The sequence below is a fragment of the Salvia miltiorrhiza genome, chromosome 6 (genome assembly GCF_028751815.1).
Source record: "Salvia miltiorrhiza cultivar Shanhuang (shh) chromosome 6, IMPLAD_Smil_shh, whole genome shotgun sequence".
Classification (NCBI taxonomy): domain Eukaryota; kingdom Viridiplantae; phylum Streptophyta; class Magnoliopsida; order Lamiales; family Lamiaceae; genus Salvia; species Salvia miltiorrhiza.
Window position 1 is genome coordinate 22,751,848 of NC_080392.1, and position 72,089 is coordinate 22,823,936.

Sequence of the window (72,089 nt, forward strand, 5' to 3'; positions counted from 1 at the left end):
TTGAGTTATCTTCGAATACAACTTTGGATCCAGCTTTCTCAACATATTGGGATAGATATTCTTTGTAGCCCATCATGTGCTTTGAACAGCCACTGTCAAGATACCACGTTCTGATTGATGCTTTGACTTCTTCCTTCTTCTTGGATTTTTAGTTCTTGGCCTGCAAGGAAGAGTCAATTTAGGTACCCAATCAAGATTTGGGTCCTTCAATGTTAGCTCGAGTTCCCTTTGGAACCCATATCTGCTTCAAAATAAGTTTTGCTGATCTCTTGCGCTTTGCTGGTCGTCTGACAGAAGTAGTCGTGTCTTTGGTTGGCACATGAGCATTCTGATGTTGAGCTTTTCTTTTGAAGGCCTCACTCTTGTAGTTGTTCTGTCTGATGAGAGGTTGAGGTCTTCTTTGCTCGGCAAAGTATCTTCCTTGAGATACTCGAGTCATTCCAGACTGATGGAGACTTGACTGATGTCGTGGGACATGAGTCATGTGATGTCCAGTCGCTTGTCATCGTGGATGTCGCTTGGCTCGTCTGGACTCATCACTGCTTTGTCTCCATAGATGTTGTTCTTTCTGAAACTGAACTAATTTCAGTTTCTGACTGATGTGACTGTTCTTCCCCCTGGACTGATGAGGAAGATTCTTCTTGATTCCGGATGTTCCTTCCCCGATCTTTGACTGAAATCTGCTTTCCAGTCTTCTTAGAAGAGTGATCTGGTTGGGGGCTTCCTTTGCTCGTCTGTAGCTTCGTGGAGGTGGAACATTTGTTCTTGCCATTAGTTTGCGTTTGCGAACTTCATCCATATCATGATCTCTTGATTCTTCTGATGTGGTGACTTCAGAAGTATCGTCCTTTGAATTGATCATGACATTCTTTCCTTTATCAGCTGCAATCTTTCCTCCAATACTTTCAACAAGACCTTCCGAAGGAAAGTTGTTTATCATGGGAGACTTCATCATGCAGTCTTTGACTGTTTCTTCCAGTTTGTGATTTAGCCTCTTGATTTCATGAGAAGCTCTATCACATTCTGAGTTGGAGATTCTGAGCTTTTCTTCCAGTTGACTGTTCTCCATGATTAGCTGATCAAGACCAGTTTCATCCGGAAAGTAGATGACTGTCTGATTCTTGGCTCGTTCATCATTAATCTCCTTTTCCATAATCTGATTCTGCTTGAGGAGATTTTCGAACATTTTCCTCAACTGACAGTGATCAATCATGAGCTGATCAAGCTCGTCAGCTTCATAGGTTGAGCCTTCTCCAGATTCTGAATGATCTCCTGTAGAAATCAGGGAATTATCAGTATATGGAGTTTTCGAATGAGAGTTTACCTCTAAGCCATTCATCCCATTGTCGTAGCTGTTGTCAGCCACGCTTTTAGTTTCGTTGGCCATCAAAGCTTGACTCTCATCATCTGAGCTGTCAGAGTCGAATTCAGATGATTCTGTTGTGTCCTTGGAGGATTCAGCATCATCAGCAACCATCGTCTTCTTCTTCGCATACTTGCGATCTCTTTTGGCGTTCAACTCTTTGTGCTCAGACTGCGTCAGTTTAGGGCATTCATTTTGAAAGTGCCCTTTCTTTTTGCATCCAAAGCATTCCCTATCTTTGATGTCGTAGGCGGCTGACTTCCTTTTACCGCTTCGATCAGTGGAATGTCTGGAGTTGCTTTCTCTTTCCTTTCCTTTGTAGTGCTGCTTCTGGAACCTTCTGTACTTGCGAAATTTGGACTCTATCTTGTTGAATCTTTCAGTCAACAGAGCATATTGACTGAAGAAGTCCTCTAGCTTGAGTTCCGCTGGTTCCTTTGTTTGCCTCTTGCTTTCTCTTGCTGAAGCTTTCAGTGCTGCTCCTCTTGAGGTTGAAGGACCATCTTCGTCTGATCCTCCAACCTTCTTGATTCCAAGATTTCTCTGAAGGTCGAACTCATTTGCCATGAGATCAGAGAAAAGTTTGTTTGTCGGGAGCTGACTAAATCCAGGCTTATGCTGATGAGCGACTGAGTAGATCTGTCATTCTCCTCGTGACAGTGCTCGAAGAATCTTCAAATTGATTTCTCGTTGAGTGTACTTGTCCTTCGAGATGGATTGAACTTCATTCAGGATTTGATTGAATCTGAGTTCCATCTCTTCGACAGATTTATTCTTGAGCATGAGGATGGAGTCGAACTTCTGACAAGCAATGGATAGCTTGATCTCCTTGATTTCCTCAGAGCCTACGCACATTCTTTCAAGAATGTCCCACATCTCCTTTGTACTTTGACACTTGATGATCTTGGTGACATGTTTGTCTGGTACTGTGCTGGAGATGATGCTCTTGGCAAGATTGTCAAGCTCATCTTGCTTCTTTTCTTCTGTGGTGAAGTCTGCCTTCTGCTTGTTCTGGACTTCATCGAATGGATCCAGGGAAGGATCAACTGGAATTCGTTTGATAGTTTCGGTGATGATGATTGGTCCATTGGTGATGACTTCCCACATTCGGTAATGTTGGGCAACGAGGAAGCTTTCAAGCCAAAATTTCCATATGTCGTATTTTTCAATACTAAACATAGGTAAAGAAGATAACCTGCCATGGTTAGTCTCCATAACAACATATAACAGCAATTAAGAGCAAATAACAAGCACTACTTGAAAGAAAAAGGTTTTTCGAGACCTTTGAGAAAAAAGATCTAGTTCAATTAGAACCTAGTCAGAAACAGACTGTTCTTGCGAACAACCTGCTCGGATACCAATTGTTAGGTCCGGAGGGTCTCGAATAGGTGTATGGGGGGGAATACACCTATGAGCTATTTTTACAATTTCCTCTAAAAACAGAGGGATCTCAAGAATGAGATCAAAACGAAACTTTACACGCAAACTATGACACATGTTGACTGAAAACAGTTTTGACCAAACAGGGTTGACGATTGATACTGAAAACTCTTCAGTAAGGAGTTATCAGTTAAGTTATCAGTTAAGTCACTGGAACTTAACTGATGCACGTTAGGGCTTCAGTCGTATTTGCTAAAACAGAGATGATATAAGTCTTCCTGACTATCAGAGGATAGATCAGTCAGACTGATATCACATGCAGCGGAAATAAACTTGTTTCGTAATAGCCTCGGTTGAGCATTTTGTTAGTCTTAGGTTTCTCTTTGCAGTTATTCACTATTCAATTTATCAACAGTAAGAACATAGATAAGAATGTAAAGACAGAAAGCTGTAAATAACACACAGAGTTTTACGTGGTTCGGAAAACACTTTCCTACATCCACGGTCGGTTGATCAGACCAACAATCCACTCTGCAAGTGCTTAACTGGTGCACTGCAAACCGTACCGTGTGCTTGCCGAGTGCACACAACCGTTTCACTGAAGAGACCTTACTTCAGTACCCACGCTTCGCTCACGTCGGATTTCTCACTCCTAGCACGACCTTGCACTAGGATCTCACGGAGTCAGAGTACCTTCCTGAACTCCTTTTCACTCAAACACTCGGTTTATTTCTCACGAAATGAGGTTTGAAAAACTTGCCAACTAGACTTCAAAGAAAAAGTTCTTTGGAGCAAGTTTTGACCTGGGCTTCTGGGTAAACAGATATATGCCTAAGGTCTAAGAGAATGTGTGTAATCAGTAGTGACTGATTTTGGCTTTAGAATTCTCTTCTTTGATTCAAGCTTTGGGGAGATTAAGCTTTAGGCTGAGTAGCAATTTCGGCAGAGCTTCAGCTAAGGTCGTTGAATCGGTGAAGATTGAAGTTGATCCTTGAGCGCAATTTATTGGAGAGGTCTTGAATAGATTCGTTGGCGGAGAACGTCTTCAAGATTTCTTCCGTTGGAGAGCAATTCGAATTGAGGGATAGGAGATGTGACGTCTCTGATAAAGTAGCCACCAAATAGGAATGACCTCTGCAGAGAGGGATGATCCTGAGATCTCTGCATTTAATGCAGTTGTACTGTATAAGCACGTGGCTTCCTTTGAACGTTGGAAGTTCAGTCTGAGGAAGAATGTTTAACTGATACTTGACTTTAGTATCAGTCTGCTGAGTCCTCGAAGCACGCATTAATTAATCACTTCTGAACTGATTCTTCAACTGATACTTCAGTTGGTATCTTCAGTCTTCAGTCCTTCAGTCCTTCAGTCTTCAGTCTTCAGTCTTTAGAACTGCTAACTAAACTAGAAACAAACTCTAACACTTGTGTTCAAAACAGTTCTAGTCTATTAAAAATTAAACCTAAGAATTTTGGTATCATCAAAATAAAACCTAATATTCCATGGGGTTCCCAACAGTATAATAAAAGTGAACAACTATAGAAATAGAGGGTGTAATGAATTGATTTTGCTTGGCTTCACTTAGTGTCTTGGTAATGGCCAATCCAGGCTCTTCCAACATCTCTGTGGAATCTTCCTCTAAATTTGCCAAAAACTCTAACTTTGTCACATCCTCATCCAACAAATCGATTAATTCATCACCATCCAACAAAGACACAGGAACCTCCTCGGTCTTGGGCCACATTAGCGTCTCAGCAACTGGCTCTTCAACAGTTAACTCCTTGTCATTGTTGTCATCTACCTCTATGTCTAGATCTTCTCCCTTGCTCTGTCGTACCATTTCTCTCACCCAACTAACAACTTGATTGACGTGAGTCTCAAAACATTTCACTGTTGCGTCAACAAACTCAACATCATGTTGTGTCGATTGAATGACTGACATGGTTGCTTGTACGAAGGATTGAAGGGTTCTCTCAAGAGAAGACTTCAATTGTATTTGGGAGTTATGCCCAATCTCAATCTGCCTGGGCAATTTCGCCAATGTTTGTATGACTTCATGGCGTTGGCTCTGTGTGACTCCATACTTTGGAATTTCTTCAACCACAAGGTTGATGTAATCCCAAATATCAAGATATGCTGCCATATAATTCCTATATTAAGCTTAGAGCATGGCCACACGGGATGTATATCTCGAACTGTCCTTCCTGATGTGTCGACCGCTTCTTCTTCCTGATCCAGGGGCTGCTCTATATGGTCAAAGTCAGAGTCAGAGCCAGAGTCAGAGCCAGAGCCAGAGCCAGAGTAGAAAGCGTCTGCTCTGGCACGCTCCTTTCCCTCAGAGTCAAACTCAGAGTAGAAATCGTCTGCTCTGTCAAACACCTTTCCGTCAGAACCAGACTCAGAATCGTCTGCTCTGTCTGCAACAACTTCTTTGATGCAGTTTTGTTTAAAAAACCCCGCGTTCGTGCTGTCCAAGGAAGACACCAGTTTTCTTTTCAAACTACGGCGTCCCTGCATACACAGCACTTAACACACGGATTAAACGCACTGGAGGGAGAGAGTAAAAGTAACACGAAAAAGCAAAAAAAAACTAATTAAAAACAATAAACAAAGTGACACAATTAAAATGCCTAAAACCTTCCCCGACAACGGCGCCAAAATTTGACTCAACCTAAAACACTTGTAGATTGACTTGTAATAGGACAAGGACATTCTAGCAATGGTAAGTTGACCCAAAGTCGTTTCTCAAGGAAGATCTTAAAGGGCTTCTAATTGTATCACAAGAAAGCGGTAAAGGTTGTCGTTTGAAAGCAGTAAAATTAAACTAAAGCTTGGAATTAAAACTTAACTTGAAATTAAACTTAAAAATTAAGTAGGCGGAAAAGAATTATACTAATGCTTGTAAATTAAACTTAACGTGGAACTAGACTTAGAATTAACTAGGCAGAAAAGAACCATTAACTAGGCAGAAACTCAAATACTTAAGCATAAATAAATTACTAACCCTAGGCAGAATTAAACGGAACATAAATACGAAGAAAAAATAAACTATAAAACCTAGGCAGAATTAAAAGCATAAAGTAAAGACGAGTTGAATTTAAACGCTACTAGGCTAAGAATTTAAATAACTTTAATTAAAAGCTTCTAAACTAATTTGACATAAACGAAATTGCATAATTGAAAGCAAAACATAATTCATAACGAGGCAAAGAAATTAAAGTAAATACGAAATACCATAAAACGTCGCGAGGATGCAATCACTGTCACTTGATTACAACTCGAAACGAAGAACTAACTAAAACTGAATTGAATGCTAACTTAGAACGAAAACTAAAGAACTATGAAAAACGAGAATTAAACTAAGATTGTTTTGATTGCCTAAGGTCGAAGCTACTCTTGATCCGAAGGCTAAAGGATTATTTCTCGTGATGATCATTAAGCCCTATATATAGACTGCCCCTTCATCAAACCCTAATGTCAATCAAGAACGGCCAAACTGGGCCTAAAAGATAAACATCAAGGCAGGCGTGCGCGCACAGGAGAATGCAAGGGATAACGTGCTCAGCAAGTCATGGCAACTCTGGCAAGTGATTGCAAGCTCTGGAACGATGCGCGTGATTGCCAGCGCTGGAACTCAGCTCTGTAGGCTCTGGAATATTCAGCTCTGGAACAGTGTTGGCTCTGGCGAGTAAAGTCAGCTCTATAGATGTAATCTGCTCTGGACGAATAAATGCCAGCTCTGTTAACTTTAGCTCTGCACAGATGAATGCCAGCTCTGGCAATGGAAGTCTGGAAAGTCCGCTCTGTCGAGATTGGTCAGCTCTGTCAAGTTCAGTAAGCTCTGGCTATGGATTGTTAGCTCTGGCTCTGGCACGGGAAATCCACTCTGACGAATGGACTTCAGCTTTGTCAGCTCTGGACACCACTTTAAGCCCAAAATAGCCATTTCTTATCCAAAAACTCGAACAAAACATTCTTTCTCCTATTATATCAAAATCTCCTGATGAGGACTGGAATACTCATCAGCGCTGTGCTAAGTAGTTTAAGTCTACTTTACCTGATTATTGTTATTATTATCAAAGGAACTAACGAGCGCATGCCTAATTAAAAAGACTTGCTAACAAATGAATACGAAGAGTCAATCAGCCTTGGCCAAAGTGCAGAGCTGCGCGGCTAGAGCAGCGCAGACCAGAGCAGTGCAGCAAAGCTGCGCGGCCAGAGCAGAGCTGCGCAGCCAGGACTTGGCAGCGTAGACGAAGAAACGGACTTGACAGCGTAGACAAAGAAACGGACTTGGCAGCGTAGACAAAGAAACGGACTTGGCAGCATAGACAAAGAAACGGACTTGGCAGCGTAGACGAAGAAACGGACTTGGCAGCGTAGACGAAGAAACGAACTTGGCAACGCAGACGAAGGGACCTAGCGGTGCAGACTTGCCTGCGCAGCTCAAGGAACTACTCAACACGGGCAACGAAGGACAGCGCAGATGGGTCAAATCAAGACTAAAGTGTATTAAGGCCTTAAAGGGCCTAAACCCAATTATTAGAATTCATGGGCCTAAGGCCTTTAGGGCTCACTTTCACATCTATAAATAGAAGGTTAGCATTAGCATTGAAGATCATGATTTATTTCTGAGCAACACTTGTAATATGTAAAGACTCTCTCAAAGTATAGTGAAACCAACGAAGAACTCCCGTGGACGTAGATCATTTATGATCGAACCACGTACATCTTGTCTCGTTTATCGTTTCTTAATTAGGGTAAGATTTCATGCTTCACCATCTCCTTCAAAGCATTAAACAAACCATAAACGCACCAACTTCCAGAATATTTAATTCATAATTAGCACAATCAAACCCCCAAATTAAGAACAATTAGGCATAAATCACTACAGCACGACACACATCCTATTTTTTAGGGATAAAAAATTCAAATTTTTTAGAATGTCACCTAAGTTCAAGCTCCCAGAACTGGCTTAATGTGGGCAGTTGCCTACACCAGATCCCAATGTTGGTGGTAGCGCAAGCACATAGGACCTAGAGGTTGCCTAAGTGCGAGCTTCCAGAGCTGCCTTAGCGCGGATATTAAGTGGAAGGAATTTTTTAGAATGTCACTAAAGTTCGAGCTCCCAGAGCTGGCTTAATGTGGGCAGTTGCCTACTGATTTATGCTTAATTGTTCGTATTTTGGGGGTTTGCATATGCATGTTTTAAGTTAAATATTCTGGAAATTGGTGCGTTTATGGGTTTATTTTACGTTTTGCAGGAGATTCTGATTTTATAGATGGAAGAGTGTGATTTTGGAGATTTTGGTTGAGAATGGCGTATTCTAGCTTGCGCCAGAGCAGAGCTGAAAAGCCCGCGCCAGAGTAGAGCTGACTTCATAGTCCGAGCTGAAATCTCCAGAGCAGAACTTCCCTAGTCAGAGCAGAAATCTACAGAGCAGAACAAACTCGTCAGACCAGAACTCATATCTCCAGAGCTGAACTTCCCTAGTCAGAGCTGGATTCTCCAGAGTCAACATATTTTGCCAGAGTCAACATATCCACAGCTGAATTCCAGCTCTGCCATATTTGCCAGAGCTCGCTAATTCCAGAGCTGACTTCTAGCTCTGCCTTACCTTTCCAGAGTTCGCTTATGTTTCCAGAGTTAACAATTTCTCGCCAGAGCTAAGATTACTTGCAGAGCACGATCCAGCTGGACTTACCTTTGAATGCACGATTCTATTTCCTAAAGAGTCCAGTTTTGCAAGGCGAGTTTGATGAGGATTAGGGTTGGAATGAAGTCTATAAAAGGGGCCTGAACGTGAATGAAGAAATACATCTTTTGCCTCCGACATTTAGTTAGACATCTTTTTTCCTCCGGCACTTAGTTAGACTTAGTTAGATTAAATCTTTGCCCTAATCTTTAGTTTCCGCCTAGGTAGCCAAATTAAGTTTAGGTTTTTATTGCTTTCTTAGTTCTTCTAGTTTTAGTTACTTCTTGTTCTAGTTTATTTACAAGTTTAGTTTAGTTTTAGATTTGTTTCGAAGATTGGGATTGAGTGACAACAATTTCATCTTTGCGATATTTTATGGTATTTCATATTTACGTTTATTTACTTGCTTTGTTTAAATTATGTGTTTCTTTAAATTATGCAATTTTAATTCTGCAATTTTAATTATGCAATTTCAATTATGCGTTTTCATGCTTTCCTTTAAATTATGTAATTTAGTTTTATGCTCATTAGATTAGAAGCTTTTAATTTACAAGTCTTTAAATTCCTAGTTAGTATTTAAATTCCAAGTTTCTTTTACTTTAATCGCTTAATCTTTACTTTAAGTTCGTTTAAGTTCTTGCCTAGGGTTTATAGTTTCTTATTGCTTACGTTTTTAGCTTTGTTCTTTGCATGCCTAGTTAATTCTCTAGTTTAAATTCAAGTTAAGTTTAATTTCACGTTAAGTTTACTTTACAAGTTCAAGTTTAATAATCCACTTTACTGATTTCTCGTGACATAATTAAAAGCCCTTTAAAATCTTCCTTGAGAGACGACATTGGGTTAACTTACCACTACTAGAGTGTCTTTGTCCTTTTGCAAGTCAATCTAGATGTGTTCTAGTTAAGTCAAATTTCGGCCGTTGCCGGGGAAGGTTTTAGGGGTTTAGTTGTGTCACTTTTCTTTCCGTTTTTACTTGCTTTCTTTACTTACGTTTTGTTTTTACTTTTCCTCCCGCCGGTGCATTTGATCCGTTTGTTTAGTGTTGTGCATGCAGGGACGCCGTAGTCTTAAAGGCAAACTTATGTCTCCATTGCACAGTACGAGCGAAGGGATTTTCAAAAAGAACAGCTGCAAAGGAGTTTTTGCAGACGACAGAGTAGACGATTCTGAGTCTGACTCTGAAAGAAAGGAGCGTGCCAGAGTAGAAGCTTTCTACTCTGACTCTGGCTCTGGATCGAACGCTAACTCTGACTCTGACTTTTCAGAGCGGACAGTAGAAACGGAAGAAGACAAGCCTACAGAGCTTCCAGCCAGCTCTGACTCTGACCGTCCAATGCAGACCAGACACGGCAGAGCAGACCATAGACACGAAGGAGGAAGCCAGCTCTGACTTTGCTGACCGATCAGAGCAGAATACAAACAAGGAAAATAAGGAGATGGCGCAAAATACTCCGACATACATGGGCGATTTTGCGAGACCCATCATTGAAGCTACCAACTCTGCCATAGTTCTACCCACTGCAGTTTGCAACTACATCTTAAAGCCTAACGATGCCAATCTGTTGCCATTGTACCATGGGATGCCTAATGAGGATGTACTGAACTTTATTCGAGATTTTTACACCCAGATACAGACGTTCCCGTTCCTCAACATCACGGAGGACCAATTAAAATTGAAGTGTTTCCAATATGCGCTGAAGGATAGAGTACGAAGTTGGTTATTATCCTTGCTGCCAAATTCGATCACTACTTGGAATGAAGCTTGCGAGAAGTTCATGCTCAAATACTATCCAAATCATAAGACGCAAGAACTTCGTACCAAAATTATGGATTTCACACAAAGAGCGGATGAGCCTTTTCATGAGGCATGGGACAGATTTCAGGAGCTACTACGGCAGTGCTCGCAACATCAACTTGCACCAACTATGGTGAGTCAATTCTTCTACGATGGATTGTGGCAGACTTCCCAATTTATAGTAGATAGCACTGCCGGAGGGAACATAGCCCGTAAGACCGCGGAGGAGCTCAACCAAATCTTCCAAACACTAGCCGATAGTTCGCAACAAAAGTTGGTCCGTGGTAAAAGGGTCGAGGCCAGCGCTGTGTCACAGAATAGAGACTTGCAAAAAATAGTTGGCCTCAATTATGCGAGAAGTACAGCAGCTCAAGATGAGCAAAATGGAACCGCCCCCTGCCCCTATGCAAAATGTACAGCCTTGTGGGATCTATGGTGATTTTAGCCATGGAGTTGATCAATGCAATAGAATGGGCGAATTCACACCGGAAGGGCAAGCTGAAGTTCACTCTGTGCAATGACTCCAGAGCAGACCGCAATTTGGGCAGAGTTTTAACCAAGGCCAACAGAATTTCAATGGTGGATGGAGAGGACAACAGCCCTATGCACCGCAGCCAAACTACTCCCAATAATATCCACCGAGGTACCAGCAGCAAGGGAACTTTCAGCGCAACCAACAATTCCAGAATGCACAGCAGATGCCACCGCAAAAACAGTCTTTGGAGGAGACTATGCAAGCTTTTATGGAGGTTAGCAAGCAGACCTTGGAGTCTCAGGCTGCCACTATCAAACGCCTCGAGACAACTGTGGGGCAGCTATCGGGAACCTTGAGCCAATTGCAGCAGCAGCAGCAGTCCGAGAAAATAAATCAGGCACTCGCTATTACAAGGATGCCAGAATAGAGAAGGAGGCCAGCTCTAGCGAGGATGCCAGAGCAGACTAGGATGACAGCTCTGACGGGAATGCCAGAGCAGAGAAGAGGGCCAGATCTGAAAAGGGCGCCAGAGCAGAGAAGGGTGCCAGAGCAGAGAAGAGGGCCAGAGTTGATAAGGCGGCCAGAGCAGAGAAGAGCGCCAGAGCAGATCAGAGGGCCAAAGTTGAGGAGGGCACCAGAGTTGATAAGGCGGTCAGAGCAGAAATTTCACAAGTCCACTACGCCATATCAACCACCGAATCCAAGCCCACCTCTGCCACCATCAATTTTTTATCCAGCCCAACCACTACCGAAACATGAAGATCCGGGCAGATTCATTCTTGGTATTGGTTTGGGTAGAGCTGGAGAGTTCTCGGGCATGTTAGACTTGGGTGCGGCAATCAATTTGATGCCGTTTGATATATTTCAGAAATTGGGCAGGAAGAAAGATGAGCTTAAATGCACGAATACGAGACTTCAACTAGTTGATGGAGCAATTAGCAGCACTCATGGTTTGTTAGAGGATGTCGAGGTCACGGTGAGAGGAATCAAGGTGTTAGCAGATTTTGTGGTGCTCGAGGCAGGGCAAGGTATTACAGGAGAGAATGGGCAGCTTGTTCTGCTTGGCCGACCTTTTATGGCTACTACCCAGACGCGCATTGATGTGGGTTTTAGAATTTTGAGTATGGCCGGGTCTGGTAGATCGGTAACGTTCTCAGTTTTCAATAAGAAACCTGCTATTTCTACTTCTTTAATGCATATCTGTTCTTTTGCTGAGATCTCTGACCATGTGGAAGAAGTGGGAATTTTCAGCGCTAACAGTCTTTTTCTAGCTCTGCCTAGCGCTTCAGCTCTGACGTTGGATGCCAGAGTAGAAATTCTTTCGCCAGCTCTGACGAACCCAGCTTTGAACAGTCCGCCAGCTCTGGAGAACACTTACCAAAATGTTGTTGAGGAGAAATTGATGAGCACCAGCCCGGAAGAGGACGAAATTATACAGGATTTTCTTGACAATCTGCAAGATGAGGAGGCCATTGAAGATCAGTTTTTGGACAAGTTGCACCTCGATGTAAATGCAGTTCATGAAGTACCACCACTTTGAAAGAAGAGGCCGCAGTTGAAGAAGAACGGGGTGATGTGCTGACATGCAATGATGATATCATGCAAGGAGTGCAAAGTGTACTGCCTTTGGAGGAGAAGGAAGAAAGGAGATCTCGACCTAGATCTTGGTTCGAGAAAGTGATGAATGTGATGAGCACTGCTTGCTCATTAAGAGGACCCGCAGCTGAAATGGAGGAGGATGTGTTATCACAAGGACTAATTCAGCTGACATTTCATAGTGACTTTGGTTAAGGGTTCCTCTACGTCGGGTTGGCGACTTTAAAACTAACGTTTGATGGGAGGCAACCCACTGTTGGTTTGTTTTAGTTTTTGTTTTTCTTATTTTGTGCTTTTCGTTTTTGTGTTTTCCTTGTCTTTGGTTACTTGTGCAGATGTTTTGATTTTGGGTGTTAATATTTTATTTCCAGCGCTGCAATTCTACTCTGACTTTGCCACCAGCGCTGAAGAATGCCAGCGCTGCATTTCTACTCTGCCAAAGGCCGCAAACCCTACTTTTCGCCGCCTCTCACAGAGCTTATGATTTTCAAATGTCGATGTTCAGGGAAGTTTTTTCTAACTCTTTTTATCTTGTACCCTGAGGACATGGCATGCTTTAAGTGTGGGGGAGTGTCTTGTTTTGTTGCATGCTTTCAATTGGGCTATTGATCTCTCTATTCTTAGCTTTCTCTTTGATACTTGCTAATTTTTATGAATTTGTGGGAGAGAATATGGTCTTCGATGTAAATTTCAGGTTTGTGAATGAATGGTGGTTATTCTTATTTTGCTTTTGATATATGTTTCTTGATTGTGAAAAGAATTATGAGTTTTGTTGCAACACGATTGTAAGTAAGTAAAACGTGATTTGTCAGGTAGATGCTAGAAGGAGTGTTGTCATTGTGATTGCCTACGATCGTATCTGTATCTGTTAAATGTGTAAAATGCTGGACGAATTGCCAGCTCTGAAATATCTGGCCAGCTCTGAAAATGACAGTGTTGAGTCTCTGCTCCTCTAGTCTAACTATGAGCATGGAAAACCACGTTAAAAGACTTTGGATTACATCCAAATGGTTTTTATTTCATGAATTATGGCTCAACTGTCGAAAACTTAAGCACACAAAGTGTGAAAAATGGTGATATTGATTATAAAGGCGATCACATTAGGGAATTCACTTCTAGCGGAGAATTGGGTCTGATCGAATTACTTGCATTACTGTTTGTTGCTTCGTAAACTTTAAGTTACTTGCATAATCGAGAGATATGTGTTGATCGGAAAATTTCGAATTGGCTTTGTTGAATGTTTAGATGGAAATAAACATCGTTGAAACCAATCTCTTCCTAGGATTCATACTGATTTTGCTTGAGGACAAACAAAAGGCTAAGTGTGGGGGATTGATTTATGCTTAATTGTTCGTATTTTGGGGGTTTGCATCTGCATGTTTTAAGTTAAATATTCTGGAAATTGGTGCGTTTATGGGTTTGTTTTATATGCTTTGCAGGAGATTCTGATTTTATAGATGGAAGAGTGTGATTTTGGAGATTTTGGTTGAGAATGGCGTATTCTGGCTTGCGCCAGAGCAGAGCTGAAAAGCCCGCGCCAGAGCAGAGCTGACTTCATAGTTATAGCTGAAATCTCCAGAGCTGAACTTCCCTAGTCAGAGCTGAAATCTCCAGAGCAGAACAAACTCGTCAGACCAGAACTCATATCTCCATAGCTGAACTTCCCTAGTCAGAGCTGATTCTCCAGAGTCAACATATTTTGCCAGAGTTAACATATCCACAGCTGAATTCCAGCTCTGCCATATTTGCCAGAGCTCGCTAATTCCAGAGCTGACTTCCAGCTCTGCCTTACCTTTCCAGAGTTCGCTTATGTTTCCAGAGTTAACAATTTCTCGCCAGAGCTAAGATTACTTGCAGAGCACGATCCAGCTGGACTTACCTTTGAATGCACGATTCTATTTCCTACAGAGTCCAGTTTTGCAAGGCGAGTTTGATGAGGATTAGGGTTGGAATGAAGTCTATAAAAGGGGCCTGAACGTGAATGAAGAAATACATCTTCTGCCTCCGGCATTTAGTTAGACATCCTTTTGCCTCCGGCACTTAGTTAGACTTAGTTAGATTAAATCTTTGCCCTAATCTTTAGTTTCCGCCTAGGTAGCCAAAGTTTAGGTTTTTGTTGCTTTCTTAGTTCTTCTAGTTTTAGTTACTTCTTGTTCTAGTTTATTTACAAGTTTAGTTTAGTTTTAGATTTGTTTCGAAGATTGGGATTGAGTGACAGCAATTTCATCTTTGCGACGTTTTATGGTATTTCGTATTTACGTTTATTTACTTGCTTTGTTTAAATTATGCGTTTCTTTAAATTATGCAATTTTAATTCTGCAATTTTAATTATGCAATTTCAATTATGCGTTTTCATGCTTTCCTTTAAATTATGAAATTTAGTTTTATGCTCATTAGATTAGAAGCTTTTAATTTACAAGTCTTTAAATTCGTAGTTAGTATTTAAATTCCAAGTTACTTTTACTTTAATCGCTTAATCTTTACTTTAAGTTCGTTTAAGTTCTTGCCTAGGGTTTATAGTTTCTTATTGCTTACGTTTTTAGCTTTGTTCTTTGCATGCCTAGTTAATTCTCTTGTTTAAATTCAAGTTAAGTTTAATTTCACGTTAAGTTTACTTTACAAGTTCTAGTTTAATAATCCACTTTACTGCTTTCTCGTGACATAATTAAAAGCCCTTTAAGATCTTTCTTGAGAGACGACATTGGGTTAACTTACCACTACTAGAGTGTCCTTGTCCTATTGCAAGTCAATCTAGAGGTGTTCTAGTTGAGTCACCTACACCGGATCCCAATGCTGGTGGTAGCGCGAGCACATAGGGCCTAGAAGTTGCCTAAACGCGAGTTTCCAGAGGTGCCTTAGCACAGAATTTGAGTGGAAGAAACTTTTTTAGAATGTCACCTAAGTTCGAGCTCCTGGAGCTGGCTTAGTGTGGGCAGATATCTATACCATATCCCAACGCTGGTTGTAGCACGAGCGCAGGGGACCCAAAAGTCGCCTAAGTGCAAGCTCCCAGAGTTGCCTTAGTGTGGGCAAATATCTATACCATATTCCAATGCTGGTCGCAGCACGAGCGCAGGGGACCCAAAAGTAGCCTAAATGCGAGCTCCCGGAGCTGCCTAAGCGCGGATATCAAGTGGAGAACTATTCTTGTAGGTTGCCTAAGTGCGAGCTCCCAGAGTCGATCCTAGAAAAGTATTCAGAAAGATCAGAATCATGGGGGGCGCCTAAGCACGAGCTTTCAGAGCTGACTTAGCATGGACACCCAAAAAGCCAAAATACCAAAATGGCACGCAGGGTCAAATCCTCAATAGTAATCTAAAATTGAATACTAATTTGAAAATAGGGGAACAATACAGAATAAAGGGAGAAATAAAATTATTACCATTAACTAGTGCGCGAAAATAATAAATTAGGAAACGAACATTTATACAGGGCAACAAGGTTTGTACGTTTACAAAATTGAAAGGGACACCCAAAGTACAAGGAAAAAGTACATATATGTTGACTAAGAAGGAGGGGCTTCAGGCTAGGCAGAGGTCGGAGCAGGAGTAGGGGCAGGGCCGGAGGCGCCAGAGCTGGGAGAAGTAGGGGCACGACCCTCAGAGAAAATAGGCAAGAGCTTAGAGGCATCAACGTCAGGAAAGGGGTCCGGATCCTTGGACAAATCCCTAACCAGAGAGCGCATGAAGTTGGCCTTGTCCTTATAAAGTTTAGCCAGCTCCGCCAGGACTTTCTCTCGAGAGGTAGAGGGGGTAGCCGAATCAGATACCACCGGGGGAGGAGGGTATAGCCCAAACTCAGTAAAGGACCGAGGCGCAGCCCTGTCCCCAGAAAGATCCCGCACAAATTCCTGAAGGGACTCAAGAAAAGGGCTGGAGTATACGGGCGCCTCTAGGACCTCTTCGGAGCAGATCCCCATGGTGAACTGCTGCAATGCCCGGTCCAGCACTGGATACCACCACTATGGGCTGGCGGGGGCCTTGGGATCTATCCCTAGTTTTGCGCACAAAGCATTGTTGTCAAGAGACCTCATCAAGGCCCTCAAGTCCAGCTTGGCCATCTGCTCAGGGATGGCCACAGTCATCTCTACCCCCTGCTGCCGATTTCTATGATCATGTAAGCCAGGGCAGGGACAAACCTCTTTAAAAATTCGGGTTTTGCAGAAAGCGTCCATCGTCCTTTCGAAAAGGGGCTTGAGAAACTGGTGGCCTTGGAGCGACAGGAAGAATTCTAGTCGTTGATCATGGGCCCCGAAGATATACCCTTCCCAATAAGCCTTGATACGGGCCTCTCTCCATCTTTTCTTGGACTCATCGTACTCCTTGGAGTACCGCTCCTTAAATCGGTAACCCAATTCATGGGTCTCCCGCTTAGCTTCCTGGAAAGCAGACTCCAGGGAGTTCTTCTTGACTTCCAGCTCTTCGAACCTGTTCTGTGCATGACTCAGTGCTGCCACCGGTTGGGCAGCTTCTTTCTCTTGCAGAGCCAGCGCAGCTCTGGCCTGGTGTAGGCTCATCTCTACTTCGTCGAAAAGCTCTACCCTGCGTAGAGCCTCAGCCTTCTGGGCCTCCTTCTGGAAATTAACAGAGGATTAGCAAACACATAAAGAAAAAGAAAAAGGACACAAAAACATCAGGAAAAGGGGGGGAAAATGTACCATCATGTAAGTGCGACTCAGTGATTCAACCAGCGCTGTGCCCGACATCTCGCTGGCAAGGGCCTGGTCATTTGGATGGACCCAGACTAGCATTTGCTCGTAATATTCCCGCCTTTCCATAGTAGAGACAGAACATATCAGAACGATGGTCCGTTCCTCAGAGCCACCTCGGGGCAGCTCTGGCTCCCGAGCGGCAGATTTGCCAAGGCGAATCGCCCTTCTTTTGCGGGCAAGGGCCTCCACCTTCTCCTCGGATGGATCTCTTCTTTTCCTCTTCGGAGCCGTCTTGGCCGCTCCCAGGCGGAGGGTAGAAACGGGCTCTATGTCAAGAACTTCTATGTCGTCATCGACTGGCTTTTCTCCTTCTTCCTCGTCCCTCAACCTGGTATGGATGGTGGATACCTGGGTGATTTGCTCCAGGACTAGACTAGGGCGGCGTTGACCAGGATGAAATGATGTGTACAAGATGGGGACTGAGGACACGCCCTCAGTAAGAGGGATGTCGACGGAGGTTGGGATGTGGGTCGGACCCCCGAAGTCTTGGGAATCGCTGACCGTCTTCGATGTGTCAGCCTCTGAGGGAGCAGTCTGGGAGTGTCATCGCTGGGAGCAACCTCATTTTTGGTTTCCGGGGCTGGAAGAAGGCCCTCACAGTCAGCCATCCAGTCCATGGCTGAAACGAGTAAGAGAAGGGTTAGCGTCAAACATATCTAAAAAAAAAAGAGAGAGAGAGAGAGAAGAAGGGGAAGGAAAAAGGGGAAAACGACAACGAAAACACACTACAAACGCATTACCTATTTTGGATTTAGGGAAACGGGAGAACAGCCCGCTCGAGGCCAGCACTGAATTGTTCTCTACTGAGCGCCGGGAAGGAAAGGGTCAGTCGGAGTGAATGGCGTTAAGCTTATCAAAAATAGCTAGGTTATGGTCAGAGGGAGGGGGCAAAGTGCGGAGCGACTGATTGTGCCTTTCCGGGTGCCAGATCACATTGGCGACCCGAGCATAGGCACGCCAAGTCCCTTTATCAGTAGAAATTACACAGTATTTATTTATGAAATTTTTGTCAGTGGAAGGCAATTTCCTCATAAAAGAGGTTTTAAATTTTTTATTGGAAGAAAAGCTATAGTGAGTGTTGGTCTTCTTCAGGATTTGGGTTTGACAAAATAGCTCGACCGTATCTCGGCAGCCATGATATTGTAATAAAATGTGAAAGAAAAATGATCTTCTCAGAGCTGAAGGAGCAAGTTGATAAAAGGGAACATGATAATGATTGCAGATTTTTACGAGGAATGGGGGTGGAGGTAAGCGCAGCCCTGCTACAGCTTGTTGTTCCCAAAACATGATGCTATTTTTCCATAGATTAGATGGGCCTTCTAGGGATTTATTATCGGGAAGACGAAAAGTTAAACCAGGGATGGGTCCTCGTAGAACTTTTTCTAACCACCTCATCTCCTTTATGGTCATATAACCGATGGCGGGACAGAGTAAGAAGACATCTTATGTGACTCTACTGTAAGTTTATGAAGAACTTCCCTAAAAATAAAAGGGGACGATAACAGCCTCTAGTACCACGCAACACGAGAAAGAAAAGGGCAGAAAAAATACCTAGGTCGGGTCGCGAGAATGCGAGATGAGCGAGCAAGGTTCGGCAACTGTCAAGAAGGCGTCGAGCAAATGGCGGGAGCATACGATGGACAGAAGAGGCGAAGATGGGAAAATAGAAAAATGGAGACGAAGGATGGATATATATACTTGAGGGTGGCATAGAGAACGAGGGTTTCATCGGTCCGGTCAAAGAGCGACACATGGCGTTTTCAAATGGAAGTTACAGTTGAAGGGGCGCCTTTTTTCTAAAGAAGGATAGATGATTAGACGGGTCAGGACCCACTCAACTGATGGGCATTTAATGCGCGACAGAGGGAAAAGGGCAGCACTGGACATGAGGGGTAGAAAGGGAAGGGATGATTGAGCGTGAGAAACAAGAACGCTCAATCAGACTGGGGGGAGTAGCTGATGAGGAGTAAAATATGCGTAAGGCAGGTCTGAAAGTACCAGGGTGGTCGTCAGCTCTGGGAACAAGGGCGGAGCGAAGAGTCCGAACAGTGCATTTCCGAGAAAGTATAAAGGATAAAGGCATCAGGGCCATTTCGGGAGAATTCGCACACCACGCGAGACAGGGCTGAAGTAAAGAAAGAATAAGCAGCGCTGGGGATTGACCAGGGCTAGTGTAATCAGAAGTGGGATTCCAGAGCTGAAAGATTGATGCAGCCCTGGAAAAGACCAGCAGCCCTGTCGGTTGACAACAACCTCGGAAAGATTCTCTTTAACCGCCAGGGTCACTTTCAGCTGTATAATTACTAATTTACCCTTGTATTAGGCATCTATAAATAGGAAGAACACCGCTCATTGTAAACACATGCAATTCGAACTTTAATACCATTCTCTCTTCTCTTGCTTTGATTGTTCTCGTTCTATCTCTACCGATTTACCAACACACTGCAGGTGAACCCCTTTACTCATAATCTAAAGGTGAAATTATCGAACTCACCAACTATGTGAACACATTGTTACAATAAATAACATTTTCTAATGATAATGTGTTCAATTTTAGGCTTAGGATGTTTACATTGAAAACGTCTAGTCTAGGAACTACAAATGTATTATAAACTTCGAATTTACAATGAAGATCTAGTTCCTATTCATGATAGTTGTTGGTTTCTAAAGGTTTAACCTAACATTACACAACAACTTCATGTTTTTCCTCCACCACCACCACACCCATGCGTCTCATGTTTTTTCGATGTATATATAAACCGAAGAGATAATCTAACCGTCGGAAGAAGCATTTGTAACACCCTTAATTTTCCTTACTATTGATAATTTGAGATCTACCATTGAGAGCACTGAGATATAAGCAATAGCAGAAGATGAGATGAAATATCCGAATAGATAGAGATATTAATATTTAAAAATTCAAATGATGGAGCTAGTGAGTAAATCACCATGAGAGAATGAGTACTGATAGACATGATGATCGAATTGAGAAGAGATGATAGTTTTTAATACCGAGTGAGGAGGTATATATTTTTTTGAGAGAGAGAATATTTTATGATGATACTCGGTTAGAAGTAGAGTCGATGAGAATAAGAGAAAATCAATATAGAGAAGATGGAGGAGGCGGCACAATGATCAGATCAGATCCACCGCCGTCGCCTCATCAGATCAGATCCATCGCCGCTTCATCAGATCCGATCCGCCGCCGCCGCCTCATCTTCCGCCACCTGACCAGTCCCTCCTCCACGCCGCCGATTTCAGAGGATCGGATCTCCTCCACCGTCGCCGCCTTATCCTCTACTCCGATGAATTCTGCCCAAGCGGCGCGCTGAAGAGAGAGAGAGGGAGATGAGAAAGAGAGAGGAGAGAGCGGCAGCCGCTGGAGAGAGAGAGAGGGGGGATCTCCTCCACCGCCGCCGCCTCATCCTCTACTCCGACGAATTCCTTTCAAGCAGCGCGCTGGAAAGAGAGAGAGGGAGATGATACGGAGAGAGGAGAGAGCGGCAGCCGCTGGAGAGTGAGAGAGGGAGATGAGAAAGAGAGAGGAGAGAGAGAAGGGTAGAATAGTCATGATATACAAAAAATGACCAAAATTTATGTTTTTTCAAATGGTGGACAAAATTTGATGTTGTATGTTAAATAGGGTCATCCGACCCTATTGTTTCTTTTTAGAAGTGGGACAAAAATGAGTAAGATGGCCAACGGTGCGTAGTTAATTAACATGTGCCTAATTAATTTAATTTAAGCAACATTAATCAGACCAGCTCTAATTCGGGTAATTCGGACAGGATCCGGCCCGAATGTCTTTATCAGCCTGCATAAGTCAAACCCCCGCGGTCAAAAGCTTTTAAATAATCAAGGCACGACAAAAACAAAGCTAAATCCAATTAAAATCAACAATTTAAAGGTGCCATTTGGATTACGATACGACTAACCTAAAACTAAATTTTAGTACTTTATTCAAATTATAAAAAAAAAACTAAATTTTAGTACTAAAGAAGAGTAATAAAAACTGATTTTTGTTGTTGAATAAATGAATTTATAAGAGATGGTGCTCTTATTTATTGGTGACTGCTTCTTTCATCCTTACATATGTGTCGAACTTTTTATAAATATATAGTATATATTATCAAAAAAAAAAAATTATGTTGAATCGAATTTGAAAATGAATTTAATTTTAAAATGAAAAATCCAATTTCATAATATACAATTGTAAAGTGTAGCCAAACTTCTCATTTTACTATCGTACTTGGCGCTATTCTGTACTTTCTAAGTTTTCAATGTAATAATAAGAGAAAATAAAAGTAAAATTGCGTAGTTTTTTATATACAAATTTCGATGATCGAAAAATTTTGTGGGGATTTAAAATCAATTTTGATTCTCAAGAAATCCCAAAACCGCTTTACAGTGATGATTGAGTGCCATCTTGCTGCTCAAGTTTGGGAAATGATAAAATTGTGGCTGAACTGCTCTTTAAATACATACTAGTACTCTCATCCGTGCGATGCACAATGAAATTGAAATTATCATTGCAACGAAATTGAAATTATATAATATTTTAAATGAAAATAAATATAAATATTAAGCTAAATCAAAATATAAATAAATGCAAAATATGATTTAAAAATATAATATCAATTACTCAATAAAATTCCAAATTTAAAAACGTAATTTTCAACTATATAAAAAATATAATCATAATTATAGTTATTAAATAATTTTAAATTCTTTGATAATGAAAATTAATATACACATTATTATTATTATTATTATTATTATTATTATTATTATTATTATTATTATTATTATTATTATAGAGTATCCACTTAATAATAAATAATTATTTTCATACACAGACATAAATAAAAAAAGTTGTAAATTTTTAATAAAGAGAAAGAAAGTAAAATATTTTAAAATTTCAATAACCTATTCAATTCGTTTTAGATTCATTTTTGATGATTTATATATCACATTAAAGATCTTATATATCATTTTTGATGATTTATATATCATATCATTTTTGACGATATTTAGAAAAGAATTAAAATTAAGAGAGAGAAAAAAATTGTAAAAATATTGATGGAAGAAGAGAGAGAAAATATGGGGGGAGAAAACTCCTCTTTATATATAGATGTGGAGGTGTGTAATGATTTTAATTTTTTCATCTCAGAAGGCCAGGAAGAGAGGAAAAACAAGTGTTTAATTAATCTAATTTGGCAATGCATTGTGTGGAAGATTTGGAAAGTGAGAAATGATATAATTTCAATGAAGGTGTTTTGGATATTATTAAAATTTGAAGATTAATTCTTAATCTATACATATATTAAAGCATAGAAACTTGGGGGAATGTGCAGAATTTTTTCCCGCCAGTGCAAGGCTTGCTTTTATCCACTGAGTATTTGCCTACAAAATTTATCCAATGGGTAAATATAATTTATTGCAGTAAAATTGATACTTTCTACTTTATACAACTGTATACAACTGCTTCAATTAATCTATAATTATATAAAAACACAAGTTTGGGCTGCAATGGTTTCCGCCAATTGAGGCATTGGTTTGTCCAATGTATAAAGTGAGTTTTGTTTTGTCTATTGGAAATTGTGTGACTGCATTTTGAGGCCCTGCAAATGACTTCTTTTGAGGTGCATTTAATGCTTCAATTAATGCTCCAAAATATACACACACTTCCAACGGCTTATTACAAAACTTAGCCTCCAAGATTCTTCCTTTATATTTCTATCTCATCAGCCATTTTTCTTTGTAGCTTCTCTTTCTCTTTCTTTTTGTTCTCGACAGCTTCTTGCTTCAATGCCTAGAGCAGCACTTTTTCTTTTTTGCTCCTCTTTCATTTCTCTTTTTTCATTAGCAGCTTCTTGCTTCAATGTGTTTCTTTCTTGATCTTCTTTCATTTCTCTTTTTTCTTCAGCAGCAATGCATAGCTTTTTACTTCAGTATCTTTCTTTTTCGATCCTCTTTCATTTCTCTTTTTTCTTCAGCAGCAATGTCTCCAGCTTCTTTTCTATGCAACTTCTTTCTCTAAGCTTCTTGCTTCCATTTTTACATTTTTTCATTAATGCATAAGCTATACATCATTTTCTTTTCTTTCTTTTTTTATATCTACAGCTTTTTTTAATGTATTTCTTTCTTTTACTCACAGCTAATTTTCTTCCTATTTTATGTTTTTCTTTCTGTTTTACATCTTTTTTTTTGAAATAGGTTTTACTACATCTTTAGATTCTTTCTTTTATTTCTTTTTTATATCTTCAGCTTTTTTTTCATATTTTATGTGTTTCTTTCTGTATTACTACATCTTTAGATTTTTTTTCCCTATTTTCTGCACTTCTAAGCAAAACATTATTATAAATTTATAATAATGTTTTTCAGGCAATTTCCTTTTATTATAGATTTCCTATACACTATTTCCTTTTATTATAGATTTCCTATACACTATTTCCTATTATTATAGATTTCCTATTTTTTTCAGCTAATTTTTTATTCTAAATGATTCGGAGTCTCTTCATAACTTAGTAGAAGGTAAATTATTTCTACAAAAAAGTATATTATTCGAGTTTTCAGACTAAAGTAAAAACAAATCATTAAGATAAGGTACATAGATGACAAACAGTAATTTTTTTCTGAAGAAATATGAAGAAAATAGTAACATATGAAAAAACAATAATCAATACTTAGCTTTGATAATACTTATCTGTAACTCTCAAAATCTGAACTATGTTTTTTGCTAGATATACCAGAATATCAAAATCTGCAGAGGTTATGAGAATATCAAATTTCAAAGAGTCAGCAAGATATATTCGAATTGGCTTCTAAGTAATTTACAAAGTCAAACCAAGGCGGATTTCGCCATTTCGGAGGTAGCAAAAAAGAATGGTCTTTTTTTTGTTCTTTTTCTTAAGCAAAAATAATTTCAAAGAGGCAGCACATATTTTAAATGGTTTTGAGTTAGCAACAAGGAATGGTTTTTGCCTTTTGGTTCTTTTTTGTTTCGGAGATAGCAACAACAAATGGTTTTTTATTTTAAATGTTACTGATAAAAAAAGAATAGTTTTTTTGTTCTTTTTCTTAAGAAAAATAATTTCAGAGAGGAAGGCAGCACATATCAAGAAAGCTAAAAAATTCAACTCATCTGTAAGCAGCCAAAAAAAATTCCGAAAGAAGACAAATACTACAAGATGACACAAATGAAAAAACAAAAATCAATACTTTTTTTAGAAAACAAAAATCAATACTTATATGTAAAGTTTTCAAGCTTTGGTGTTATAATCTTCGGCTGAGCAATAAAAAACAAAGTCAGTAACAATTTCACAAAGTAAGAAAATTTAGTGAGTAGCAATTTCGCCTGAGCAATACATGTTTGGTTTTCCAAACAAAGAAAAGGGAAACAAATTGAATGAAACTAAGGAGAATAGAAAATTTAGTCTGAGCAATTTCATAAACACATTACCAAAACTTAATTCCTAAAAGTTAATGCCTACAAAAAAAAAGACTATTCACCAAGTGAATGTCGATGAGAGGACGGCGAAGGCGGTGAGAGCCACCACGACAGGAAGCAACGCAGAGAGAAGAGGAATACTGGAATTGAGATGCAGACGAGGGAGGAGGGGCTGGAATTGAGATGCAGACGAGGGAATAGGGGAATTAGAGGTGATTTCTATCGTCTGGGAAAAGAGGAGATTTACGGCTGGAGAAGTGGGCGGCGCAGTTGATCTTTTGTGTGTAAACCCTAAATTGAGTAGAGATGTGTGGTTATACCTGCAAAATATGTAATGGGCTTTTAGCAATATGTATTTAAATAATTAATGTATAATGGGCTTTTAGCATGTAATTTTTTTTTATAAATCATGAAGATATTGAGTCAGCCTCACAAATCACGAGAGTAATTAAATTATAGTATTTGTTACTTTATTAGTATTTTATTTCATTATTTAATCTATTTGGCATAATTTTTGGTCTATATAAAATTATAAATCATGAAGATATTGGGCTCAATAATCTATTATTTTAAATTTTTATATTTATGTAAAATTAATTTAATATATTTTAATTAAATATTGAAAACAATAATAGAAAAGTAAAGAAAAATTCACAATTGCAAAATGTGATATTATGGAAAGTAAAGAAAATATTTAAAAAAATACTAATACAAAAGAATTAAAAAGTAGATTTATTCAAAAAAAGATAAGAGTGGAGAGAGAAATTTTTAAAATTTTAATATTAAAAAAAATATTAATATTTATATTTTAAATCAAATATCTTAATATATTAAAGCACAGTTTTTGGCTGAAAATTTTCCCGTCAATGCATGCTTCGTTTTATCCACTGAGTAATTTTTGCCTTTGTTGTCTGCTAGGGATGGCAATCGGGTACGACGGGTACGGATATTGACTATCCATACCCATAACCACGAACTAAATGGATAGTGGTTGCTAACCACGAAACTTATCTAAATTTTAATCTAAACTATCAAACAACTAATTTATAGTATTTATATTTTAATCTTGGTCTATCAAACACTAAGATATGACATATCTTTAATTTTATCATTTTGACTTATCTCATCAATTACAAAAAAATAAATAAATTATTTGAATAAAATATTAAAACACCTATAATTTTCCTTATATATAACGAATTAGTAATTTGATTACATTTTTAATAATGTAGTTTATGACACTTTGAAAGTAAGATAAAATCATTTTTAGAGGTGTTTGACTTGAGTGATAAGGCATGATTGATACAATAATTCATCTTAATCAAGTGTTTGATTTGCATGATCGGGCCCGTGATTGATAATCTAGCCTGCATCTAATCATCTAATTGAGTGATTATTTAGCACCCCCAAAGTTAGGTAAATTATTTAATCACTCCTCAAATCCTATGCATCTTATTAATCATATCTATCTCATCCATCAAACTAAACATTTCTTTGTTTATTAAACACTTATCATTATGCTTTTCTTATTATGCTAATTACGAAAGAAATATGGACCACGCATCGCGTAGGTATAATACTAGTTCTTATAAATAGTTGCGTGCACATTTTCCCTACTCAATCTGCTACTCTTTGAACTATTGGTGTTGTCACTCGAAAAATTGTATTCCATCTAAGTTGTAGTTCCAATTTTTCTAGTTGTAAACATTGTTTTTTGGTATGGGATTGAGTACACCTTGAGCTCTTTATTAACCTTAGAAAAAAAAAATCAATTCTGATTCATTAATCAAGTTACATTTACTATTCACATAAAAATAAGAAACAATTAGTCGGATGGCCATAATGAAGATTGAAAATCAAATTGGCATCTAATCTTCAAACCACAAAATCTGGCCATTAATTAGGCGGTATGCCTAATATACCCTTTTTACTCGGCCGCTGGGATGATTGCGCGACCGCTGGAAGCTTATGGGTGAGTTGCGCGCTCGCGGGGAAAAGCCAGCGCCCGCTGCATGTATGACACTTATGGCACTAATAGTGCCATAAGTGCAAAGATGATCATTTTATTACTTGGTTTTGTTTTGAATTTTATGCCATAAGTGCAAAGAGGACCATTTTAAATACTTCCCCCGTAGGGTTTAGATGTTTCTTTTAGGGTTTAGATGATCTATTTAGGGTTTTTTGTTTGTTTGTTTGTTTGTTTCATGTGCTTCATCTTCTTCACATCATGATTTGTTGATTCTATTGTTGTCGTTTCTGTATTTGTGTTGCACGTATGACACTTATGACACTATTAGTGTCATAAGTGCAGTGCCATAAGTGTCAAAATGGCCATTTTACTTGGTTTTTTTTTTAATTTTCGTTGGCATTTATGGCACTAATAGTGTCAAAAGTGCCAACGGAAATTCAAAATAAAACTAAGTAAAATCTTCGCACTTATGGCACTATTAGTGCCATAAGTGTCTAGCCCGACCTGGCACGCAATTCACGTGCTTGTTCTTACCCGGTTCGCTTCATTAAGGGTAAAAACGTTCGAAATCAATAAAAATGGCCAAATTTTATATTTTTTCAATAAGTGACCATAAATTGTGTTTTATGCTTCATTTTGACTACTTCAAAATTTTACTCTAAAAATAAATATTACAATTAACGTATTACTAATTACCATCTTCATTAGAGCGTTATTTGAAATTCTAGATGCTCTTGATATAAGCAGATTTTTCAAGTGTACAACAAAAATAAAACTTACAGATATATAATATGTAGATAATTTTTTATAGGAGAATCAAGTATTCTAAAAGACCAAATGTTTCAAATTCTATTATAAAAAAACAAGGGTTAATGGCCTGTAAAACCACAAACTTTGAGCGAATTCTGGTTTTAATGTTTAACAAAAGATTATGCCTGTAAAATCACGAACTTTGAAATCTTTCTGATTTTGACTACGGGATAAATTTTTGGCCAAAAATAGGCTGAGTTGGTATCCTGAAATTCAGCGTGGCTTAATCGAAGATGCCACAAAAACGATGTCGTTCTTTTAAAAATACAAAACGAAGTCATTTAACTTAAAAATAAGAATTTTGCATCTTATTAAAAGAATTCTACAGAGATGTTACTTAGAAGCTATTTATATTTTCTACAATCCACTTGATTCCACTGAATGCCAAAATAATTTAGAAATAAATAGAGCTATTATAATAATAGGATGAAAGATAAGAAAGCAATTAGTGAAAATGACCGAAATGATTCTTACTAATGACCTAAGCAATTGCCCAATGATTCCACCGAATAGTTGAGGATTTATTACTTGAATGCTTCCGACTCTGGAGAGATTTTGGAGGAAATGATTAAAGGAAATAGATTTTGAGAATTAGGGCTTCTAATTAGAAGATTTGGGGGGAATGACTATAGAAAATAGATTAAAATATCACATAAGCCGCCAGAAATTTATTTCGTAGTCAAAATTAGAAAGATTTCAAAGTTCATGATTTTACAGGTAGAATCTTTTATTAGATGTTAAAATCAGAATTCGCTCAAAGTTCATGGTTTTACATGCCATTAACCCAAAAAACAATGTTTCAGTTTAACAACAAATTCTATACTTCTTTAAATAAATTCCAAACATAATTATTTCTATTTTAAAGTATAATTTTGTTTTATATACTTTATTTTATAAAGAGTAAATATCACTTTAAACCTCAAACTATTTTCGCACTATCAATTATATCTTGAATTATTGAATATAATTTTTTAAACTTTGAACTATAAATTTTGTATCAATTGTACCTTTTATCCATTTTTCATTCTTTGAATTTTTAATGGGTAATGCATATAATCACGTCGTTTTATATAATATAAGTTTAAAAAAAGAATTATTCTAAATACATTGTGGTCTCCGGTGAGTCACGTCAAATTTTTGAAGCTAAAAAAATGAACTAATGGTACAATTGATATAAAATTAATAGTTCAAGGTTTAAAAAATTATTTGTGATAGTTCAGGATATACTCCCTCCGTCCACGAAATGAGTACCCATTTGTGAACAGCACGGGTTTTAAGAAATGTATGGAGTGTAGTGTTAATAGTTTAAGGGTCCCACTTTTTGAATGTATTAATTAAAGAGATGTGTGGGGTACACTTGCCAAAAAGGGAAATGGGTACTCATTTTGTGGACGGACGAAAAAGGAAATATGAGTACTCATTTCGTGGACGGAGGGAGTAATTGATAGTGCGAAAATAGTTTGGGGCTTAAAGTGATATTTACCCTTTTATAAATTCTAAATAAAACATAATAATTGCTCCTTCTCTCTCGCTCAATATTAGTAATGAGGGGCCCCACCAGGTATTGTCTTCCGCCGAAACCACAGAGTTTTGATTAATCAAAATCAAAACTCCATGCTCTCAAAAAAAAAAAAAATCAAAACTCCATAAATCACAATAATTGCAGTGGGTTTTGCTAATTTCTTCTCATTCATTTCATAATAACAATCTCCCTTTTGCCTTTGCGATCTCCATCATTCTGATTCTGCCATTGCTCTGCTTTTTTCTTCCTTCGGATTTCTACCTTTTTTTCTCTTCTGCCACTCAATTTTCATCATCATTTGATTCGATTCCAACCCCACTTATTATTCAAAACCTCGGACTCGGTTGGCCCTATCAGATTCAAGATTCCTAAGAAAAAGGTGACACCCAAACGCCCTACATTTTCTTTCCACAAATTATTGGCTTCGGTCGTTTAAAGATTGAATCTTTTGTTTTGTTCTTATGCGTGTCGTTGTTTTTATTTTTTATTTTTTTTGCAAGGATGGATTTTTGTGGTGGAGACTTTTTTTCAAGGAGTTATCTGTGCATCTGAAGTCATAAATCTGTTATTATATATATATATATATATATATATATATATATATATATATATTATTGATTTTTTTTTTGTAATGGGATTCAAATATGATGCTGGGCTGTTACGAAATTATGTTGGTTGTGAATGATGCTTGATTTTTGGGCATTTTAGTTTTGGAGATTAAAAAAAGATGTTTTTGTGATGAGTTTATGTGGTGTTGGATTGGATGAAACTTTTGAAAATGGAATCTTTAATTCTTGAAGGATGGAATCTTGAGAGATAGTGGTATGTGAAATTTGGATATTGAATGGAATTTCTGAAAATGGATTCTTTAATTTCTTGAAGAATGGAATCTTGGGAGACAGTAATATGTGAAATTTGGACATTTAAATGGAATTTCTGAAATTGGATTCTTGAATTCTTGAAGGAATGGAATCTTGAGAGATAGTGGTATGTGAAATTTGGAAATTGGCTGCTCATCTGCTGCAGAGATTGTGAGTAGAATGGGTACCCCTATACGAAGGACCACCATTTCTAGGTATTTTTCAGCTCAAGAATCATTTGTTTAAGCTAAAATTGCTCGAACTGTTGGCTGATGGAAAATCAATGGTGACGTGGCTCCTTGCTTTTGTAGTGGCTGGCATTTGAGAAGAACAAATGAGACAATGAGGCTAATTATAACAACATTTGTGGGAATTGTATTTGGCTTCTTTTTAGGTGTATCTTTTCCCACACTTTCATTGACAAAGGCAGGGAGATTTGGCTTTTTAATATTCTCAATTCCTTACTAGTTTACTTGCTACTCGATTTCTTGGATTTGAGTTTGAATTTTGGTGAATTGCATGATTTTTTCTTTTCCAGGTTAACTTATCATCAAACATATTCCCTTCTGTTGATCTCACTTATATTGAGGACAAGTACTCTGGCCTCTCGACTCAAGCACTTTTAAATGTATGGTCGGCTCTTAAAGGAAGGAGAGGCATCTCGCGCAAATATAATAACACTAAGGTATAAGTAGTTTCATTTTGGGCGTGGTTTCATAAAATTCACAATAAACCAGAGCTTGCCTCGTTGCAAATCCAAATCATGAGCTTCTAATTAGGAATTCTGCTGAAACATCTCAGAGTAACGTCGTAGGCTTTAAGGAGGGGATTTGCAGGCATAATATTATGTCATGTGTTTGGTATGAACTATTTGAAGAATTCACGTTTAATGAATGCTTGTAAGTCTTTGAGCATTAATATGGTTTATTGATTTCATCACATTTAGGCTCTTCTAGTCGACTTAACCCGGTCCTGAATTACTCTTCATGTATCTAGGAGTCGAGTTCTTTCTTGACCTCATCTTCAATAAGCCCATATCGAAGAAAAATGAGAAACATAATTGTGTATTCCTCTTAATACTGGAGCAATCTTTGGTGACTCGAACAAATTTCATTTTCTTAGTTGTGGCTGATTTTACGCAGATCTGGGTTCCAACCAATCCTCGAGGTGCAGAGAGACTACCACCCGGTATTCTCGTAGCCGACTCTGACTTGTACACTCGCAGATTGTGGGGTGTTCCTGGTGAGGTGTGCATTCTTTTCCTAAGCTTCATATCGCAATCGTGTTTATTATTTTCAACTCCTTGAGAATGAAGACATGTCGCGTTCAGCCTTTTCCCTCCTAAACTAAACAGCAGTTGCAGAATCCTATAAATCTTGGTCTTTACTTAGTATGACACTGGAGCATTTACATTCAGATAGTAAAGCAACATGTATTTGATGGCAACATGTCAAATGTGTTTTGTTGTTTGATAAGGAGCTCGACATTGCAGGACCTAATTGTTAAGCCAAGATATCTCATCACCTTTACTGTTGGTTACGACCAGAAAAACAACATTGATGCTGCCGTAAAGAAGGTAAACTAGAAGCTGCTCCCGTTTTCTCTCTGCTAGAGGAGCACTTTATGTAAATGTTTGACAAAGTTGTGCAGTTGACAGAGAATTTCCAAGTTCTGTTGTTTCACTATGATGGCCGGACAAGCGAATGGGATGAATTTGAGTGGTCGAAACGGGCTATCCACGTGAGTGTGAGGAAGCAAACTAAATGGTAATTTGTAAAGAAATTCCCTATGTGCTCTTTTTAGTTTTACTAGCTAAAACAGAAAGATATATGCAAATAAAACCTATAAATATTATAGAGGGTTGGGATCCAATGAAGAATAACACATGAACAAATCTATAAAATTGATATGAACAACCATATTAGTTGGATGTGCGGTTTGTGGATTTCATGGATTTGTTCGTCTCGGGTTCATGGATTTCATTGATTAATTCATTTATTCTCATTTCTCGCCACATTTATCCATTCTCACTGGATCCATTCTCTCTCTCTCTCTCTCTCTCTCTCTCTCTCGCTGTATATATATATATATATATATACATATAGGAGGATGCTCGAATGAGAACCCTGATTTTTTGTGAGAACTGATCGCATAGAGTCATTGTATTTTCCATGAAATTAACTGTATTTAAAAGAAATGAAATTTTCGCCCCTTGTGGGATTCAAACTTCACAATGGATGCAGCGACTTTGTACATTCATTGTAGTGTTCTCACATTCTCACCAAAAGTTTGAATCACTCATAGTCCTCCTCTTCCTCCTCCCTGTCTTCATCGCTGGTGAAACCACCATACTCATCATGCTCTTCTTCGTCGCTGGTGAAACCACCATTTTCATATTGGTGTTGATGCTAATCCGATGTATTTGACTCAGAATTGGACATTTTTTTATTTTATTTTATTGATATTTTATATAAGTTTACTTGTGTTTGATACATCGGATTAGCATCAACACCAATATGAATATGGTGGTTTCATTGGTTTACTTGTGTTTGATTGTATGTTGACCTATTTATAGCTTTTGCTTACCTAAATTAATGCTTAAGATTGGAATCAATGCTTTATCATGCGCGGGAATATTTATTATTTATTTATGATTTTACAAAAAAAATATTTATTTATGATTCTTCATTCGTATGAATCTTGATTATTATCTATTTATTTATGATTCTTCATGCGCATGATTCTTGATTACTTATTTATTAATTTATGGTGAAAAACGTGTGATGCCATGTTCATCTGACTAGGTGGTACGCAAAGAGATTCTTACATCCGGACATTGTGGCCCCATACGATTATATCTTCATTTGGGATGAAGATCTCGGAGTTCAGAATTTCAACCCAGAGGAGTGAGTGGAAATAGGTCACTTCCAACGTTATTTTATGAAACTCGAGACGAAATTGTGTGCTGATGCTATCTCCTCCATGACAGATATATAAAGCTAGTGAGGAAACACGGGCTGGAAATTTCACAGCCCGGTTTATCTCCAGACAGTGGTATGACATGGCAGATGACAAGAAGGCGAGAGGACACCGAAGTTCACAAGTACGCATAACTAAAAGCTTCGCCTCATTATCTGCTGCCTAACGAGTGTCGAGTTTCTTTAATCTAAAACTGGCTACTTTTTTTTTTTTTACTTACAGGGACACAGAGGAAAGACCGGGCTGGTGCACGGATCCTCATTTGCCACCTTGTGCAGCGTATGTGGATGAGACGAGCATTTCACTTAAAGATCCGTTCTTTTTACTCGTATGATCCTACATAGTTCAAACATTAACTTATCAAGATGTTTTTGTATACAGATTTGTCGAGATCATGGCTCCCGTGTTCTCTCGGGATGCATGGCGTTGTGTATGGCATATGATCCAGGTATTTTTTTCAGGACGTTTCTTGAACGTGTTACCTACATCCCACACACTCCTCCCTCTCAATTTGAAGATTTGAACTTACAATGCTGCAGAATGACTTGGTCCATGGATGGGGTCTTGATTTTGCTCTTAGAAAATGTGTAGAGGTCAGCTATATATCACTTTCTATAGCATGATGCACATTTCCTCCTTCCCTTTCTTCTCCACTTACTCTCTCTCTAAAACAGCCTGCTCATGAGAAAATAGGAGTTGTAGATGCTCAATGGATAGTACATCAAACTGTTCCTTCACTTGGGAATCAGGTAAATATGCTAAATCTCATCCACCAACACATCTTCTACGAGCCCCCGACTCAAAAACACGAGTTTTCATCTGCAGGGTCAAGCAGAGCAAGGCAAGGCGCCATGGGAAGGGGTAAGAAACCACCTACTAATCTGCATCTTCAACTGACTTGATAAGATAAATTAAAAGATTTCAAAGATTCCACGCGCAGGGAATCATTAAAAAAATATTTCTAAATGAAAGTAACTATATTTATTGCACGAAAAAGTTGTAAATCGTGTTGTTGTTTTTCTCGACTTAGGTGAGGGAGAGGTGTAGGAACGAATGGACTTTGTTTCAGGATCGCATGACTGCAGCTGAGAAGGCGTATTTTGAGGCCATGGGCATCGATCCTCCTAACTCCACAGCTCGTCGTTAGGTCCATTGGGAAAGGGAGGGAGCATTCCGGTTTCGATGGTGCTTGTATGTATTTACCAATCGTGCTTCATCTTCTATTCCCGACTGTATTTTGCCCTTCTCGTGGAAGGGGTGTTTTCATGTACAAGAACTGAATGAGAACTGTAGCCTTTGCTTGAGTTCATAGAAGTGAGCTGTACATCTTCTCTATATTTCTATGGCTTCATTTAGAGTAGTATTGAAAATTTAGTTCACTCACGAATATAAATGGATGCACAAAATTTAGACCAACTTCAAAAATATGGAGTATTAAATAACATGAAATAGTCTTATAATGGTGAAACTGTTGTGGAGAAAGGAATGTGACAACTCGCGATAAAATTAACAAAAAAAAGTGCATTGTGATCCCACGAGAACATTTATTTTAAGTGAATGTTAAACGAGTGAATTTTGAAAATAGTCACTCTAAAATAGTAAAATTAAAAATTATTCATTAAGATAAAAAAAAAATTAAAATTATTCACACTATTTTACCCTTCACATAAAAAACTTAAAAATTATCCACGAGTTCACAATCAAGTCGAATTCACAACGAGCACTAATTTTAATTGTGAATTCGAGCTTTAAAACTCAAATTCACAACTGAATAGCTAGTGTTGGTTGTGAACTCAGGTTTTAGTTGAATTTACAACTAGAAATAGTATTAGTCGTGAATTCAGGGTTTAAAACTCAAATTCACGACTACCACTATTTCTAGCGGTGAATTCAAACTTTAAAATTTGATTTCACAACTAGGAATAGAGTTGGTTGTGAATTCGAGTTTTAAAACTCGAATTTACAACTAACACTATCAATTCGGTTATGAATTCATCAAATTGGTTGTTAATTCTAGTTTCAAAACTCAAATTCACAACCAAAACAACTAGTTGTGACTTCGAGCTTTTAAACTCGAATTCACAGCCAACATTAACGATTCGGTTGTGAATTCTAGATCTAGTTGTGAATTCATAGATTTGGTTGTGAATTCAATAACATTATTTTGAGAATTCATAGATCTGATTGTGAATTCAAAAATATTAAATTATGATTTCATAGATTTGGTTGTGAATTCAAGAACATTAATTTGATTTTTTTTATTACTCCCTCCGTCCCCAAAATAAGTTCATCTTTGGGGACGGCACAAGTTTTAAGGAAAAGTAGTAAAATGTATTGATAGTGGAGAAAAATATGTTATAATTAATATTGGGAGTGATGAAAAAGTGTTATAATTAATATTGAGAGTGGTGAAAAAGTGAAAAGTAAGAATAAATAAAGTATTATTAGTGGTGGGGTAGTTGTCCAAAAATGGAAAGAAAGAAAGAGGAACTTATTTAGGGGACGTCCCAAAAAGGAAAAAGAAGAACTTATTTGAGGGATGGAGGGAGTATTTTTTTTTATTTCTTAAGTCTTGAAAATCAACTTCCATAAAGAACTTATTCCACTTATAATCACGAATTCAGAATTCTCAAAGCAAAATTACCTCATCATGCAATTGATTAATACAAACACACAAAATTACCAACAAGAAGAAACATGATTCCATGGTACAAACTACAAAATTCATCAACTAATCACTGAAAACAACTTGTTGATGGGCAATGTAATCAACTTTAATCGAAGGGATGGACCGCAAGAGCTCCGGCAGCGGCAGAAGCTTCACCACCTCTCTCACAGATGCCTCATTCGCCTCCACCCCTAAACCCTCGGCCATCATCTTGTTATCTGACTCAACTCAAAACACCTTATGAATTGACTTGTAATCACACGAGGTCAAATGTAGCGGAATAAGTTAACCAAAATCGTACTCTCAAGGAAGGCACAACAGGGCGATCAATTATGTCACACACAGAAAGCAATAAATCCTAACACTCTAAATAATATTTGGGTTTGACACTTCTAACTCTCCTAACATGCGTAATTAAATTAACTGCAAGTAAACCCTTAAATCTAAGGAATGCAAATGCAGAATGATTCATAACAGTAAAACCAATATTTAAACCGTAGGCAATAACCAAACGATAAACAATACTGAATTCTAAGACATTAAATCTCTTGATATAAATAACTTCTAACCCTAAAATGATGATAAACTCATAGCATAATGGAAAGCGTAACACATCTCAATCATAATCATGGAAATGGAAATATTAATTAAGAACATAAAATGAAATACCAGAATAGCGTCAATGGAATAGAAACCAAACTCTCCAATCGTTACAACATTTAAGGAATCGAAAATGAAAATACTAAAGAAAGCGAACCTTATAACAAAGAACTGAAAGAAATGAAATGAAACTGCTAAGTGTTTGTGGTGCCAGAACGTGGCGGAGATAGTGTCCCCTAGGGAAATGAGAAATCAACCTTTTATACTCTCAAATGTGGAATACGCTTTTTGCTTCTAATTACTAAACTGGGACACATGGCATGTTCTAATTGAAGGATGGCAATGGCGCAGCATGTGAGGCACACCCAGCGGGCGCTGGGTAGAGTGTGCGAGCTCTGGGAATAGCTCGCAAGCGCGGTGATGCGCAAAGGCAGTAGCCATTGGAATTTGCATGCGGGAGCTGGGAGAGTTTGGTGGAAAAGGGAGCGGGAGCTGGGAATTGCGCGAGCTCTGGAATGTGGTGTGCCGGTTGGAAGTGTACGCGAGCGCTGGAATGTGGTGCGCCGGCTAGAAGTGTGCGCGAGCGCTGGGCTTCCGGAGTCAATCGCTAGAAATGCCTTGCGAGCGCTGGTCGAGCAATGAGCCACCTAGCGGGCGCTGGGTAGGCCTCGGTCGCTGAGTTGGCCCGCGAGCGCTGGAAAAGTGATCGGGCGCTGGGGTGTTGAGCGGCCGCTGGGTGAGTGGAGCGCCCGCTGGAGTGTTTGAGTGCGAAGGAAGCTCGTGCGCTGAAGGCATAGTGCGAGCGCGGGGGACGGAGAGCAGGCGCTGGGAGACGACCCGCGAGCGCTGGGATGTTTCCGCGAGTGCGGGCTTGGCCCAACGAGCTCGGGAGTGAAACTCGACAGCCGGTTCCTTCATCATTTTTCCAAAAATTCTCCTAAATCAAACACTTTCCCATAAACTTCAACCTCCTGCAAAATGTAATTCACTCATCACAAATACTCAACATTCAAGCAAATATGAATCAAAATTATAATCATGAATCCCCCAATAAAGTAACAATATCATAAAACAACTCCCCTCCCCCCACTTAGCCTTTTGCTTGTCCTCAAGCAAAATCTATATGAATCAAACGAAGGACGGTTCAATAATATTCAATTACAACCAAACATTCAGCAACCAATTCAAGTTTTCCACTCAACACGTATCTCTCAAATAGTGTAAGTCACTTAAAGTTTTAAGAAGCAACATCATTAATGATTCGACCAGACCCAATTCTCCGCTAGAGGAGAATTCTCTAATGTGATCGCCTTTATAATCAATATCTTATGTTTCCACTGTTATGTTTTCACCATTTTTCAATTCTCTTAAGAAGTCCATTCTGTAATTTTCAACAGTTTAGCCACAATTCGTGAGATCAAGCCTTTTGGAGATAATCCAAAGTCTTCTCATGTGGTTTCTCATGCTCATAGTAACACTAGAAGAGCAGAGACTCAGAGCTGTCAAACATTTCAACATTCACAAAACTTCGTAACATCAAGATAAGATCGTAGGCAATCACACTGACAATACTCCCTCTAGCATCTACCGGACAAATCACGTCTCAATTGCTTACAAATATGTTGCAACAAAAACTTATAATTCATCATGTCTCGGCTTGGAGTCTTGGCTCGCGGCTATGGATGCTCTGACTTGAAAAAGAAAAAAACAATCATCTGTCATATCTTCTTGATACTCTCCTATCTAAATTCATATTTTCTGCATCGATTTGCCTAAAAACATATTTTCCTATTTCAATCTCTTAGACCGATAATTAATATGATTCGTGGAAGAGGATCAATATTTGCAGCTTCTTCAGGTAATCTCTTCCCCGCTCTCTTACTTTCTTCGAGAGCATGCAGTGATAGTTGCTCGCCGCGCCTTTAGCTTGAATTCTAGTAATTGAGTCAATCTATTATCTATAGATCGTTGTGCCTCTAATTTCAAGTTGTTGCCTCTAATTTCATTTTTCCTCCTAAATTTCTCATATTGTTAAATTGCAAATCTAGTTTTGAACATAATGCTCATGATGAAATGTCAACATCCATTATCAAATTCTTGTTCCACGAAGAACATCCAGACTAGGGATGGCAACGGGCCGGATCTGGCCCGGATCTCATCAATACTAGATCCAGCTCTGTTTTTATGTATCCGATCCAGATCCGCGGATCTGAAAATTTTGGATCCAGATTCAGATCCGCTGGTCCAGACCCATGGATCTACTGTTTTTGAATTAAATTTAAAATAAAATTCACAAAATCAACATCTAATTTCCATTATAAAAAGCTAGAAAGTATGAGTGGTTCGAGAAGGTGGCCGGCGAACTGGAGAGGGAGATGGAAGTGAGGCGGCGGGTTCGCGAGTGAGGGACCGAGAGGGAGAAAGTAGAAACTAGAAACTAAGGTTTGCAAAGTAATTCTTATTTGTCTAGTATTTTTAATTTTTAATATATCTAATATTATTAATAAAATAAATATAAAAAATAAATAATACTCCCTCCGTCCCATTATTCATGGGATAATGCTTTTGGGCACGGAGATTATGGAGTAAAGGTGTGTGGTCCACTTGATTAGGTTTGTGTTTAGAAATTCTTTATTAAAGTTATTTAAATTTTGTAATTTAATTTAAATTACTGTAATTTAATTTAATTTTTGAAATCTTTATTTAATTAATTTAAATTCTGAAATTTAAATTTAATTACCATAATTTATTTTAAAGTTGAAATTTAAATTCTGTGCAATTTCAATAAATAAAAATCGAACCTGTAAAAAGGAATACAACCTGCCATTTCATTTTAAATTCATTGCAAAAGACCATAGAAAACCAAACTTTAAGCATCAAGTGGAACATGCAAGATAAAAGTAGTAAATGATCTCATACAATTTCAGATTGTAATCATCGATTTCATATTTTCGGACAAAACACTTAGAATGAGCATAATCCTATCATTTCAGCCACAATTTATCACTTCCCACAATACAATTGCAACATAATCCCACATATCACAGTCACTGCACTTAGAAAAAATCCAAACTAGGGAAGATCTCACAGAAAAGAACGCAGGAAGTAGGATCCGCATCATAGATTCAACAGCATCGCTCATGTTTTGATGCTCCCAATTTTCCTCACAAAAGAAGAACGAATCAGGGTAAGCATCAAAAATGGAATCTGAAACAGACATCAGTTGTTCACCGAAAATCGTCAGAGAACAGGGAATAGATGGAGGAATCGTTCGTTTACCTTCTTGGGTTGAAGCCCGACGAACCGCCTCCTCTCTGCATCTATCTTCTATCACCGTCAATTCAACCCACGTTTGCAAAGACACCATCCACTCAAAATCGAACAAATCTGCGTTGGATCTTGACATTTAATTGGTGAAATCAAACAAATCAAGGCTAAAAGAAACCCTAATCCCTGAGACACTATTTTCAGAAAAGAAATAAGGAACGGTGAAATCAATTGGTTTAAATCATAGGGATTTTGGGGCACGGTGAGAGACGAATGCAGGGAGGCCGGCTGCCGGAACCCAAGAAAGCCGACGAGAGAGAGGAGAAGCTTCGAGAGATTCACAGATAGAGTTAGGGGTTAGAGAGAGAGAGAAGAGGTCAATGCGGCAGATTGAAGAGAGAGCCAAATGAATAAATTTTGGAAATGATTTCGGGTCCGATAAAATGGATTTAATTAGGGCTGGTTTTTTAAGTGTAATTAGCTAATATTTTAATGCTTAATTGAACCCTTATTATTTCTATAAATGGAAATGTGTCATGTAGGTTGGGACAACCCAAAAAGGAATACATGTCATGAATAATGGGACGGAGGGAGTATATATTAAACAAAACGGATCCACGGGTCGGATTTGGGTCGGATACGGATCTCAAATTTTAAGATTCAGATCCAGATCCAGATCCATTTTTAAAAATGAGATCCAGATCCGGATCCAGAACCGCGGGTCCAAAAAATTGAGATCCAGATGTGTTTTTCTGGACCGGATCCAGGATCTATTGCCATCCCTAATCCAGACCAAGTGCTTGAATTGTGATATCAGATAAATGTTGCAGCCAAATAGTATATCATCCTCGATTTTCGAGCAGGCTAAGATCTATACACCAATCCAAACTGAAAAGACAATGCTTGTTATCAAGATAGAACCATAGCCAATTATTGACTCATCTAGATTTTTTGACATAACAATTCAAAATCTCGTAAGATACGAACCTTAGAGTATCCACATCGATTCGACTCATCGCCTGGCTTGAGTCAATTTCGGCGATGAGCCGACTGATATAGGCGGGGAGTTGCGGCTCATCACCTGTTAATACTGAGCGCGTGTCACACATGCGTTATTAAAAAAATCTGCAATTTTAAAATTCAAAGCTTCCAACGGTTGAAAACTTCTAGTCCGATTTTTATTTTTATTTTTTCTATTTTTATTCTATTTAAACATCATTCTTCTTCATTTCTTTCCACTTTTTTCATCAAATCCTCTTCATTTCTTCTTGATTTTTTTTTTCTTTATCTTAAAATGACTTCGTGGTTCTCTGATTTTTTGTCTTCTTCATTCGACGGGGAGACGAAAAAAATATCAGAAATCATCGTGAATGTACAAGAAATGGTCAATCAATTTTTCCACTCTCCAACCACCGCCCCAACGAGTTATCTCCAACAGGAGTTTCGTCTATCGTGATCGTGAGGCCGCCCATCAACGGCTTTTTCAAGACTACTTCAACGACGACCCGGTGTACGGTCCAACATTTTTCAAACGCCGTTTTCGAATGTAGAAGGAGTTGTTTTTGTGCATTATAGATGGTGCGCAAGGGGTGGATGCTTATTTTCGCATGGAGTTGGATGCTACATGGCGGGACTCGTTCACGCCGTTACAGAAATGCACGATGGCTATCTGACTAGTCATCTGTGTTTTTGCTGATACTTTTGACGAGTATCTCAAGATTGCGGACAATACGGAGCGGCTATGCCTTAAGAAGTTTAGCAAAACTATCATCCGAGCATACAATGTCGAGTATCTTCGGCGCCCTACATCGACGGACGTCACACGACTACTTTAGATGCACGAGATGTGATATGAATTTCCAGGGATGCTCGAGAGCTTGGATAGCATGCATTAGGCTTGAAAAAATTGCCCATATGTGTGGCATGGTACATTTACACGAGGTGATCAAAGAGAGCCCACCTTGATTCTAGAAGCTGTTGCCTCCCATGATCTATGGATGTGGATTTATGTGTGTATTTTAATTTAAGTTTTTTTTTTTTTTTAATTTTATGTAATTTAAATTAATGCAATTTTAATTCAAGTAATTGTGTCATTTAAATTGGTGTGATTTAAATCAAATGAAAAAAGCAAAAAACAAAACTAATTCATATAAGCCAACAGGACAAGTCAAACCAATGCACGCCTTGACTCATAAGTAGTCCCAGAGCATGGATGAGTCAGTAACCGACTCAACCAATGTGGATGCTCTTAGGATTCATTCACCCCAATTAAGACGAACTCTTGTAGATTAGGGCAATTTACAGCAATGGCCACTAAACCGTAGTCGCTTATCCTATTTGTTCGCCATCCATCAATGTGGAGCTTCCTCAGCAACTAACACTTTCAGCGAGATGTCACAAGCTCTATGTTGGTGCATTCAACAATTTTCACCAAATTCAAAAGTTCAAGATTTGCATAGTTTGAAATGGCGAAAAGCCCTAAATCACCGACCTGAATCCTCTTGAAATGAACCTCCACAAGCCCCATGACTCCATCTGCAATCACTCCAAGCAATTCATCCCAATCACTAAAACACCTAAGCAGCTTCAAAATCTTCAAATTCTTCGCTGCGAACAATCAGCTGCCTGGAGCATTGCGCATTGTACAGATCTTTCAGGCAGATCATTTTCAGCGCCGCCGCATTACCCGGTCGAATTTGCTCAGCAGCAGCTCCATTGGTAATGCCATGCAGCCACTTCACCAACAATTCCTCGAAAAATTTGCAATTCTCGAGCAGCGCGTTCAACCCTCTCTCCCAAAAATTGTTAGTGGCCTTCTTCAAGTCCTTGAACTCGAACTCTCGTAGCGTTCTGGGCAGGCTTCACAGCGCTCCCACCATTGCATAAACCTTTTATTTTCGCGTGAAATTAAAAAGGTTTTGAACAAAAACTGACACAAGATGATAATATACCGCCAAAAATATAAAATGTGGCTAAGAAAGAAATGTGTTAATTTGCAATGCAATTATTGACAAGAAAAGCACTAGATATATCCTTTGGTAATTTCTTCTTCCAGCTCTTGAAATTCCCACGCATCATCTGCTGAATATTCACCTGTGAATTTTCCAGCAGCAACAAGAAAGAGACGAAAATTATTTGGCAAAGAAAAATCAATGATTATACATAATTAGTTCGATTTTTATTTGATATGTGTACTTTATTTTGTTGCATAAATTAGATCATTTGTACATTGATTTATGATGCAATCATATCATTGCTTTGGGTGTATCAAAATGGTCTAGCGTTTGTTTTAACTTTTAAGGATACACTCATGGGCTGAGTCTATGTTTACAAACAAGTATATAATGAGAATTAATTCAAAAAACCTCGCAAATATAGAGACCTAAACATGCTTACTATTCAAAAAGGAGATGCATGAAGAGATATGACTCACCAATTGAATCTCTGCGTAGGGCTGTTAAATGCGCGCAGCTGCAACAGAAAAGTAATAGGAGCAAATGCGAAAAATTATGTTCAAATTGTTGAATACAAACATCGAACAAGTATTATGCAAATATCATTTACATATATACTCAATTACAACAATAATCTTGGGTTATTCTTAAATTATAGTCTGAAATTTAACCCCATGATGACTTTTTAGCCCGAACTTAAAAGTATTACTACAAATATAGTCCATACTATGTTGTTCACTTAATATCTCAAGTCAAAACGAATGTGACTTCAAGAAACAGACATCAAAACCAATTAGATGCCCACAAGCAACCTGAAATGCTTTCGCAAATGCTGAAACACTAATGAAAACTCTTAAGTTGCCCGAAAATTGTAACTCAAGCTATTAAATGAACAATGGAAATAAGTACAACCTATATTTATAATATTTTTAAGTTCGGGCTTAAAAATCATCATGGTCAGAATTCATACTACTACAATTTAAGAATAACCCTTATAACTGTTATATTATCTTTCGTACCTCCCCAGAGCCTTCCCAAAATCAGCACAAAGTGAACGAATATAAGTTCCTTTCGAGCAAGTCACTCGGAAAATCACATTTTGTCTGCAAATAATTATTGAAATATGTGAACAAATGGAACCATTTTATTATCTCAAAAATAATGCGGCCGTTATGTAATTTTCTACATAAAATAAACTATAATTGCAACTTGAGGTCTTCTGATAGTAATGTTATTTTGTTCAATTAATAAATTTTATATATATTAAATAAATCTAAATGCATAATATAATAATCAAATATCATAAATAAATAAAAGAAAGAGAAAAAAGAAAAGTTAAGCTTGATGAGTTTGTTTATAGATATATATAATAATTGATTTCGTTGTTTTACAAAAAAAAAAAAGAACAGTTGGCTGTCTTAAAAACACAATTTGATTAAGAAACACAATTTTCAATTAAATAAAAACAATGAGTTGTATCCTTAAGAAAAGAAAAAAGAAAAGACAATGCACATTTTGTAGGAAATGATCGACAGTTTTTGTTAATTTGATTTATAATTTTTTTACTCAATTCCAATTATACCCTTCTAATTAAATTTATTTACACAAACTTCTCTTTTAATATAGATATAGATTACAAAGGAGCACTAAGAAATGCTCAAATTTTCAAATTACTAAGATGCATATAAAGCATAAACTTTGATTAAATTTAAATATTAGCATGATGAGATAGAACCTGTCTTCTAAACTTCTTTCAACGTCGAATTGGAAGATTGAAATCCTTCTAGGAGAAAGTTCAATGCTTTCACCTTTTCTAGCTTTCTCGTACATCCTCTCTCCTCCGACCTATCATATAGAAAATACAAATCTAAGAATCATTGTGCAAGTAGTTAGCTTATCTGATCAAACTAACTAAAAATGGAGTTTTCTCTGGCGACCAAAGATCTAATTGTAAAAAGAATCAAAATCAAAATCAAAAGACAGTTCTGTACCATAATCAGTAGCTAGGTATGGATAAGGGGGCATCAAGTTCTGACAGAATCACAATTTTAAGCCACTCATCCATAATAAAGTGCTTGAATTGGTATTTGACAATTAAAGAAAAAATGTTGTATGGTTAAATTAATGTAATCTGCAAAAAGATTGTAATTTTGTTTTTCTACATGCCAATTGTTTATGTCCCTTGTTTGGGGAATGTAAAAATTCATTAACAAAAAATATGTTATGGTGTTCAATTCATCACAGAGAGTTTCATTAAAAGAAACTGTGAGCGACTCCATTCAAACAATGACACCAGTTTGAAGAAAGATTTATTTAGGTTATCGTTATAGCCTAGGCACGTAATAAACATGGAATCCATCATGATAAATTTTTGTCAGTGATGGTGATAAATGTGAGAGTACTGCTAAAGTCGAGTGTATCTTCGGATAAAAATGGGATACAAGCTACGAGCCACGGGTGCAGGAAAACTTACTTTAATAGCAGAGAACATGGGTGGAACTTGCCATATCTCTCCACAAAACGACGCAGCAGATTTCTTTATATCCTCGTCCTTGATGTGTTCCCATGACTCCCTTTGGATTACCTGCATAGACACACACACACACACACAAAAACAAATCATTTATTCACGTACGCATGTAAATACAAGCCTACAGAAAATCCCAACTAATGTTCATTTCAAGAGCTCTCAATTTTGGGAAAAGTTTGATTTATGCCTTGCTTGACATAATCCGGCGATGAAATGATGAGTCAGCTCGCCAGATTCGTAGGTGGATATTTTTCCAATTCTCCCACTAAACGGCGTCGTCTCACATAAAAAAAAACGTTTAAAATTCCACTTAATCATACTCTTGCACAAAGAAATCCTTTCTCTCACTCTCCTCTATCTCGTCTCCCTTCCCTCTAATTTGTTGTGACCAGAAGAGAGTGAGAAAGGGGAGAGGTGGATGAGATAGAGGAGAGGGAGAGAAGGGATTTCTTTATGCATATTAGAGTGTGATTAGGCGGAACTATTTTTTTTTTAAAACATGTGAAACGAAGTCGTTTTTCAGTGAGGTGTATAAAAAATCCACCTCAAATAAATAAACTATAATCCACCTAAGAATCCGGCGAGGTGACTCATTATTCCATCGTCGAATTATGTCAAGCAGGACATAAATCAAACTTTTCCCAAAGTTGAGTTTTTGAAGTAAATAAGACGTAAGGTGGAGACATTTTTTGAAAAAAGCTAAAAGTTGGCGATATAAAACATGATTAGCCCTATATATTATTAGTTGAACCGATGGATTGTGGTATTGCACTACATATGCATTACTTCAGCCGAAAACTTGAAAGTGTTACCATGCAACTCAAAAGTCCAATACTTGAGAAAAGTGAGACCATAGACTTCCTAATTAATTTCTCTTTCTTGAATGAAAACAAACAACTCAAAAGCAAGGTACAAACAAGTAGGGTTTCTAAAATCGGGTAAGAGAAAACACACAGGTGAATCTGCATCCCAGGTTGAGGTAGCTTCCCCCAAACGGAAGGTTCCACTGTATCCCTTTAACATGCCCTGATATCTACAAGCAGAAAGAGACTATAATACTTCAAAGAGAAATTAGACAGTTTTCATGAAGCACATCGTGGCTTTACCTGTCAACCACCTTGGTAGCTTTACCTACACATACAATCAACAGGCCCGTTGCCATGGGATCTAGGGTTCCGGCATGGCCCACCTGAGGATGATAAATCCACAAGTGAAGAGGATCAACCAAGATAATAAATTGAGGAGCCTCTGAGCTAAAAGAAATCAATCAATCACCTTCTTCACATTAACCAGGCGTCGCAGCTTCCCACACACTGTAAATGAAGTCCAACCTGTTCCACATGGCTATTAGGTTAAACAGTGTAGAATTGCTAGCATTGGAACACTAGAAAATCGAAAATTTTCATTGACTTGAAGTAGTTCAATAACTCAGTTGGGATCATTGTTGTTTCTCCTACACTTAGAGGGTGTTTGGCAAAGCATATAAGTTCTTTGAAACAACTTATAAGTTGTTTAGGAGCTTATAAGGTCGTGAGATATGTTTGGCAAAATAAGCTCCAACAACTTATAAGCTCCCAAAAAAAAAAAATCGTCAACCCCAATTTATTTTTTCATTATCTTATAAGCAACAATTAATTTACAAAAATAACTTATATTTGTTGTTTTCAATATATACCCTTTTTAAATTAATCTCACCTTAATATTCTATCTCTGGCTAGGATATTCTTTCTCTAACATAAAAGCTCAATTATCCAAACACATGTTGCATCTTATAAGCTCTTGGAATATTTAATAAGTTGTTGGGAGTTTATAAGCTCTCAAAAATAAGCTTAGTCAAACACCTTCTTAATCAGCTTCCAACTTGCCCAGTAATTTAAGGCCTAGGCTATCTCATCCTCAAAATGTCCAACCAGAATATTTCAACATTATTACATCAATCAATATATCGTGCAAAAGGGAGTTGTATCGGGTTCAATATAGCATGCAAAACGTATAGCCTGAATTCTACATCATAAACACCTTGATATATAGGCACCAACCAAATATATAATTGGCAAGATTCTGATTCATAATTCATCAATGAAATATCAGCTCATCAAACCTCAAAAGCCAAGAAATTCTAACCTCCTACTACACAAGAACAACAAGAATATCTCAAAATGCCACAAAAATAATACTATAAAAGAGGTACTTGCGCCTAAATACACCAACTTTCACCGAATTTTGATTTTGCACGTAACTACAAATTCTGTCTCCAAATACACACTTTCAACTGTTCTGATTTTTTTATTGTTGCACGCCTGAAATGTTTACATGGCCAATGCACTAAACAACGTAGTTGGATGATACTAGTTAGTCAGAAATTAACAATGGTGTGAAAAATAAAAACAACTGAAAGTTAGTGCATTAAGAGACAGAATTTTTAGTTCGCATACAAAACCAGAATCGAGTGAAAATTCGTGTATTTAAGTACAATTACCTGATTACCTCATAAAAAGAAAAGAAAAAAAAAATCACAATCACCTTTAGGTTTGTTAACCAAAAGCACAGTCCCATTGGGGCCATCCCACTTGGGCGGAAGGCCAGCGGTCCTAGTCGAAAGAAACGGCTCCGGCGCAACAGCACCACTATTCTCATTGGGGACTTTCTTCAAACACTTGAAGAAATCCTCCACTTTCTTCTCACTCACATCTACACCCTTCACTTCCTCACCTCCTCCATCTTTCTCATCAAAAAACACCAACCCTCTCTCATCCCCAGCCTCACCCTTCACAGCTCCACACCTCATTTCCCTCTTCCCCTGCTTCGCATTCGCCTTCCCCGGCTCCAAAAACGCCCTATCGAAGCATTGATCCGGGAAAAACTTCTTCTCCATTTGATACACCATTTTGTAGTGCTTGTTTTTCTCCCACGGGTAAGCGAAGGCGTCGTAGAAATACAATTCCTCCTCCCTCTTATGCAGGGTGCGGAGCTCCACCACTTCCTGCTTCAATTCGATGAAATCGCCCTCGCCGCCGCCGCGGCTTTCCTCATCCGATTCCGATTCTCCGTACATTCTCTTCCTCCTTTTATTGTAGTATTTTCTCTTGGATTTGTCCATTGTTAATTCGGTGCTGGTGTTGTCGGTTTCTTTGCTGGAGAGCTTCTTGTCGACCCACTCGTTGAAGCCTAATTCGGCGGAGGATTGGGGCTGGGAAGCTGCGGCGATGGGAGAGCGGCGGCGGGCGGGGTGGCGGTGAGGAGAGTTAGCGGGGCGGGCGATAATCATATCATATTGCAGTGGGTATGGAGTGGCGGGGGCGGATAGGAGTCTTTTGGAGAAGACGCGGAGTGGCGGTGACCAAGAAGCGTAGAGCGGCTTGCAGCGGCGGAGGTGGTGGAGTAGATTTAGGTGCAGCGATGCCGCCATTGTTAATCTCTTTGGAACAAAGCTTCTCATCTTATGTCCCTACTTACTTAGTATTGACTAATTAGCTAAATACTCCTTCATCGTCATTTCATTTGACTCATTTTCTTATCATTTTAGAATATTCGTAAAAACTAATCTTTTTCTTTCTTTTGACAATAAAATTAATTTATTTTTCCATTCACAGTATATATATGACTACGTAGAATATGCATTCATATAGCCATATTGAGGATTGAAACTCAATATATGGCCCTCAATCTTAAAAACACAATTTTTTTAATTATTTTTTGTAATTTCGGACTATATTGCCCTTAATTTAGACGGACATGATCGGGTTGGACGCGCGGGTTTGGGTGGTACTTTTGACACTAATGTTATGATTTGTGTCAAAAGTACCGAATTACTTAGAACAATAGTACCAAGTAATTTGGTACTTTTGGCACTAATATTATCATTTGTGCCAAAAGTATCAAATTACTTGATTTTTTTTTCTGTTGATACTTTTGATACTAATATTCTCATTTGTTCTAATTAATTTGGTACTTTTGGCACAAATTATAACATTAGTGTCAAAAGTACCACCCGAACCTGCGCGTTCAATCCGATCCGGTCCGCCCAAATTTGGGGAAATACAGTCTGAAATTGCAAAAAATGGTCAAAATTTGTGTTTTTAATTAAGATGGATGGCCAAATATTGAGTTCCGTTGCTCAATATATATGGCTATCTCAAAAATTGGCTCACAATATACTCACAATGCAATTAATTATTATTATTAACACTACCTTTTAAGTGAGATCATTTTTTCACTCACAATATACTCAATCATTTTATTAAAATTCATGTCCTTCCTTTTTGCAACTATTTTTTTTTTTTGTTTGTAAAAGAACGTAATATCATTTTGAAATAATGAAAATATTTCTTTAATAATATACGGAGTAAATTTTTTTTTTTTAATTTGAACATTCATGTCAATTTTAAAAAAAAATGAATAAACAATGGCAATTTGTATCATATAAAAACACAAATATAAGGTATAATTGATATAAAATCGATAATTCAAGATTAAAAAGATATTTTCAATAAACTCGATAATTCAAGGTTATGTAGTTGACGAGCATGTTGATCACCTTAAGTGACCACCAATTGTTAATACCAATAGTTGATACCCATTGTTGGTCGTCTTCTTCATTTCGGTTGATCAGTTTCTGGATCTGATAATCAATATCTATTATTGAGCTGGTTGAGTTGGCTTTTCTTGATAGCTGTATTGATTGAGGATTCAATTTGACGGACTGATGAGCCGATAGATGGAATAGATTCAGTGTATTGCTTCAACAGCATCAATCAGTTCTTTGAGTTGCTTCTGACTTGAATGAAATTTCCGCTCACTTTGAAGTGACTTATTCTGATAAGGGGAGAGGATTCTTCATTTTTTTGGTAGTAGTGTTTTCAGCTCCCGGTTCACTTGTGAAGATACCAACTTATGGTAGAACCATTTGTTGGAAATGACAGCTTAGGCTAGTATCCTTATGTTGATTCTTGTTTCAGCATATTGCGAATTCATTCTCCACCTTTCTAAGACTTGGGTGTTTTAAACTCCGTTGTAGTTGTGTTGACTGTGAGATGAATTTTCTCAACAATCAAGCTTATTTCCTCTGTGTTTAAGCCAGACTGTATTTTTCCTTAATCTAATATTTGTTCTTTGGTTGAATCTGGGGAATGTTTCATAGAAGCACGAGCATATGAAGCTGATTACCGAGTTTCAGGTTGTCATCACTTGGCGCGTCTAGTATTGATCTTCTTGGAGCATGACTCTTCAAGTAGAGTGGATTTGGCAATAAGTCTCCAGATGTTTTGTAGTTCCAAACAATGCTATGTAGGATGGATCCATTGGAGAGTTCCCCATTGAGTGATGATGTCTTCTATCACTTAAATCAGACAGTTGGTATTGATACAAATTGATCGTGATACTGATTGTTGGTATATCATACCAAATGTTGATTATCCTACCATTGTGTTGGTCCTGTACTCATGAAGGTACATTAATGTTAAACCAACATTAAAAATTTCTTTTGTCTGAGCGTGTTCCTACGAAAGTCAGCTCAGTTGATCCATGAGAGTCTTAGATATCAGTATCTCATATGTAGTCTCCCGTGTATGCAACTTCAATCTTTAGTTTGCTCATCGGCTTGAGTTGATAGGCTGAATACTTTGACTCTTCTTGCAGGATGATTGGCTATGCTTGATTATGGAGACAGTTTGAGCACAACATAGATTTGATAGCGTTAATCCATTTTGACTTTGAAGAGTGTTGTATTTTCATCTTTTGATGATCTTTGAACATTTGGAGAGTCATGGTCCAAATGTGTTCCTCAGCAGCCCACTTATTGCACATGTTTTTCACTCTTTCTAGTCTTTCATGTCCGAAGGAATTAACATTTCTCAAAATAATAACAATACTAGTTTTTATGTCTTTCACTGAAAAGTGATACCAATTGTTGGAGCATGTAAAGAACTATATTAGTCTTGCTAAACAGTATGATCAATCAAATACCAATCAAAGAAATATCAGACATGGATAAATCACATATTCGTAGACAGAGAAGCTAACATTCTAATAAACAGGAGTAGACATTAAAGCATGTAGAGTAAGGTGCGAGCTCATGTGAGCATGTGATGAATTTGCATAAAGGTACAATAACATATTTAATTGATTTTCTGGTCTTGAGATTCTGTTAACTGATACAACCTTGTATAAGTAGTAGAGTCTCAGCTGATTCTTTTGAGGTGGACTGAGTCAGTCAGCATAATGTCATCAAAGGAATTCAACAGCCAGTGTACCTTTTGTGTTGATAGATTGAAGAGCTAGGTCTGTTGATGCCTCTTCTGGGTGATATCTTGAATCCATCTTCATCGCTCGCATTTTGGAAGGAACTGTGTCATTGATGAGCCCTTTCTCTAGCGATAGCAACTTCGAGAAGAGATTAAGCTTTTTTGACTTCGTGAAAGACTTTGCAGTACATATCAACCAGCTTTTTTTAGACTATTTTCCTTATCTCCGTTGATTTTGTCGCCAAGCTCGATCTTGTACTTAAGTTCAGAGTTCTTTTCTTTGAGCTTTTCAATTTCCTTGGCATGATAGGTTTCAGTTTGATGTAGCTTATTCTTCAAATAACCAATCTCATGATTAGCTTTATTCAAAAGATCGAGCATCTTATCATTTTTCTCTTTGATTTGCTCGATTCTTTGTCTGTCGGAGGAGGTTTCCCCTGACTCTACTTCTTGTTCAAAAATAACAGTAATTCAGATAAATTGAGAATTTGATTACTACAGGTTACCTCTGACTCATTTAACCTGTGATCAAGATCAGTGAAGCTTTTGCCTTAATTGTTGTTTCATTAGCATTGGCTCTGGCGGCAATGAGGTGGTTGTCTTCATCATCTGAGCTAGATGATTCCTCGAAATTCTTGTAGATCCTTGATGTTTGACTGCGAGTCTAAGAAGGATGATTTTTATAAAGCTTGAGCTTCAGTTCCATCTTTTCGAGTCGCTTGACCATGAGACAGTAAGTCTCAGTCGGTGCATCAGCAAAGATCCTTGAACAAAAGCTTGTCCATGCTGCTTCAGCTTAGTGTTTCTGTCGAGAATCCTCCAAGCTTCTTCTTCAGTGATTGATTTGAAAATAGAAAGCATTCAAGTATCTATCTTTCAACTGAAGGAGACTTTATTTTATGCAAGGCAAGGGTGTTCATGATAACAGTTTTATGAACTATTGGGTGAATGAAAATTGTTTTTCAACCAAAAGATAAATAGACACTTAAGAAAGATTTTTGACAAAGAATTTGAACTCAAAATTTTGACGCACAAAGCATAACTTGATTTTACATAAACATAAAAGATTTTCTAAGATGAGTTCAATTAGACCTAATATTCAGCAACAAAGATCTTTTTAGAATTTCTATTTTGATACCCAAATAGGTATCATAAATCTAAAGTGATTTTCTGATATTAGTTCAACAAAAAAAAGTAAGACCAGATTTTTAGAAGCATAGGTTTGTAGAACAACTTGCTCTAGTACCAATTGTTGGTTGATAACACTCATGTTTCCATAGTTTTTAATGTTCTTATGATGTTAATTTTATAGGAAATTGAGTGTTTGATGATTGTTTTGTGCTTAAATTGCTTTATATTGTGAAATATGTTACTTGCTCGTACTTTGATGAATTTTACAGAAATATGGAGTTTGAATTTGGACTGTTTATCTTAATGAAAGTTGTAGTTCGTCTCGATACGAGTTCGTAGGCGCAAACGGTTCACAAATCCGAGTTCGGACGAGAAAGATATGGCCGAAACAAGAAAGTCGCGCGCAGCAGTGAATAGTGCCCGACGGGAATTTCCGAATTTTCGGGATTTTGCGGGATTTTCGGATTTTATCAGTGTTTTCGAGCTCTATACTATATTTATCCTCTGTGCCTATATATAGGTCCTATTTTGACCTATCTAGGGTTCCTTTTTTCAGTCCCCAACTTTAGTTTTTCAATTTTATAGCTTTAGATTTTTATTGCTTTCCAGTTTTTAGAGCTTGGATTGGATTTCCACAAGATTGAAGATTCAAGATCATTCTTTCAATTTTACATAATTTAGTTTTTACAATTGCTTTCTTATTTATTATGTTTATATTTTCTTTTGCGATGTCTGGCTAGTTTCGTTTAGCTGATTCTAGGGTTTGTAAATAGTTGATTGAATTTATGTGATTTATTTGTTAATAGCTTTGTGCCTTCCAGTTTATGATTCATAATTCCTGGTGCTTAATTTCTTGTGAATTATCTGATCAATAGTTTGCATGTTTAGCTATTCGGTTTGAGACCTAGCGGAGATAACTGTTTAGCTACAACAAGTTTAGCAAAGTAAGTACGCAAACAACAAGACAATAAAAGAAAACATTAAGTACAACACACATATATTTTTACGTGGTTCGAATCAACTCTTCCTATATCCACGACCGTGACAATCAGGGTAATCCCTTGACCATAACTTAGTAATTTCCGCAGTTTGCGATCCCATTACATAGCAATTTACACGGTTGCAGTCCCATAACTTAGCAATTTTCATAGTTGCGGTAACGTTAGCAATTTACGTGGTTGCAATATTGTTCTTGGAAATTTACGCGATTGCGATCCCGTTACTTGGCCTATTTCAGACTTCTCATTCGAAGCTTACTCGTCGGCTTCTCCTTACTTCTCCACTTCATCTTTAAAACTTTGTGAGAGGTTGCAGAAGGGGTGGGGCAGTTATTGATGCAGCCCAAGGTTCATCGTTGAAGAAGCAGGAGTTGAAGAAGAAGCCATTTGAAGATGGTGGAGTTGGCGCGTTGATTTTGATTTATTTACTTTTGGGCCGAAGTTGGAAGACTTTATTTATTTTATTTGCAGCCTTATTATTTTTAGAGCCCAATAGTTTAGTTTTTATGTTATTTTCGAAAATTAGGGAATAAGGGCTTGTTTGGCTGATTAGGGTTTGTTTTAAGTTGTTTCCTTATTAGACTAGGTTTAGTTTTTGCCTATATATATGGCTGATATGTAGCCCACGAAAATTGAACCTATTATTTATCAAAACTGTGAGTTTTATCCTCTCTTGAGAGCTTTTCAAATTCTTCTTGAAATTCTAAGTCGAATTCATCTATCGGCGTAACGACGAGTCAACTAACCCTCGTCGGGTGTCATTCATCGTCCCCGAGTTGTTGCGTCAACGTCACATTGGGGTATTGGGATTCCATCGCCTATATCATTCCGTGGGTTAGAATAAGAGGTTTTGAGATCTTCCATCATCTATCGTTCGTTAGTTTGTTCTTCAGTCTTCCGCTAGCGTGTTCGTTTGAACGATCCGGTAAGGATCGTATCAGTTATCCAACTAAATGAACACACTGTTACAATGAATAACAATTTCTAAAGATCAGTGTGTGCAATGCTAGACTTAGGATGTTTACATTGAAAACGCCTAACAAATGTATTCACAAGGTTTGAACATGGAATTTACAATGAAGATCTAGTTCATATTCATGATAGTTGCTGATTTCTAAGGGCGCAACTTAACATTACATAGCAATTTCAAATTTACCACCATCACGCGTCTAGTTCTTCCGATGTATATATAGACCGAAGAGTGAATCTAGCCATTGAATAGAGCCTTCTTTAAATTTCGATATGTTATTCTCTTAGGAACTTCCCGTTGTAGTAAGGAATGGTTGAGATGATAGATCTGCACATTCGTACTAATGTTGACGTTCATCAGTCATCATTGTACCTTCTTCTGGAAAGCGGGATTCACATTTAATGTATGTTCAAAAATATTTAATGTTTGGAAGATTTTACGCTTTAGGGGCTGACTTTGATTTGAGCTTGTTGACCAAATGGCTGATATAGCAAAAGTGAGTGTGAGCACGGGTCAGCATGTTGTCCTTTAGTTAGTCTGCTTAGATTAAACTGATGTTTCTATCAGCTTAGCATTGAGTGCAACAAAGTCTTCGTGCTATGTGGCTAGGATCGAACCCCGATTAGCTCAGTCGCATTGTTGATCTTTAAAGCTGGGGTCTAGCAGCCTTCAACTTCTTTCGTAAACTTCATCAACTTAGAACACTTGTGATATTCATATGTTATGTTTTGGTTATGAGCATAGTTCCATCATTGGGTTTTGGCATTCCATAAAAACACATAATTTTTCTAACAGGGTTCGACAGATTAACATCTATTACTATGAGTTTGACGATAACTGGTAGTAAAATTACTTACTAATCGAAGTTGAGACAAATACAAGTATATAAATTTTAAACGGATTTGGATAATTAATCTTTGTAATTAGTGAGTATTAATGTATGAGTTTGAGATGAGAACAAATTGTAAATTAATTTTACATCATGTATGGAACAAATTAATACATATATGTGTATATATAAATATGATATGTCTGTGTGTATATGTGTATATATATGCATATAATATTTTAAAATTATTGATAATTGAGAATAAACTATTCACAACTTTAGGCTATAAAATTATTTTAAAATAAGTTAATTAAAAAATTTATCACACCTTTACTTATTTTATTGGTTCTCTATTACCCTTTCCGTCCCTCAAACATCTTCTTTTATTTCTATTTTGATTTATCCGTGAAACATCGTCCTAACCTATTTTTGGAAATATTTCCACTAACTATTACTCTTACAATCTTTACTTTTTGTGAGACTCATTCTCCACTCATCAAATAAACAACTAACTTTTATTAAAACGTGGTACGATGGAGTTTGATTACGTGGACTTATAAAAATGTATATAAAAAAAACACGTAATTCAGCAAGGTGTTGTCTTCATAAATTTGTCTTCATCATTTTAAGCTTCCATTTGTGAGAAAAAGCCCAAACCCTAGGTTGAGAAATTGAAAATCATAGAAGTGTTCGTGCGCTAATTGAAGAAGAAGAAGAAGAAGAAGAAAAAGGACGCTTAGAGGAGTTCATCCGACGACAGTTGGTTCATCGCCGCCAAATCCAGCGAGCTTGAAGAAGATACCACAAACCCATCGTGCACTCTCTTCGAGTGCATCAAGGTGGCAGAAGACGATCCCACCGGCGCCGATCTCTTCTACTTGATTCACGTCCAAAGTCGATTCATATGCGATGGCTGGGGCATGTGGTGGCGCCGCTGACAACGACTGGATATTGGGTGATTCCACCGACGAGAACGACGTCAAGACTCTCTTTTAGTCTGTCAAAATCAAAGCCAGCATCGTCGCACTTCAAAACGAAAGCAACGCCAAATTCTGTCGGTGTCTTATCGTCGCCAACACGTCTTCGCCGGAAGCCTAAGCATGTCGGATTCCGCTCCGACTAGGGAGGCGGGATTGCAAGTGGAGGAGCTCGTGGCAGAGATGAAAGAGCAGACTTATGATTTGGGATTTTCTCCAAGAGTGATACGACGTCATTTATTTGCCAAAGAAGTCGAAGTTGGAGCTCAAGGAGCTCCCTAAAAACCTCGAGTATGTGTTTTTGGAAGAGGGCGAGGAGAAGCCCGTGATCATTTCCGTTGAACTCACGCTAGGGCAAGAGATGGCGTTGATGGAGGTTTGAAAAGAAACAAGGCGGCGTTTGGATGGGGGCTTGCCGACATTCGTGGCATTAGCCCCGCCACATACATGCATAGGATACACCTTTAGACGAGAGCAAGGCCCAAGCGAGATGGCTAATGAAGATTGAATCTCGTTCTCATGGAGGTGGTGCGCAAAGAAATCCTTAAGCTATTGGCGGAAGGGATCATCTACCCCATCGCCAAAAGTGAGTGGGTGAGCCCAGTGCATGTTGTGCCCAAGAAAGAAGGGATCACGGTCATTCTTAATGACAATAGGGAGTTGGTGCCGACTCGTCCCGTCACGGGTTGGCGCATGTGCATCGACTATAGGAAGTTGAATGACGTCACCAAGAAGGATCATTTTCCTCTTCCTTTTATTGATCAAATGTTAGATCGTCTTGCTGGGCATGATTTTTATTGTTTTCTTGATGGCTTGTCATGATATTATCAAATTGTCATTGCCCCTAAGGATCAAGACAAGACGGCGTTCACAACCCCTTTTGGGACCTTTGCATGGAAGAGGATGCCTTTTGGACTGTGCAATGCACCTGAGACCTTCCAAAGGTGCATGATATCGATCTTCACGGAAATGATAGGTGAATTTGTGGAAATATTCATGGATGATTTCTCTGTGTTTGGTTGCTCCTTTACTGATTGTTTGTCTAAAATTAATTTGGTGTTGCAAAGGTGCATTGAAAATAACTTAACTTTGAGTTGGGAGAAGAGTCATTTCATGGTAACTAGTGGCATTGTGCTTGGCCACGTGGTCTCGAAAAATGGTATAGAGGTAGATAGGGCTAAGGTTGAGGTGATTGAAAAATTACCTCCACCCATGATGTGAAGGGAATTCGAAGTTTCCTAGGTCATGCTAGATTTTACCGGCGTTTCATTAAGGATTTTTCAAAATTAGCCAACCTCTTTGTCATTTACTTGCTCAAGATGTGCCTTTTAATTTTGATGATTCGTGCATGCATGCTTTTGAGTTGTTGAAGCTGAAATTGAGTACGGCACCGGTTGTGGTTGCACCCGATTGTTCTTTGCCATTTGAAATTATGTGTGATGCATCAAACTTCGCCGTGGGAGCGGTACTTGGTCAACGTGTTGATAAGATGTTGCGTGTGATTTACTATGCTAGCTTAACTTTGAATAGTGCACACGTGAATTACACCACCACTGAAAAAGAGTTGCTTGCTGTGGTTTTTCCTTTAGATAAGTTTCGTGCTTACATCATTGGTTCAAGGGTAATTGTCCATAGTGATCATGCAGCTTTGAGGTATTTGTTGACTAAGTCCCAAGCCAAACCACGTCTTATCCGTTGGATTTTATTGTTACAAGAATTTGATCTTGAGATTAAGGATAAGAAGGGGAGTGAGAACTCTGTTGCCGATCATTTGTCTAGATTTGAGCATAATGTGGTAGAGTCGGGTCACGATGTCATTCATGAGTCATTTTCTTTTGAGCATGCATATGAACTTGCCTCTGTGCCTTAGTTTGCTGATATTGTTAATTATCTTGCTTGTGGGGAGTTAAGACCCGATCTAACATCCCAAGAGAGGAAAAGGTTCTTGGCTACTTGTAGATAATATTATTGGGAAGATCCTTATCTTTTCAAGTTGGGTAAGGACGAGATGATTAGGAGATGCATTCCGGATGTGGAACAACAACAAGTGTTGAGGCTTTGCCATGATGCACATTGTGGTGGGCATTTTGGCAGACAAAAGATGGCTCACAAGGTCCTCCAATCCGGTTTGTTTTGGCCAAGTCTTTTCAAAGATGCTCATAACTTCTATCTTGCATGTGATCGGTGTCAAAGGGTTGGGAATATTGGGCGCAAGAGTGAAATGCCCCTCACTAGCATCCTTGTTGTTGAGATTTTTGATGTGTGGGGAATTGATTTCATGGGCCCATTTCCTTTGTCGCATGGTTTTGAGTATATCTTGCTATAGATTATGTGTCCAAGTGGGTTGAGGCTGTCCCCACAAGGACATGATGCTAACGTCGTCTTAAAGTTTGTGTAGGAGAATATTTTGTGTAGGTTTGGATTTCCCAATGCCATTATTAGTGATGGAGAAAAGCACTTTTGCAACAAGCTCATTGACAAGCTCATGAGGAAAAATGGCATCACTCACAAGATTGCCACACCCTATCATCCACAGACGTCGGGCCAAGCCGAAACGAGTAATTGGCAAATAAAGGAAATCCTCGAGAAAACGGTCCAGCCATCCCGCAAGGATTGGTCTTTGAAGCTCAACGATGTGGGCGTATCGCACCGCTTTTAAGGGAGTCCTAGGGATGAGCCCTTACCGCCTTGTTTTTGGCAAGGCATGTCATTTGCTGGTGGAGATTGAGCACCGAGCCTATTGGGCTATCAAGGCAACTAACTATGACATTGAGACCGCGGGGAAGTATCGAACCTTGTAAATGGAAGAACTTGATGAGTTGCGCAATGAGGTGTATGAGAATGCACGAATCTACAAAGATAAGGTGAAGCGGCTGCACGATAGCCGTATTGTGCCCAAGAATCTCCAACCCGGAATGAAGGTTCTTTTGTTCAACTTAAGGTTGAAACTCTTTTCGGGAAAGCTCAAGTCTCGTTGGGGTGGTCCTTTCATCCTTAGGGAGATCCTCCCTCATGGCGCTGTGGTTTTAAGCAAGGAGAACGCCGATGAGCAATTCACGGTGAATGGGCATAGGGTGAAGCCCTACTTGGAGCATGGTTCTTCTTCCGCTGTGGTGGAGTCCCAAGCACTCCATGATCCGGTTTCTTAACCGATTTATCTTGTGTCGAGCTCTCGACCTTAACTAGAGCGCTCTTGTGGGAGGCAATCCACTTCTCTTTCCCTTCTTTTATCTTTCTCGTCTTTCTTTTATCGCCTTGTGGAGTTTGTTTCATTCTTGTTGCGTGGTTTTTAATGGTTTGTGTCCGGGTGTGACTCTTGTGGTGCAGGTTTTGAGCTTGGTGGCTCTAAAAGGGGGGATCGAAATGATGAAATTGAGGTTCAACATAATTTTGATCAAGCTGGGCGCCCGGAGGAGGCGACCGCCGCCCGCCTGCTCACGTCGCTCGCCGGCTCTCCTATTGTGAATGGGGTAGTGGGCGCCGCCACACCGCGGCCACCGTCGCTTTGTGGGCGACAGCTGCCTACCTCTGCGGCCCAGCCCGCAAAGGCCCTAGCCCGGTCCATTTTTCCCTCTCATATTACAAACCCTACCCCCTTCTCCCCCCCTCAGCCGCCTCTCTCTCTCTCTTTTCCCTCTCTACTCTTTCTCTCTACCTTTCCACCATTATCACCTTCACCAACAAGCACCACCACCTTCAACCACCACCACTACCACCCATCACCACCGTCCGCCACTCTCACCACCGATCGGCCGCCGCCACCGACCACCACCACCATCCTCTTCTCCACCGCCACCACCATCCTCTTCACCAAGGAGATACAATGCTTCTGGAAGGAAGAAATCAAAGTGACTGATGCTATCAGTCTTTTTAAAAGTTCTTTAAGCTCATCCTGTGCAGCTCATACACTACCTTCAACATCAGCAACGACGATTATCCCTTCGTCGTCCGCTGGAATCCACCGCCGCACACGATCTTCTCAATCCAGACGTGATGCAGGCAAATCTGCAATGCCAGCCCTCAAGACTGAAATTATTCCTTCAAACATCCTTCCATTGATCAAAGAGGCCTCAGAACCTACTATTGAGACTCTTTCAGATTCTGTTGCTCTGCCGCCTCATTGTTCACTTTATTCACCTGAGGCACCACAATGATATCCTCAAGAGCATCCTTGTTCACCTCATCAATTGGCCCAACCAACTCAATTTGTTCAACACCCTTTCTCATCGATTGATGAAAATCTGCCTCCTCGAAGAAATCTTCTTCAATATGTCACTGAAACCTTTCTCACAAAGGTTCCAGATTCCGACCCCTTCGCTCTCTCCTATTGAGAGACTAATACTTCTCATCCTCAGAAACTTAGGAATCGTTTCCTAGGTCTTGCTCAGCATTGCCTAAGCGTATACATTCCCGACCTCCAGCTAGAAACAAATCCGGATGAATACCAAGATTTTGTGCATCTTCTCTTCCACGCCTTTATCAGGACTGTTCCTCGGTCACAGATTTGGGACCGAAATGTCCTGCTGTTTGAGTCTGATTTAGACTTTGCTGAGTCGGAACTCTACAAAAAGTTCGGCATCACCAACATGTGGGATGCCATACATGACGTGTTTGCAGTGATCCGTGATTATCTGTTAGCACGTGGTTTTCTGTGCAGGACCCCTGGAGAAGAAGACATGCCAGAAGCTATGGAAGAGGATCACCCAACTGCTTCCCCAACCGAAGCCAAGGATCTCCAGCTTGAAAGGCGTATGGAAGCTCAAGAAAAAGACCTAACTGATCTCAAAGTTCAAGTCCATACCCTTGAATCACATGTCCTGTCAATCAGGCAATTGTTGGGTCCTTTCTTTTCTGCTGATGCCAAAAAAGGGGAAGAGTTGAAGATTGGTGAAGAGACGAAGAAAGGTGAGGACAAAGAAAATGAAGGTGAAAGAAAAGCCACGAGGGAAAGGTCTCTCAAGCGACCTCGTGGTGAAGAAAAATGATTTATGTTTGAATGTTTTATGTTTGTAATTGTTTGTTCTTGTGTACTTAACTGTTCAGGGACTGATTACTTATCAGTTCCTATGTAATGAAAAATCAATTACCGTTTGATCTCAACCTAAAGACAATGTCTTTTTGTCCAGGCTCTGATTACTCATCTATGCTTTTCTGTTATGCTTTCTTCTTGTTTTTCAACTGTTGTTTTTCTTTCAGTCTGCAGGATTTTAGGTTATAATGTTAAGGGGGAATAGTATTCACCCTGTTTAGTATCTTATTTTTCTGTTTTCAGTCATTTTTTGTCTCATGACTGATTGTATGGTTTTGGCATCATCAAAATGGGGGAAATTATTGGGAACTTAATGAAATACCATATCCCTAGTTTTGATGATACCAAAACTATTAGAACTACTTGTAATAGACTAGAACTTTTCGAACTCAAGTGTTAGAGTTCATATTTTCTAGTTAGACTGTTGTTCTAAAGTCGGAGGACAAAAGACTGAAACCTAAAGACCTCAACTGTAGATGGCTGTGAAAAGACCAAGTAAAATACTGATGTATTGACTGAACGAGGATCTCACTGATAAATCAGTTATGACTGAAGTATTAATGCTGGCCACGTGGAATTAGCGGACTGATACTCAAGTCAAGTATCAGTTGACATTCTTTCTCGGACTGAAGTTTCTAAGTTAAAGGGAAGCCATGTACTTTCAAGTACAGCCGCATTAAATGCAGAGATATCGAGGATCGTCCTTTCTCTGTAGAGCATTCCTTTTTTATGCAAGCTTTTCAGAGGCGCCTTACCTGCTGTACCTGAGACGCCGTTCTTTACCAAACTAGAAACCTCGAAGATTAAAGCCTCAGCCAAATTCAAATCTCTCTCACAACGGACGAATTTTTGAAGACCATCTCAGCCAACGGATCTATTCAAGACTTCGCCTATAAATAGAGCTAGAGGAACACCACAATCTTGTCCGATTCAAACGGACAAGCTGAACCTCTGCCGAAATTGCAACTCAGCCTTTCACTGCCTTCAAAAGTTTGAATCGAAGAAGAGAATTATCAAAGCCTAAATCAGTTCACTGATTATACACATTCTCTTAGTATCTTAAGCAAATCCTTGTTTTATCCAAAGCCTAAGTTTCCTATTACAGAGAGTTTGTTCTCTGTAATCTAGTTGGTATTTCGAACCCTTTTCAACTGAGAGAAAAGAGAGTTTGAGAAGAGAGGAGCTCAGACCAGTGCTCTGACTCCAGAGTTCTTAGCCACCCGCTGGAAAGGCATTTTGTCTTAGCGTGCTAAGAAAGAGCGAGAAATCCAACCCAGTGTGTTGGTACTAGAAATTCTATTTTCAGTCTAAGGTTTGTTGTGCACCCGTAAGCACAAGCCCAGAGTGTTTGTCAGTGTGTTTAACTGACCGTGGACGTAGGAACTTGTTCCGAACCACGTAAAAATCCTTGTGTTCTTTATTTGCTTTCAGTTATTTTTTATTTGCGCTAAAATTATTTGACAACTGAAACTGACTAACTGAAAAGAGAAACTAAGGATTTTATTAAGTGAGAACCTTTCTAAAGGCTATTTGAACTAAGTTTAATTTTTCGCTGCTAGTGTTATTAGTCTAACTGATAAATCTTCGGATAATCAGTAAGATTCATAACACTCCTCTGTTTATAAATTCTAGACTGAAGCTTTACGTGGATATCAGTTAAAACTCTGAGCCTAACTGAAATAAAAAATACTGAAGTTACTTCAGTATCACTCTACAACCACTTTACAACTGAAGTTTCTTTAACTGCTCACATCAGTCAACCTTTTCAGTATCAGTCGATACTCTTCAGTTATTTGTAAAAGTTTGTTTTTGAAAAATAGCATACATGTGTATCCCCCCCATACACCTATTCAGTGACCATCCGGGACCCAACAAATAATTATTAGAAATTTATTATTTTACCCTATATTCTATAGCCCCAAATTAAATTAAATTTCAAATTCATTTTAGCCATAAATCTCATCCTCCGTGATTCTTTGTTTATGGAAAGCTGAATCTCATTGTTTATGGAAAGCTGAAATTTGAGAGTGGAATTCACAGAGTGCAGGTTTTTCTTACTCCAAATCTATCTGCATTTTGATTTTTTTTGTCTTATGTATTTTTGTTAAATGATATGCATACTCTTCTTCTATAGCGCGTTCCGGTGACAGAGAGATCTGGGCGACTTCATACAAGTGCCATATCTGTTGTTATTCTTCCTCAAGCAAATCAGGTCCAAATACATCCGATTTAAAGTTATGCTGCCACTTCTGACAAAAGTGTTTAGATTCACGGATGATGAGATTCAGGTGCTCACCGGCAAATTTCAGGATTCGGGCTTCATGGGAGGTTTCAACAATGAACAATTAGCAATTACTACAAGAGAATCGGGCTATAGAGAAACCTCAAAAATTTGTGATTAAAAAGAAATTGAAATGATGAATTTAAAATTTAATTTAATTTGGAGGCTATAGAATATAAGATAAAATACTCCCTCCGTTCCGGTCAAAGTGGTGCACTTCTTTTGGGATCGAGATTTAAGGAGAATAAAATTGTAGTGTAAAGGTGTGTGGAACCATATTGTTTGTAGTGTAAAATTATTACCAAAAAGGAAATGCACCACTTTCGGTGGGACAGCCCAAAAAGGAATACGCACCACTTTCGGTGGGACGGAGGGAGTAATAAATTTTTAATTAATTATTATTAATATATCAAAAGAAAGGATATAAGGAGTAAAATGCGGGCTATGAATAGAATCACCCATTATAAATTATAACTAGATCGCTTGGGCCGTTAATAACATATTGGGCTATTCTGTTTAAAGGCCCATTTGAGAAAAAATAATTTATAATGTATCTTTACAAGTTTTTCTTTTTTATTTTTCATTATTGTCTCCGTTAAACAATAGAGTTGGTAAGTTAAATTTGTATCGACTAGATATAGGTGAACTCTTTTGGACTGGTAATTTAATCATAGGCTTATGATTATCGTTTTGTTGAGCAAAAAGTATACCTAATTTAAAGTGAAAAGATATTCGAATATAAAATTAATTATTCGATTTCTTTCTCAAATCAGTCCAAAGCTACTTTAAATTTAATTTGATTAATAAAATAAACTCATCTAAATGTATGACTACTAGCAATTTGACAATATTGTACGTTGGAGTTTATCTTAATTTCTTGGCAAAACAATAAAAAGAGTTTATCTTAATTTGCTTATTAACAGCATGTAATAAATTAATAATGGGTTAATTGCCAAAAAATACATGAACTATCACCAAATTTGCAAATTGTACATTACCTTTAAAATTAGCCTCAGAATACATCACCTTTTAATTTTATTGTAATTTGCACACGGCGAGATTTCCGGCGAGGAATAAGTTTGACCGGTGATTATGTGGACATTACATGGCATATTGAGTGGCTTTTTTTACACGCTGACAAGCCACGTGGGAAAAATGACGTCGTTTTGATATTTTGAAGAATTTACTCAAAAAAAATTTGCAAATGTCTCTCCGACATCTTCCAGATCAACAGGGCAGCAGCCCCCTGCTTCTCCGGCGAGGAACGCCTCTCCGACATCAACACGGCAGCAACGGCGATGCATCCCCTCTTCCACCTCCACTCAACCGCCACCTTCCACCACCACACCACGACACAAACACCACACAAATCCCCAAATTTGCAAAACCCCCAAATCCCCCACATCCTCCTCTGCCTCCAACCTTTCAAAATCGGTGTCGAGCTGGATGAAATAGAAGGAGTGGTGAGGGAAAATCTATATCAAATGGGAAGAAATCCCCATTTAAAATATAAAAGCATGTAGATTAATGTACCTCTTCGTAGCAAAATTGTGCAATGGATTTTGTTCCACATGCATGATTCATCTGCAACTTTTTCCTATTCTCTTTATTTCTATCGCTCATTTTCTACAAATGAACAATACTAAGCATAAGAAGACAATTTATGAAAAGGCGTGAATACGTTCATTTCTTAACTATCAGAACAACAATCAATCACTCACTGTACTGAAATTTTGAAGAAAATTTACAGAATGACGTGATCACGTTTTTATGATAATTAGTAGTATTTTGAAGGCCTTACACAGAAAAAACACCAACGTAAAGACGAACCATCACCAGTAAGTGCTCGTTTGGTTCAAGTAGAGGAATGGAATCAAATAAAGGAGTGGAATGGTAACAATAACCATTACTTCTATTGAGTGTTTGGTTAAATAATGGGAAAGAATCATTAGTAAGGGATTCCATTTCTTTTGTTTCCCCTCTATTTTGAGGAGTAACAAATTGGGTGATTGAGTTACCCTCAGGTAATGGTAATGGTTAACTCATTACTCAAACCAAACAACAAGTATTGAATTCAATTAATTGAATCTCTTTCCAACCTTTAAAAACACCCAATCAAACGTAGGCTAAGTGTCTATCTAGCATGTCTCAAAGGAAACAAAAGGAGCAAAACCTCACCCCATGAGCACATGCACAAAATCGGAGAAAATATGAGAGCTAACTCGAATTCGATACTCCTATTCACATTTCCAACTTTATTCGGAAATATTGGGTAATATTTTTTTTATATAAATTAATAAGTAAATAAAAAAATTAAAAACGAAGAACTTGATGAAGAACTTGATATTGGGTAAATTTAATCTATATATAATATAAAAGATCAATACAAAGGTAACTTTTTACCGCCAAATTTTCTCTCCCATTTTCTCTAAATTTAACCAATTTCTCTCACTTCTAACCAATTACCCGTCACTCACTCTTTCTCTCTCTCTCTCTCCATCTTTTTTCCTTTTTATTTTTCTTTGCCAGTTTTCAATTTTTGTTTTCTTTTCTTTAATTTTTTTTACATTTAGAATTTTTGTTTTTCCTAAAATTTATACATTTAAATTAATTAAAAATTTTAATACGCATATCAAATTAAATATCATGACATGAGCTTTAATTTAATTTATAATAGTATACTATAAAAAAACTTTAAACTAAAAAGAAGATATTCAAATTAATTTTTTAAAATTAATCTCTTTCTCTCTCTTATTTTATAAATGAAGTTAGTTTTTCATCTTTTTTGTTATTTGCATAAAATATTTTATGAAATCATGAAAATTATGTACATTTTATTATGCAAGACTGCAATTATTTTTATTACTCTTTTATTTCAAGTTTTTATTTTATTTTTCACTATATTCATGTTTTAAACTTGCATGAGTTTTTCATAATTTCTTTTTGCGTTATACTAATAGGTTTTTTTTTATTGTTATTAGTGTAGAGAGATAAGGACCATAGTGCATTTAATTATTTTTATATGTTTTGTCGTATGTTTGGATTGCTTCAATAGATTATTTCGTATTGGTTATATATAAAAATATGAAATTTAATGATATACAATTGAGTTTTACATGAGTTTTAATTATAATATTTTTTTAAAATCCAACTTGGTGTAGGAGTTTATATTAGTTTATTTTAGAATTCTTTAATCTAATAGAAAAAAAGAAGAAGATAAATTCATAGATTTGTAATTTATTTTTCCTGTAAAAAAAGTAGAATTGAACCTATGATTTATATTTATTTAATTTAAGAAATGAGGCACGCGTGATATGAGCTGGAGAGAAAAAGAAGAAGGCACGCGTGTTTGACCAAAGCTTGCGCCGCACCAGGCCGATCGCCGCCGCCGGCTGCCCGCTGGAATCTGGCTGCATCTCCAGATCCGGCCCCGCTGTTCCTAAGGCGATTCTCCAGATCCGGCCCCGCTGTCCTACGAAGTTGGGAAATGTAGAAGTACGAGCGGAGCACGACCAGGCCGATCGCCACCGCTGGCTGCCCGCTAGAATCTGGCGCCGGTCAGCGGAGAGTAACGCCGTTAGGCGGCCCGCCACCCCACAAGGCGGAGACGAACGCCGCTCGTCTGCAGCAATCGCAGTCAACAGCTCCGGCAGACAGCGATTCCCCACCGAATCCTTTCCCGTCTCCGCTCAAGTCTTCATTCGCATCTCCAGACACGGCACCGCTGTTCCTAAGGCGATCTGAGAGAGAAATGGATCTCCCAATCACCGGCGACCGGGCTGTTCCCATAGCCACCCAGCGTTCCGCCCTTCCGCCTCCGACGTCTCCACGCAGCAACTGGCGAAGGTCCGCTCCCGCCGCAGCCGCTGATGAAGCTCCGCAGCTGCTGCCGAACCTCTCTGCCGCTGAAGAACAGATCTGCTCACCGGCCCAGTCGCCGCCCATGCAGCCCTTTGCTGAGATCGCCGGCACGCTACAACCGATGCCGCCAATGTCGCCGAGCAAGCCACCGACGCCTACGATGCAAATCAACCAACAACAGTTGCCGATTATGGTTGATAAGGCAGGGCTGAATCTGCCTCAAGTTTCCAATAATTTCTCTACTCAACGTCATAGCCATGGAGAATGTCACGAGAAAGAGAAATCTGCTGTTGAATATTCAAAGGGTTTGGCTGAGGAATCTACGACAACGTCCTTTGCTGGTAGACCTTCTGGACATTCACAAGTTCATAAATTCACTACATCCAATACTAAGGTTCAGGATTTGATCAAGGGAGACAATTCTAAGAAGGCCTCGGCGACAGAGCTTCACCGGCCGAGCACCACTTCTTTTGCTTCGCTTCTGAGGAGACCCCGACAAATTGAACGTACGCCGGATGTGCTTGTTCATCGATTCACTTCGCTGCAACCGGACTTCTCTGGTGAAATACCCACGCTTAGGGTGCCAAAAGAGCATCTGCTGCCCAAAATAAATCAATTTGAGCATGCTTTAATTGGTCGTCTTCTTCTTAGGAAAGGAGAGAAGCCGCGTCTTCTCACGGATCTTAAACGTGATCTTCAGGTGGCTTGGAATATTGACAATGATTGGCAAATAATCCCCATGGGAAAGAGCTTCTACACTATTAAATTTAATACCGCTGAAGACAAGACGCTAGTTCAGAAAAGCACTTCTTGGGAGTTACCTTTCGGAACCATGCGGTTACGCGAATGGGTGAGATTCTTCGACCCCTATAAAGAAATTTCATCACTTTGTGAAGTTTGGATGCGCATTTATTATTTGCCCTTAGAATTTTGGACTCTGGATGTCATTACGGGTATTGGAAGGGCGATGGGATCGCCTATTAAAGTTGATGGGGCTTCTGCACGTGGTGCTGCTGGACATTATGCTCGAATTTTGTTGGAAATTGATCTCTCGCGTCCTCTTCCGGAGGCTTTGCTGGTTGACGGGGAAGAACGTTCCTTTCACGTCGAATTTGAATTCGAACAACTACCGGCCTTCTGCTCTAAGTGTAAGATCACTGGACATTCTATTGATAACTGCAATAAAATGAAGAACAAATCCAAGGAGGACAGCAGGAATGGGAAGGCCAAAGATATGTCGCTGGTGAAAGACAAGGAAATAATTAGTAAGGGAGCTGCCAAGGAGGTTAGGGCACCTAACTGGAAACCAAAATCTTGGGACCAGAATAGGACTGACCAAGCTCACAGACCGCAGATTATCACTGAAAATCAGTTTGGGGTTTTTCAACAGGTGGCTGTCGAAGAAGAGCAGATTCTAAATCAGTTGGGGGTTTTGGAACAGGTTGTTGTTGAAGAAGAGCAGATTCTGACACCGCGGGGAACAAAGAACAACAATCAGTCGTTGGCTTTAACTGATCGGAATGTTGATTTTGAGGATGCCAATGGAGATAGATTGATGTCAGGTCCGGATATCTTACAGGCGATCACTGTGCCGGTAACGGAAGAGATAGATTCAGGAGAGGAATCTGATGGGCAGTCGGATGGTGGCAAGACAGTGGCTGAAGAAGATTCACAACAGATCGTCATTTTTGAAAGTTCGGTCAATCGGGATAAAAATTGTGAGAAACAAGAAAAGATGATGGAAAGCGCTATCAAAGCTCAGCGGATAGTGGAAACTTTCAGGAATTGTGAGGCGGAGGCGCAGGTGAAAAAAAGGGGGAGACCGCCGAAAGATTTGGCAATAAGGAAACCGAGGATTCTCGAGGAAGATAGTATCAAGAGTCGTCTACGGAAGTCAGTGGAGCAGCAACCTAACCAACAACCCAATCAACAGGCTGAAGATTTCATCAAAAATAAACTTTACAAAGCTTGGGAAGCAGGAGATAAACCTAGAGATTTCATTATTACATCTGGGAGCTCGAAGAATGATAGAGCCCTGAATAATGTGGCGGCCAAAAGTTGGGCAGCTGAAGTGGAATCGGGTGAAAACCCGAACACGAATTCTCAGTCTTTATGATGAATGTCCTCGTATGGAATGTCCGGGGCCTTACAGACGAGTCCAAACGAGTTTTAAAGGAGCATTGCGACTCCTTCTCCCCTGTTATTGTTGGGATTATTGAGCCTAAGACGAATCTCAAGAAGACTTTTTCTAGATTTTGGCGTTCTCTGAATCTTATTCCTTGTTTTCAAAATTCAAGAGACAACATGAGTTCGAATATTTGGGTTTTTTCTCATCCTTCGGTTACTCATGATGTGATTTTCTCCTCGGAGCAGGTGGTTATCATGAACTGCAGATGGTCAACGTGGAATTTCAAAATCGCGGTGGTGCATGGCGTTAACACGTATGCTGGCAGACGGCGTTTGTGGTTGGATCTTCTGGATCATATTGATGGTAATGTTGTCTTTATTGGCGATTTTAATGCGGTAAAAGGCGCCCATGAAAGAAGTAGTGACTGTATGCCTAACTCTACTGCTTGTGCGGAGTTCTGTGAATTCATTGAAGCTACCGGTTTCATTGAGGCGCCTACGGTTGGTCTGCATTACACGTGGTCTGGTCGTAGATTTATGCCTACCCATGTGGAGTCTCGTCTGGATAGAGCGATTTTTGCTGATTCTTTTGCAAATCTCTGGAGTTCGGTTTTTGTCCAAGATCTTCCACGTATTACCTCGGATCATTCCCCGCTTGTTCTTCATTGCATGGTGGATGCTCCTCCTCGCCATCATTTCTTTAAGTTCCTTAACATGTGGATCTTACATCCGGATTTTCTCCATACGGTGGAAGGGTCCTGGCAGATGGATACCGAGATTGGCTGCCCGATTTTTAAAGTTATGCATAAATTAAAGCGTCTTCGGCAGGTTCTTCGCGCGTGGAATCGGAATGTTTTTGGAAATGTTGATTCTTGTATCATGAATACTCAACAAGAGCTTTTGGAGATTCAAGATCAGATTGCCAGGGATGGTTACACGGAGGATCTCTTTGATAAAGAAGTGGAAGCCCAAGCAAAGATCAACGTTGCGCTTTCCAGGCAGAGCTCGCTTTTACAGCAAAAAAGCCGGGTGTCTTGGCTTCAAGATGGAGACAGGAACACGAAGTTCTTTCATGCGATGCTTAGGTTTCGTCGTAAACCTCACATCGTTTCTCACATGGAGATCAATGGAGATATGAATTACGACCAGAAGGTTATTGGGGATCATATCGTGGATTTCTTCTCTTCTTTGTTTTCGACTAGCAGTCATACTAATACTGATATTACGACGGTTGAGGCGGTTATTGAGGAGATGGTCGAAGATCGTTATAATAATTTGCTCATTCGTTTGCCGGATGAAGAGGAAATTTCTGCTGCGGTTTTTCAGATGGAGCCGAACAGCTCGCCTGGGCCTGATGGTTTCTCGGGTAAGTTCTTTCAGCATTGTTGGTCGATTATTAAAGTGGATATTTGGTGTGCTGTTCAAGCTTTTTTCCGGAATTCTTATCTTCCTCAAGGCTGCAATTCTAATACCTTGGTGTTGATACCTAAGAAAGATGTCGTCAATTCGGTCTCGGATCTGAGACCGATTGTTTTGTCCAACTTTCTTTACAAGATTATTACTAAGGTGTTGGCGTCTAGACTGAGCCAGGTTGCTGCTGTTTATGTTTCCCGTCATCAGTTTGGTTTTATTAGCGGTCGTTCCATTCACGATTGTATTCTGATTGGGTCCGAAGGCGTGAACTGTATGCATCGTACGAGCCGTGGTCAAAACATGGCTTGCAAGATTGACATCAAAAAAGCTTTTGATACTCTTAGCTGGGATTTCCTGCTTAACGTTCTTCGTGTTGCTGGCTATGATTCAAAGTTCATTAGTTGGATTGAGATTCTGCTTCACTCGGCTAGGATTTCTATTCTGTACAATGGTCAGCTTAAAGGTTATTTTGCGTGTTCAAGGGGTGTTCGTCAGGGTGATCCTCTTTCTCCGATTCTTTTTGGAATCGCCGAGGATGTTCTTGGTAGGCTCTTTGCAAATTGTGTTAGCGCGGGCACACTTACACCGATGCAAATGAGACAGGGAATTAATTTTCCAACTCATCTTTTATATGCGGATGATATTCTGGTTTTCTGTCATGCCACGGTTACGAACGCTAATACCATTCAGAAAATTATGGAATATTATGGTCAAATCTCTGATCAAATTGTGAGCCCGGATAAGTCGCAAATTTTTTTTACTAGCAAAGTTCCTTCTCAGACCTGCAGGGCTATTCGGAGCATATTGAGATTTTCTCAGGGCAACTTTCCGATTACTTACCTTGGGGTTCCTATCTTTAAGGGTCGTGTGCATGCCTCCTATCTTCGACCGATACATGATCGTGTGATCAACAAGTTCGCGAGATGGAAGGGATTACACTTGTCGATGGCTGGGAGGATTTGCCTGATCAGGTCGGTTATCCAAAGCTCCCTGACGCACTCCATGATGGTTTATAGATGGCCGACTGCTCTTATTAAGGAGCTCGATGCGTGCTGCCGTAATTTCCTTTGGACTGGCAACATCAAGCAGACGCCATCTTGTTCCGTGAGTTGGAAGAGGGTCTGCTCGATTAAGGAGGAGGGAGGTCTCGGGGTTAGGTCGTTCGAGCTCATGAATAAGAGCTATCTTATGAAAATGGCGTGGAAGGTGGTTGGTGGGCGTGAGTTCGGATATGATTTGATTAGAGATAGATATCTCGATCGCTTTGGGCGTTGTAAATCTCTGGTGGCTGCTTCTTCTGTCTGGATGAGCTTACGTGAGTAAATTGATGGTTTGGTGGCGGATTCGTACTCGTATATTTATGACGGCGCTTCTACTTCATTCTGGTATGACGACTGGCTTGGGTATAATCTTATGAATAAATGCGGTATTCCGCATTTCATGCTTCCGTTTCTTACTCAATCGGTGGCTGATTATTTCTACGATGGGCTCTGGCATTTCACGCAAGCCTTTGTTAATGCTTTTCCTGAGATAGTGTGTGATATTTTACTCACTCCTCTTGGTACTGAGGGAGATGTGCGTTTCTGGAAACCCTCGTTGCACGGGAAT

At 38.8% G+C, this 72,089-nt stretch overlaps 2 protein-coding genes and 2 long non-coding RNA genes across 5 annotated transcripts; 1 reads left to right on the forward strand and 3 right to left on the reverse strand.

Annotated features, from left to right (window-relative positions):
- Positions 1-23,592: 23,592 nt before the first annotated feature.
- LOC130987533 (uncharacterized) lies at positions 23,593-24,900 on the reverse strand. The gene is made up of 2 exons (XR_009089788.1): positions 24,508-24,900; positions 23,593-23,777 (listed from the first exon to the last, which is right to left on the reverse strand). It is a non-coding gene; the product is annotated as an uncharacterized LOC130987533 (long non-coding RNA).
- Positions 24,901-28,778: 3,878 nt separating this feature from the next.
- LOC130987534 (uncharacterized) lies at positions 28,779-33,941 on the forward strand. 2 transcript variants are annotated; one of them, XM_057911089.1, is made up of 16 exons: positions 28,806-29,144; positions 29,266-29,587; positions 29,730-29,840; positions 29,937-30,051; positions 30,164-30,310; positions 30,768-30,872; positions 31,118-31,201; positions 31,276-31,391; positions 32,430-32,531; positions 32,615-32,728; positions 32,827-32,883; positions 32,986-33,052; positions 33,144-33,197; positions 33,279-33,353; positions 33,430-33,465; positions 33,635-33,941. In XM_057911089.1, the coding sequence occupies exons 3-16, from the start codon at positions 29,806-29,808 to the stop codon at positions 33,749-33,751; spliced, it is 1,224 nt and encodes a 407-aa protein (XP_057767072.1). In that variant the 5' UTR covers positions 28,806-29,144; positions 29,266-29,587; positions 29,730-29,805; the 3' UTR covers positions 33,752-33,941. The 2 variants fall into 2 exon arrangements, with proteins under 2 accessions (XP_057767071.1, XP_057767072.1); XM_057911088.1 differs by lacking the exon at positions 29,266-29,587 and having other exon boundaries at positions 28,779-29,144.
- A 1,992-nt stretch (positions 33,942-35,933) lies between these two features.
- LOC130987535 (uncharacterized) lies at positions 35,934-39,565 on the reverse strand. The gene is made up of 2 exons (XR_009089789.1): positions 38,961-39,565; positions 35,934-36,843 (listed from the first exon to the last, which is right to left on the reverse strand). It is a non-coding gene; the product is annotated as an uncharacterized LOC130987535 (long non-coding RNA).
- A 2,504-nt stretch (positions 39,566-42,069) lies between these two features.
- On the reverse strand, positions 42,070-48,126 carry LOC130987536 (uncharacterized). The gene is made up of 9 exons (XM_057911090.1): positions 47,147-48,126; positions 45,899-45,954; positions 45,730-45,812; positions 45,578-45,656; positions 44,567-44,677; positions 43,829-43,938; positions 43,113-43,196; positions 42,573-42,610; positions 42,070-42,232 (listed from the first exon to the last, which is right to left on the reverse strand). The coding sequence occupies exons 1-9, from the start codon at positions 48,060-48,062 to the stop codon at positions 42,162-42,164; spliced, it is 1,548 nt and encodes a 515-aa protein (XP_057767073.1). The 5' UTR covers positions 48,063-48,126; the 3' UTR covers positions 42,070-42,161.
- Positions 48,127-72,089: the final 23,963 nt, after the last annotated feature.

Coding starts and splice junctions, on each gene's coding strand:
- LOC130987534 (XM_057911088.1), top strand. CDS start 29,806: ATGGGTACCCCTATACGAAGGACCACCATTTCTAG. Junction 30,311..30,767: donor GCAAATATAATAACACTAAG/GTATAAGTAGTT, acceptor GATTTTACGCAG/ATCTGGGTTCCAACCAATCC. Junction 32,729..32,826: donor GAGGACACCGAAGTTCACAA/GTACGCATAACT, acceptor TTTTACTTACAG/GGACACAGAGGAAAGACCGG.
- LOC130987536 (XM_057911090.1), bottom strand. CDS start 48,062: ATGAGAAGCTTTGTTCCAAAGAGATTAACAATGGCGGCATCGCTGCAC. Junction 45,657..45,729: donor GCTACCAAGGTGGTTGACAG/GTAAAGCCACGA, acceptor TTCTGCTTGTAG/ATATCAGGGCATGTTAAAGG. Junction 42,611..43,112: donor TTTGGGAAGGCTCTGGGGAG/GTACGAAAGATA, acceptor TTTCTGTTGCAG/CTGCGCGCATTTAACAGCCC.